This window comes from Triticum aestivum, chromosome 3B (assembly GCF_018294505.1).
Source record: "Triticum aestivum cultivar Chinese Spring chromosome 3B, IWGSC CS RefSeq v2.1, whole genome shotgun sequence".
NCBI lineage: Eukaryota > Viridiplantae > Streptophyta > Magnoliopsida > Poales > Poaceae > Triticum > Triticum aestivum.
The window spans coordinates 785,488,603-785,560,691 of NC_057801.1; the positions used below are offsets into that span (position 1 = coordinate 785,488,603).

At 46.0% G+C, this 72,089-nt stretch overlaps 1 protein-coding gene and 1 long non-coding RNA gene across 2 annotated transcripts; one reads left to right on the forward strand and one right to left on the reverse strand.

The window, feature by feature from the left end:
- Positions 1-24,922: 24,922 nt before the first annotated feature.
- LOC123067905 (uncharacterized) lies at positions 24,923-46,851 on the reverse strand. The gene is made up of 4 exons (XM_044490490.1): positions 46,587-46,851; positions 46,278-46,451; positions 26,616-27,205; positions 24,923-26,352 (listed from the first exon to the last, which is right to left on the reverse strand). Exons 1-4 carry the CDS (start codon positions 46,849-46,851, stop codon positions 26,203-26,205), a joined length of 1,179 nt encoding a protein of 392 aa, XP_044346425.1. The 3' UTR covers positions 24,923-26,202.
- Positions 46,852-54,402: 7,551 nt separating this feature from the next.
- Positions 54,403-55,543, forward strand: LOC123066565 (uncharacterized). The gene is made up of 3 exons (XR_006431374.1): positions 54,403-54,561; positions 54,866-54,978; positions 55,408-55,543. It is a non-coding gene; the product is annotated as an uncharacterized lncRNA (long non-coding RNA).
- Positions 55,544-72,089: the final 16,546 nt, after the last annotated feature.

Here is a 72,089-nt window from a genome sequence, read left to right on the forward strand (position 1 = left end):
TGACTTTTTATACTTGTGCGTTCAAGTATTGAAATATCTCCTTTGCGGCCGTTAATGTATATGTATTTATAACCTGAAAGATGGCAGTCTTTGGCTTCAACCCCCACGCACGTAGTGCGGGGGTGTTTGAAAAAAAAGCGCATTTTCACACTTAATCCAACGTCTTGGTCCTTTGAAGGAGGTGATAGCATAGCAAACTAGGCAACCGGACTATAATGCTTTATCACTTTCACTTAGCCATAGGAGCTCGATGGTGGGGCAACGATATAGCCCCTAGAGGCACCGCGCTCTCTGAACTCGGGGCGCGTGTGTGCCTGACCGGGAAGCGGTCCTTTGTCAAAGCGGAGGAATACTAAACATTCCAATAGTCGATCGAGTGGTTGACCAGTCTCTCGCTACATCATGACAGTCAGTTTTCGGCTTTCTCTACTGAGGTGCTCGCCCGGCCGAACCGCGGCACAATCGCAGTAGTTCTCCTGGTGCCGCGTTAGCCGATGGAGCGGAACGTAAGGCAGCAAAACACAGGAGTCGGGCAAACCCAACATTTGACCAAAGACATGATTCGGAGCTGATGCATATAAGGCCTAACTCGAGATGCCAAACACTCCCTAAGGTATTCGGACTTTATGATAACGGGCAGAACAATGCCCTAAGCCCCTAGTGTCCAGGTACAGGCGAGAACTTCTGACGTGGCCGATGCCAAAACGCCAGCCTCCTCCTCGGTTATGGTAGGAAACCGGGGGATGCGTATCAACAAGAAACAGTAAGAAAGGTTTACGCAGGGTCTTAATCTGAAAAGAATCCTTGCAATGGGTCCCTGCTGCATGTCTGCGCCTGTGTCTCCGATGTGATGTATCCTGGACGGGTGTAGCACGTGGTTCATCTGTAAAAGAGAAGAACTTAGTTTGGAAAAAATACCGTGCAAAAAAATGTATTTAAAATAGAGTATGATTTGGAAGATGAATAAAATTGAGCTTTATTGGCTCTCATTGTTTATACGTGCATCCCCTTGTAAAGAGGTATGCGGCTGGGAAGCCCCTTGTTTATTTATGCCGTACTTGCCTAACCGTGTCCGAGGTCTAAATGACCTGTTTTCAGGGGCTTTGATCAGCGAGGTTGGATTAATGTGTGGCTGTCAAGGAAGTCTCACATTTTCCGTGGTCGAGGAACACTCGGAGTTTCCCTTTAATGAGATTATGCCACGTGGACCGGGCATTTTGAGTGTAAGAGACGCGTAATGCGGTATTGTGTTAAAGCGGGCGAAAGCTTCGCGTCCCAGTAGTGCTGGATGGCCACTTTTGAATGGGGCAATATGGAAAATTGGCTTTTCGCAACGGAAGTTGTCGGGTGAACCGAACACAACCTTTAGTAGTACAGAGCCTATACACTTGGCATAAAGGCCTGGTGTCACTCCTTTGAAGGAAGTGTTGCTATGGCGAATTTTGGTAGGGTCTATCCCCATTCTGCGGATGGTGTCCTGGTATAACAGGCTTAGATCGCTTCCGCCATCCATTAGGACTTGTGTGAATTGTAGTCCGTCGATTATGGGATCCAATATCAAAGCAGTCCCTCCTGCGTTTCGAATACTTCTGGAATAATCTTGATGGCCGAAAGTAATTGGGTTTGACATCCAATTTCGGAGCTCCGCATGGGTGGATTGTGCAGCGCGTGTTTTAGTAGTTGCCGCACTATTTATCACATGAAGTGAGTTCACTGTTTTGACTTCTAGTGGGAAAGTCTTCTGTTTTCCGGCCTGCTGCTTGTGGGATTCGTCATCGTCCTCGCTTGGTGTGTCGAGCCCCTTGTGTTCGGCGTTAAGTCGGCCGGACTTCTTGAAGACCCAACAATCTCTGTGGGTATGGTTTGCAGGCTTCCCAGGGGTACTGTGGATTTGACATATCCTATCCAAGATTTTGTTCAGGTTGGATAGCTCGTCACTGTTGTCCTTAAGGGGCAGTGTTTTGTTATTCGGCCGAGAGCTTTTGAATCCGGCGTTGACCGTCGTGCTATTTGGGCCGTTTTCCTTATTCTGGCGCTGATCTTTTCTGCGTCGTGATTTCCCATTTCCATCCCTGACCTCGGATGTGCTCAGGTCGCTGGTGCTGCATCTTGCTAGCCAGCTATCTTCCCCCGCGCAAAAGCGGGTCATGAGGCTTGTTAGCGCGGCCATTGTTCTTGGTTTTTCCTGGCTGAGGTGTCTGGCGAGCAATTCATCTTGGATGTTATGTTTAAAGGCTGCTAAGGCTTTGGCGTCCAGACAGTCGACTATTTGGTTCTTTTTGGTGAGGAACCTGTTCCAGAATTTGCGTACCGACTCCCTGGGCTGTTGAGTTATGTGACTTAAATCGTCTGCATCCGGAGGGCGGACATAAGTTCCCTGAAAATTTGCTCAAAACGCATCCTCAAGCTCTTCCCAACTTCCGATGGTATTTTCTGGGAGGCTTTTGAGCCAATGCCGAGCTGGCCCTTTGAGCTTGAGGGGTAGGTATTTTTGTTGGGGAACGTAGCAGAAATTCAAAAAATTTCCTACGTAACACCAAGATCTATCTATGGAGAGACCAGCAACGAGTAGAAAGGGGAGTGCATCTACATACCCTTGTAGATCGCTAAGCGGAAGCGTTCAAGTGAACGGGGTTGATGGAGTCGTACTCGTCGTGATTCAAATCACCGATGATCCTAGTGCCGAACGGACGGCACCTCCGCGTTCAACACACGTACAGCTCGACGATGTCTCCCACGCCTTGATCCAGCAAGGAGAGAGGGAGAGGTTGAGGAAGACTCCATCCAACAGCAGCACAACGGCGTGGTGGTGGTGGAGGAGCGTGGCAATCCCGCAGGGCTTCGCCAAGCACCATGGGAGAAGAGGAGAGTAACTTGGGAGAGAGGGAGGGGCTGCACCAAAGGCATAAGGTGTGTTTGGGAGGACCTCCTACCCCACTATTTATAGGGATCCCAAGGGGGGGGTGCGCCAGCCCCTAGGAGATCCAATCTCCAAGGAGGCGGCGGCCAGGGGAGGAGTCCTCCCCCCCCCCCCAAGGCACCTAGGAGGTGCCTTCCCCTGCTGGGACTCTTCCTTTAGGGTTTCCCCAGGCGCATGGGCCTCTTGGGGCTGGTGCCCTTGGCCCATGTAGGCCAAGGCGCACCCCCTACAGCCCATGTGGCCCCCCGGGGCAGGTGGCCCCACCCGGTGGGCCCCCGGGACCCTTCCGGTGGTCCCGGTACAATACCGATGACCCCGAAACTTGTCCCGATGGCCGAAACAGGACTTCCTATATATAAATCTTTACCTCCGGACCATTCCGGAACTCCTCGTGACGTCCGGGATCTCATCCGGGACTCCGAACAACATTCGGTTACCACATACAAGCTTCCTTTATAACCCTAGCGTCATCGAACCTTAAGTGTGTAGACCCTACGGGTTCGGGAGACATGCAGACATGACCGAGACGTTCTCCGGTCAATAACCAACAGTGGGATCTGGATACCCATGATGGCTCCCACATGTTCCACGATGATCTCATCGGATGAACCACGACGTCAAGGACTTAATCAATCCCATATTCAATTCCCTTTGTCTATCGGTATGTTACTTGCCCGAGATTCGATCGTCGGTATCCAATACCTTGTTCAATCTCGTTACCGGCAAGTCACTTTACTCGTTCCGTAACACATCATCCCGTGATCAACTCCTTGGTCACATTGCGCATATGATGATGTCCTACCGAGTGGGCCCAGAGATACCTCTCCGTTTACACGGAGTGACAAATCCCAGTCTCGATTCGTGCCAACCCAACAGACACTTTTGGAGATACCTGTAATGCACCTTTATAGCCACCCAGTTACGTTGTGACGTTTGGTACACCCAAAGCATTCCTACGGTATCCGGGAGTTGCACAATCTCATGGTCTAAGGAAAAGATACTTGACATTGGCAAAGCTCTAGCAAACGAACTACACGATCTTTGTGCTAGTCTTAGGATTGGGTCTTGTCCATCACATCATTCTCCTAATGATGTGATCCCGTTATCAACGACATCCAATGTCCATAGCCAGGAAACCATGACTATCTGTTGATCACAACGAGCTAGTCAACTAGAGGCTCACTAGGGACATATTGTGGTCTATGTATTCACACGTGTATTACGATTTCCAGATAATACAGTTATAGCATGAATAAAAGACAATTATCATGAACAAGGAAATATAATAATAATACTTTATTATTGCCTCTAGGGCATATTTCCAACAGTCTCCCACTTGCACTAGAGTCAATAATCTAGTTCACATCGCCATGTGATTAACACTCACAGGTCACATCGCCATGCGACTAACACCCAAGAGTTTACTAGAATCAGTAGTCTAGTTCACATCACTATGTGATTAATACTCAATGAGTTTTAGGTTTGATCATGTTGCTTGTGAGAGAGGTTTTAGTCAACGGGTCTGAACCTTTCAGATCCGTGTGTGCTTTACAAATCTCTATGTCATCTCCTAGATGCAGCTACCACGCTCTATTTGGAGCTGTTCCAAATAACTGTTCTACTTGGAGCTATTCTAAATTATTGCTCCATTATATGTATCCGGTCTCTCTACTCAGAGCTATCCGGATAGGTGTCAAGCTTGCATCGTCGTAACCTTTACGACGAACTCTTTTACCACCTCCATAATCGAGAAAATTCCTTAGTCCACTAGTTACTAAGGATAACTTTGACCACTGTCCTGTGAGCCATTCTTGGATCACTCTTGTACCCCTTGACTGACTCATGGCAAGGCACACTTCAGGTGCGGTACACAGCATAGCATACTAAAGAGCCTACGTCTTAAGCATAGGGGACGACCTTCGTCCTTTCTCTCTATTCTGCCGTGGTCGAGCTTTAAGTCTTAACTTCGTACCTTACAATTCAGGCAAGAACTTCTTCTTTGACTGATCCATCTTGAACACCTTCAAGATCATGTCAAGGTATGTGCTCATTTGAAAGTATTATTAAGCATTTTGATCTATCCTTATAGATCTTGATGCTCAATGTTCAAGTAGCTTAATCCAGGCTTTCCATTGAAAAACACCTTTCAAATAACCCTATATGCTTTCTAGAAATTCTACATCATTTCTGATCAACATATATGTCAACAACATATACTCATCAGAAATTCTATAGTGCTCCCACTCACTTCTTTGGAAATACAAGTTTCTCATAAACTTTGTACAAACCCAAAATCTTTGATCATCATCAAAGCATTCATTCCAACTCCGAGATGCTCACTCCAGTCCTTAAAAGGATCGCTGGAGTTAGCATACCTTTTAGCATCCTTAGGATCGACAAAACTTTCCTGATTGTATTGCATACAACCTTTCCTTACGAAAACTAGTAAGGAAACTTGTCTTGACATCCATCTACCAGATTTCATAAATGCAGCTAATGCTAACATGATTCCAACGGACTTTAAGCATCGCTACGGATGAGAAAAACTCATCGTAGTCAACTCCTTGAACTTGTGAAAAACTTTTCGCCACAAGTCGAGCTTCATGGATGGTGACATTACCATCCGCGTCCGTCTTCTTCTTAAAAGATCCATTTATCTCAATGGCTTGCCGATCAACGGGCAAGTCCATCAAAGTCCATGCTTTGTTCTGATATATGGATACTATCTCGGATTTCATGGCTTCTAACCATTTGTCGGAATTCGGGCCCACCATCGCTTCTCCATAGCTCGTAGGTTCATTGTTGTCTAGCAACATGACTTCCAAGACAGGATTACGTACCACTCTGAAGTAGTACGCATCCTTGTCATCCTACGAGGTTTGGTAGTGACTTGATCCGAAGTTTCATGATCAATATCATAAGCTTCCACTTCAATTGGTGTAGGTGCCACAGGAACAACTTCCTGTGCCCTGCTACACACTTGTTGAAGAGACGGTTCAATAACCTCATCAAGTCTCCACCATCCTCCCACTCAATTCTTTCGAGAGAAACTTTTCCTCGAGAAAGGACCCGATTCTAGAAACAATACATATTGCTTTCGGATCTGAATTAGGAGGTATACCCAACTGTTTTGGGTTTCCTATGAAGATGCATTTTATCCGCTTTGGGTTCGAGCTTATCAACCTGAAACTTTTTCATATAAGCGTCGCAGCCCCAAACTTTTGAGAAACGACAACTTAGGTTTCTCCAAACGGTGTCGTCTCCACGGAATTACGTGGTACCCTGTTAAAGTAAGTGCGGTTGTCTCTAATGCCTAACCCATAAACTATCATGGTAATTCGATAAGAGACATCATGGTACGCACCATATCCAATAGGATGCAACTATGATGTTCGGACACACCATCACACTATGGTGTTCCAGGCTGTATTAGTTGTGAAACAATTTCCACAATGTCTTAATTGTGTGCCAAAACTCGTAACTTAGATATTCATCTCTATGATCGTATCATAGACATTTTATCCTCTTGTCACAATGATCTTCTACTTCACTCTGAAATTACTTGAACCATTCAATAATTCAGACTTGTGTTTCATCAAGTAAATATTCTCAACATCTACTTCAATCATCTGTGAAGTAAGAACATAACGATATTCACTGCATGCCTCAGCACTCATTGGACTGCACACATCAAAATGTGTTACTTCCGACAAGTTGCTATCTTGTTCCATCTTACTGAAACCGAGGTTTTTCAGTCATCTTGCCCATGTGGTACGATTTGCATGTCCCAAGTGATTCAAAATCAAGTGAGTCAAAATGGTCCATTTGCATGGAGTTTCTTCATGCATATACACCAATAGACATGGTTCGCATGTCTCAAACTTTTCAAAACCGAGTGAGCCCAAAGATCCATCAATATGGAGCTTCTTCATGTGTTTTATACCGATATGACTTACGTGGCAGTGCCACGAGTAGGTGGTACTATCATTACTATCTTTTGGCATGAACATGTGTATCACCACGATCGAGATTTAATAAACCATTCATTTTAGGTGTAAGACCATTGAAGGTATTATTCAAATAAACAGAGTAACCATTATTCTCCTTAAATGAATAACCGTATTGCGATAGACGTAATCCAATCATGTCTATGTTCAACGCAAACACCAAATAACAATTATTTAGGTTTAACACCAATCTCTTTGGTAGAGGGAGCGTGCGATGCTTGATCATATCAAGCTTGGAAAAACTTCCAGCACATATCGTCAGCTCACCTTTAGCTAGTCTCCGTTTATTCCGTAGCCTTTATTTCGAGTTACTAACACTTAGCAACCGAACCGGTATCTAATACCCTGGTGCTACTAGGAGTACTAGTAAAGTACACATTAACATAATGTATATCCAATATACTTCTATCGACCTTGCCAGCCTTCTCATCTACCAAGTATCTAGGGTAATGCTGCTCCAGTGGTTGTTCCCCTTATTACAGAAGCACTTAGTCTCGGGTTTGGGTTCAACCTCGGGTTTCTTCATTGGTGCAGCAGCTGATTTGCCGTTTCATGCAGTATCCCTTTGTTCCCTTGCCCTTCTTGAAACTAGTGGTTTCATCAACCATCAACAATTGATGCTCCTTCTTGATTTCTACTTACGCGATGTCAAACAACGCGAATACCTCAAGGATCATCATATCTATCCCTGATATGTTATAGTTCATCACGAAGCTCTAGCAGCTTGGTGGTAATGACTTCGGAGAAACTATCACTATTTCATCTGGAAGATCAACTCCCACTTGATTCAAGTGATTGTTGTACTCAGACAATCTGAGCACAAGCTCAACAATTGAGCTTCTCTCCTTTAGTTTGCAGGCTAAGAAGATCGTCGGAGGTCTTATACCTCTTGACGTGGGCACGAGCCTGAAATCTTAATTTCAGCCCTCGAAACATCTCATATGTTCCGCGACATTTCGAAAACGTCTTTGGTGCCTATACTCTAAACCATTTAACTGAACTATCACGTAGTTATCAAAACGTGTATGTTCGATGTTCGAAACATCCACAAACGACGTTTGGGGTTCAGCACATTGAGCGGTGCATTAAGGACATGAGCTTTCTACTGATCGCATAATTGCTACTATCAACTTTCAACTATATTTTCTCTAGGAACATATCTAAACAGTAGAACTATAGCGTGAGCTACGACATAATTTGCAAAAGGTCTTTTGACTATGTTCAGGATAATTAAGTTCATCTTATGAACTCCCACTCAGATAGACATCCCTCCAGTCATCTAAGTGATTACATGATCCGAGTCAAACTAGGACGTGTCCGATCATCACGTGAGACGGACTAGTCATCATCGGTGAACATCTTCATGTTGATCGTATCTTCTATACAACTCATGCTCGACCTTTCGGTCTCCGTGTTACGAGGCCATGTCTGTACATGCTAGGCTCGTCAAGTTAACCCTAAGTGTTTTCGCTGTGTAAAACTGTCTTACACCCGTTGTATGTGAACGTAAGAATATATCACACCCGATCATCACGTGGTGCTTCGAAACGACGAACTGTAGCAACGGTGCACAGTTAGGGGAGAACACTTCTTGAAATTTTAATGAGGGATCATCTTATTTACTACCGTCGTTCTAAGCAAATAAGATGCATAAACATAATAAACATCACATGCAATTATATAGTTGTGACATGATATGGCCAATATCATATAGCTCCATTGATCTCCATCTTCGGGGCTCCATGATCATCTTGTCACCGGCTTGACACCATGATCTCCATCATCATGATCTCCATCATCGTGTCTTCATGAAGTTGTCACGCCAACGACTACTTCTACTTCTATGACTAACGCGTTTAGCAATAAAGTAAAGTAGTTTACATGGCGTTCTTCAATGACACGCAGGTCATACAAAAATAAAGACAACTCCTATGGCTCCTGCCGGTTGTCATACTCATCGACATGCAAGTCGTGAATCCTATTACAAGAACATGATCAATCTCATACATCACATATATCATTCATCACATCCTTTTGGCCATATCACATCACATAGCATACCCTGCAAAAACAAGTTAGACGTCCTCTAATTGTTGTTGCATGTTTTACGTGGCTGCTATGGGTTTCTAGCAAGAACGTTTCTTACCTACGCAAGACCACAACGTGATATGCCAATTGCTATTTACCCTTCATAAGGACCCTTTTCATCAAATCCGTTCCGACTAAAGTGGGAGAGACTGGCACCCGCTAGCCACCTTATGCACCAAGTGCATGTCAATCAGTGGAACCTGTCTCACGTAAGAGTACGTGTAAGGTCGGTCCGGGCCGCTTCATCCCACAATACCGTCGAAACAAGATTGGACTAGTAACGGTAAGCATATTGAACAACATCAACGCCCACAACTACTTTGTGTTCTACTCGTGCAAAGAATCTACGCAATAGACCTAGCTCATGATGCCACTGTTGGGGAACGTAGCAGAAATTCAAAAATTTTCCTACGTAACACCAAGATCTACCTATGGAGAGACCAGCAACGAGTAGAAAGGGGAGTGCATCTACATACCCTTGTAGATCGCTAAGCGGAAGCGTTCAAGTGAACGGGGTTGATGGAGTCGTACTCGTCGTGATTCAAATCACCGATGATCCTAGTGCACAACGGCGTGGTGGTGGTGGAGGAGCGTGGCAATCCCGCAGGGCTTCGCCAAGCACCATGGGAGAAGAGGAGAGTAACTTGGGAGAGAGGGAGGGGCTGCACCAAAGGCATAAGGTGTGTTTGGGAGGCCCTCCTACCCCACTATTTATAGGGATCCCAAGGGGGGGGGGTGCGCCAGCCCCTAGGAGATCCAATCTCCAAGGAGGCGGCGGCCAGGGGAGGAGTCCTCCCCCCCCAAGGCACCTAGGAGGTGCCTTCCCCTGCTGGAACTCTTCCTTTAGGGTTTCCCCAGGCGCATGGGCCTCTTGGGGCTGGTGCCCTTGGCCCATGTAGGCCAAGGCGCACCCCCTACAGCCCATGTGGCCCCCCGGGGCAGGTGGCCCCACCCGGTGGGCCCCCGGGACCCTTCCGGTGGTCCCGGTACAATACCGATGACCCCGAAACTTGTCCCGATGGCCGAAACAGGACTTCCTATATATAAATCTTTACCTCCGGACCATTCCGGAACTCCTCGTGACGTCCGGGATCTCATCCGGGACTCCGAACAACATTCGGTTACCACATACAAGCTTCCTTTATAACCCTAGCGTCATCGAACCTTAAGTGTGTAGACCCTACGGGTTCGGGAGACATGCAGACATGACCGAGACGTTCTCCGGTCAATAACCAACAGCGGGATCTGGATACCCATGATGGCTCCCACATGTTCCACGATGATCTCATCGGATGAACCACGATGTCAAGGACTTAATCAATCCCATATTCAATTCCCTTTCTCTATCGGTATGTTACTTGCCCGAGATTCGATCGTCGGTATCCAATACCTTGTTCAATCTCGTTACCGGCAAGTCACTTTACTCGTTCCGTAACACATCATCCCGTGATCAACTCCTTGGTCACATTGCGCATATGATGATGTCCTACCGAGTGGGCCCAGAGATACCTCTCCGTTTACACGGAGTGACAAATCCCAGTCTCGATTCGTGCCAACCCAACAGACACTTTCGGAGATACCTGTAATGCACCTTTATAGCCACCCAGTTACGTTGTGACGTTTGGTACACCCAAAGCATTCCTACGGTATCCGGGAGTTGCACAATCTCATGGTCTAAGGAAAAGATACTTGACATTGGCAAAGCTCTAGCAAACGAACTACACGATCTTTGTGCTAGTCTTAGGATTGGGTCTTGTCCATCACATCATTCTCCTAATGATGTGATCCCGTTATCAACGACATCCAATGTCCATAGCCAGGAAACCATGACTATCTGTTGATCACAACGAGCTAGTCAACTAGAGGCTCACTAGGGACATATTGCGGTCTATGTATTCACACGTGTATTACGATTTCCAGATAATACAGTTATAGCATGAATAAAAGACAATTATCATGAACAAGGAAATATAATAATAATACTTTTATTATTGCCTCTAGGGCATATTTCCAACAATTTTATGGCGTGGAGATCGTCTCCTCTAGCCATATGTATGTGTAGGATATAATCCTCAATCCAGACTCCGGGGTCTGTTGTTCCGTCATATGCCTCTATGTTTACGGGCTTGAATCCCGCTGGAAATTCATGATCCAGTACCTCGTCGGTGAAACATAGTGGGTGTGCGGCGCCCCTGTATTTAGGTGTGCCGTTATCTTCGAACACTCGGCGGGTTGTGTTGCTTCCTGGAGCCTTCTTTTTTGGCCCATAGATGGACCTGACCGGGCCATCCTTTTTGCGAGGATCCTTATTTAGATCGTGTGCCGGATTATGTGCGGCGGCGCTTGCCGCTCTTAGCCTGTTATCTGGTCGTCTATCTGGCCAGGTGGCCTCTTTCTTTTTTGACTGTGGGGGCTCTACGGCCTCCTCGTCAAATTCGGGCCATAGCTTGCGCTTCGGGTAGCTCTTTGCTTGGTGACTATCGCCGTATTTATCTGCGGTCTTAAGTACTTTGCTCCATCTCAGTCTGAGTACGTCTTCCGCCGTTTTGAGCTTCCGCTTTTGCTTCTTCAAACTCCTTGCGGTGGCGACGAGCCTTCTGTGAAGGTTCTTATGCTCCAGTGATGTGTCCGGTGTGAGATCGTCTGGACTATTGTTTTCGCCGGGAATGGGTTGCTTGTCCACTGGTTCGCCCTGCTCATCGGCTGGGTCAGTATGGGTGCCGTTGTTATCGAGGCGGGGCTTCGGGCGGTGCTTGCGTCGCAGTTTTTGTTGTTTTTCGGGGGAATTATCCTTCGCCGCGTCCCGTTGTTCCTCGTTATCGCTTCCTTTTGGTGTATCCACCATGTATACGTCGTTAGTTGAGGTGGCTTTCCAGTGCCCAGTAGGCGCTGGTTCTTGGTCGTCTCCGGCATCGTCGTCCATACCGTCGATGTCTTCGGAGTCGAAGTCTAGCATGTCGGTTAAATCGTCGACAGTGGCTATTAAGTGGGTGGTGGGTCGGTCTGGAATTTCTTCGTCGGCCGCATCCCAACCGTCCTAACCACAGTCCGGCCAGGGCTCTCCTAATAACGAGAGATATTTTAGCGAACTCAGGATGTCGCTGAAAGGTGAGCGTTGAAAGATGTCCGCCGCGGTGAACTCCATGATCGGCGCCCAATCCGATTCGATTGGAGGGGGCGTAGGAGGTTCGGAGTCCGGCAAAAAGTCCGGCACCTCGGAGTCACGGGCGTCACGAGGGACAAGGTCAGTATTCGGCTCTATTGCCGTAGAGGTTGCAGCCCCCGAGGCGGTGTCTAACCACCCGTCCTCGATCTGTGCAGCCGGCTCCGAATCGAGGGTCGGAGCGGACTCGTGTGCGGCCTCCAGGGCACTGTCTGGCAGCAGAGCTAAATCATGCCCATCGTGACAGTGCGGCGCGCTCGGCTGTGGCTCGATTCCATCGAAGATCAAGTCTCCGCGGATGTCAGCCGTGAAGTTCAAACTTCCAAATCTGACCTGACGGCCAGGGGTGTAGCTTTCGATCTGCTCTAGATGGCCAAACGAATTGGCCCGCAGTGCAAAGCCTCCGAATACGAAGATCTGTCCGGGGAGAAAAGTCTCACCCTGGACCGCGTCGTTGTTGATGATCGAAGGAGCCATCAAGCCTATCGGTGACGACACAGAGGAAATCTCAATGAAAGCACCAATGTCGGTGTCAAAACCGGCGGATCTCGGGTAGGGGGTCCCGAACTGTGCGTCTAGGCGGATGGTAACAGGAGACAAGGGACACGATGTTTTACCCAGGTTCGGGCCCTCTTGATGGAGGTAAAACCCTACATCCTGCTTGATTGATATTGATGATGTGGGTATTACAAGAGTAGATCTACCACGAGATCAAGGAGGCTAAACCCTAGAAGCTAGCCTATGGTATGATTGTTGTTATGTCCTACGGACTAAAACCATCCGGTTTATATAGACACCGGAGAGGGCTAGGGTTACACGGAGTCGGTTACAATGGTAGGAGATCTACATATCCGTATCACCAAGCTTGCCTTCCACACCAAGGAAAGTCCCATCCGGACACGGGATGAAGTCTTCAATCTTGTATCTTCATAGTCTTGGAGTCCGGCCGATGATGATAGTTCGGCTATCTGAACACCCCCTAGTCCAGGACTCCCTCAGCCTCCTCTGTCACGGAGGAGGACATTACCAAGCTTCGGGCGGCCGGATACCTGGCCGCAAACGTCGCGCACAGGCTTCCAGCGGAGGGACAAATCACCCCCACTCCAAAGTCTCAGGAAAGAGTAGTGTTCCTCTCTCATTTCTTCCGCGGAGTAGGATTTCCACTTCACACATTTGTCCGCGGTCTCATGTTTTACTATGGGCTAGACTACCATGATCTAGCCCCAAATTTCGTCCTCAACATCTCGGCGTTTATCGTCGTGTGCGAGGCCTTCCTCCGCATCAAGCCCTACTTCAGCCTGTGGCTACTAACCTTCTGCATGAAGTCGAAGATCGTGAGCGGCCAGCAAGCGGAGTGCGGAGGCACCATGGTGGGCAGGATGCCCAACGTTACCTGGCTTGACGGCTCCTTTGTGGAGACCGTGAAAGGGTGGCAATCGGGGTGGTTCTACATCACCGAGCCGCGTGACGCCAACTGGACGGCGGCCCCTGAATCCTGATCCGGAATCCCCATGTTGCTCACCTGCTGGAAAAAGAAGGGCCTAGCATGGGGCGAACCTGCAGAGCTGACCGGACTTCAGAACTGCATCAAAAATGTGATGGACAAGAAGATCAAGCTTGTCAACATGGTCCAGGTTATGCTCTTCCGCCGGATCCTTCTGTGCCAAAGACGGGCATTCTATCTGTGGGAGTTCGATCCGGCCGAACACCGGATACTGCGTGAGCTTTTCGACATGACGCATAAGGACGTATGGAAGGTGCTGTTCAAGGCCACCGAAGTACCTCCTCCCACATCCGAGGACCGCAGACTCAGCGCCATGCGGCTCGCCAATCCGGTAAGCTCTCTGATCATCACCAGATGTACCTTTCCCATCATATTCATGGGAGGATTTTGAGTCACCATCTTTATCGAACATGATTACGTGGTGACGGCAGAGCGGATCGACTGTCGGCTCTACTGCCAGAAGATCCAGCAACCGCACTCCTGATGGAGATGCTAGTTCCGGCGCCTTACAAGGTGCCGAAGAAGAAGGTCGAAAAGAAGGCCACGGGGACCAGGAAGGGTCTCCGGCACAAGGTTACACTGGACGCCTCGTCCGAAGACGATGAAGGGGGAGAAGAAGAAGAAGAATAAGAAGGCCACCCCATCCGGGGAGGCCGAAAGGTCCAACAAAGCGGTTGCGGGGACCAGGAAAGGTCTCCGGCGCAGGGCCGTACTCAACTCGTCGACCGAGGACGGTGAGGCAGATTCCTCCCAGGGAGACGGGGGAAACATGAAGAATTCCCCCTCCCCGCACTGGGGAGGAGAAGAAAAGAAAATCCGCCCCACAGGGGGAGGCTAGGACGCCGAAGAAGGGAAAGCATCCCTTCCAGATCAGTCCACCACGGCCGCCTATAGCGAGGAGGAGTGGTTGCCCAGGGGCAAGCCCCTGGCAAGATCGTAAGTGTCCGGACTCTGCAATACCTTTCTTGCGCCTTAACTTCGTAGTTTGTAATAGTGCCGCACATGCGTATGCAGTCCGGCTAGGTCCAATCTCAAGGTGTCCTCTTCGGATGGGTCTCTGAGTGAGTCGGAGATGAATTCCCTCCCGACGGCCACCTCCCCTCGGCCCGCGGATGACATTGAGGTGTTATCCTAAAGGATACCGGAACAGGGGGCAGCGCTTCTAGAGATGCCGCAAGGCGAAATTCAAGATGCCGGGCACATGGGGGGTAAGATCCCCATAGGCTATGCTGACAAGAGCCGCAGCAAGTCGGGCTCCCATCCGGACATTGCACCGGAACCTCCAAAGGTTCCGGCTTCGGGTAGGCAGCCCCTCGCTAAGGAGGGCGAGCCGGCCGTGCCGATGACCTCCGCCGCGCTGGAGGCGTCGGATAGTCTGCTGGAAGTGCTTCGCGACGCTTCCATTGATGAAGAGCACCATACTTTTATGAGTACGGTGATTCAGAAGGTTCGGTCCGCCAAAAGTGTATTGACCGTAGCCTGCACCAGCCTCCTAACGGGCTTTGAGGTAAGTAATCAAGAGTGTGAAAAATTGTCACCAAATAGACAGTAGCCCCTGATGCTCTGTTTTGTGTTCGGAAAGAAAAGCCAAACGGAGGGTCAATTTTCAATCCGCAGGAGTCTAACAATGAACGTATGTGTGAGTAAGCAGGCATTGTTGCTGTCTGCTGCCGTCCGCACTACCGAGGTCGCCGGACTCGAGCGGGACCTGAAGGAGGTCGAAGAAGAGCTCAGCCTTACTAAGAGGCAGCTCAAGGAGAACAAGGGTAAGTCATGCCCCGTCCATGTGTCATATAAAAGAAAAAATTGATGATGTTAACAAAAAGACATCATGATTTTTAATAGGGGCCACGACCAAAGTGGCGGCCCTGAAGAAAGCGCTATCGGAGGCTGAAGACAAAGCGGCTACGGAGCGCACTGAGCGTGAAAAGAAAGATGCTTGGATCAGCGACGTACAGCAAGAGATCCAGGAGTTCGGCAAGAAATTCATGTCCTTGGAGCGTGACTTCAAGACGCAAGAGTCTGAGCTTGCAAAGGCCCTCCAGAGCGCAACAGACGCCAAGGCCAAAGCCCAAAAGGCCCTCCAAGAAATCCAGGCGGCCAAGAAGATAGCGGCGGGTAAGGCCTTCATTATGCAAAGTAAGCATGTGGAGGAGACATTTCTTTTACTTACCCGAGTTCGGAGTTCTCCAGGGGCATTCGCAGATCTGCCACGCAGCATATCGGATGCCACGGAGTTCTATCAAACCAAAGAGGGGAGCTCAACGGAGAAGCTATTCTAGTCCCAGTATACTGGAGCCGAACACCCAATGCCTCCAAATGACCAACTGAAGCAATTTGTCGAACTCCACAGGGCGCCGAACTGGCCATGAAGGACCTCATAGTCCGGATGTGGCCTGGTGAGCCCCTGCCCGACAGCTACTTCGGCGTTATAAAGCGGATGGTACATGCCTGTCCACGGCTTGAGGTTATTAAGCAATCCGTCTGTATTGAGGGTGCCGGCCGGGCATGTGCCCGTGCAAAGATGCATTGGGCCAAACTAGATGCGGAGAAGCTGGTGAAGGATGGACCGCCGGAGGGTAAGGCGCATCGCTACCCCGAGAAATATTATGATGGCATTATGAAAGGCGCTCTCCTCGTGGCCGATGAATGTACAAAAGACATAATATTTGAGTGAATGTACTTATGTCGTCTTTGTAATATGAAAACGAGTTTGTTTGCGCTATATGGTGCTTTGTTGATTTAAAATATTACCTTCTGTGCGGCTGTTTATAAAATTCTGAAAGTAGGCCAGTCGTCGGCTTCCGCCCCCACGTAACTAGTACTGGGGTGTTCGTGGAAAACTCAAACACTCTTTATCCAAATTTTTGGTCCTTTAAGGAGGTGTTTAGCGCAACCAACAAGGCAATCGGACTACGTGGCTTTATAACTCTCACTTAGCCATAGAAGTCTACAATTTTAAATTTCGGCGAAGCCCCTAGAATTCGGAAAGCCGAATTGGGGCGCTATACACGCCTAAATCAGACAAGGCCGATTCCTCGCCTGAAGCGGAAAAAATCTTTAAGGATTTAGGACCTCTCGAACAGCGACCGGCTCTCGCCGCATCATGACAGTCAGTTTTCGACTTTCACTACTGAGGTGCTCGTCCGGAAGAACCGGGACACAATCGCAGTAGTTCTCCCTGCGCTACCTTAGCTGATATAACGGAACGTAAGGTACCAAAACAAGGGAGCCGGGAAAACCCAACTATTGACCCAAGACATGATTCAGAGCTGATGCATATAATGCTATATGTTCGGGGTGCCGCACTGTCGAAAGTGTTCGGACTTATCTTGCCGTATTATGGGGCACCATAAGAAGCCCCTGGAAAATTGAACGTACAAGAGTGTATGGATGCAATATTAAATAAACATTTTAGGGAAAATATGAAGATAGTAATAATAAGCTGTCGTTGTATATTATTTCCCGTTGTTATTTAAATAATACGTCCAAGCGTATGTGTACAATTAATGTGTTAAGTAGAAACAAATAGGACTATTTGACATGTCCTATCCAAGGGCGGGCAGCATGCGGGTATGTAAAACAGGTATAACAATCATTAACAGAGACCACCTGGGTATTCCCTTTGTGTGCAAAGCCTTTTGCCTCCTTGGTTTTCCCTCCTGTGATAAGTCCGATGATCCAGTTCTCTGAAGGGGCTGCCCGAAAGTACGGTCCTGAAAGAGAAAGAAGGTTATTAAAGTATGTGGGTCTTGTAGCGGTTGAACCGCACTGTGGACCGCATCATCGTTGTGCCTCCTCCTATGCCCATGGTGTTTTGAGTGCGTAATTGTGTACGCGCGGCACAGATGTTGCCTGAATGGGGCTAGGGCGGAGGCCGGACTGCTAGTCGTGCTCTTGGCGTGCCTGGCAATTCTGTTGCAGAGTACTCCGGACTCGCTTGACGGTGTTCAGGGTTGTCGTCGCCAAATTGGCGGTCTGCCGGAGAAGGCTGCTTTGTACTTTTGCCGTAAGGGCCGCAGTGTGCTCTTTTGTACGGAGAGAACGGTCTGTGTTTCCATTGACTGTTATAACCCCGCGAGTTCTTGGCATCTTGAGCTTGAGGTATGCATAGTGTGGTACCACATTGAATCGAGCGAATGCGGTTCGTCCAAGTAGTGCATGATAGTCACTGCGGAAAGGGACGATATCAAAGACTAATTCCTCGCTTCGGAAGTTATCCGGGGATCCGAAGACCACTTCTAGTGTTATTGAGCCCGTACAATGGGCCTCTACTCCTGGAATTACACCTTTGAAGGTGGTTTTGGTGGGTTTTATCCTTGAAGGATCAACGCCCATTTTGTGCACCATGTCCTGATAACGCAGGTTCAGGCTACTGCCACCATCCATAAGGACTCGCGTGAGATGGAATCCGTCGATGATTAGGTCAAGGACAAATGCGGCTGAACCGCCATGACGGATGCTGGCGGGGTGGTCCCTATGATCAAAAGTGATCGGACAAGATGACCATGAGTTGAACTTTGGGGCGACTGGCTCCATCGCATAGACGTCCCTTAGTGCATGTTTTCGTTCCCGTTTGGGAATGTGGGTGGCATAGATCATGTTTACCGTTTTCACCTGGGGAGGAAATTTCTTTTGTCCCCCAGTGTTCGGATGTCGGGGCTCCTCGTCATCATCGCTGTGCAGCCCCTTGTCCTTGTTTTCGGCATTTATCTTGCCAGCCTATTTGAACACCCAACAATCTTTGTTAGTGTGGTTGGCTGGCTTATCAGGGGTGCCGTGAATTTGGCACGAGCGGTCGAGTATGTTGTCCAGACTGGACAATCCCGGATTGTTTCTTTTGAATGACTTTTTCCGCTGACCGGATTTTGAGCCACTGAATCCGGCGTTGACTGCCGTGTCTTCGGTGTTGTTGCCATTGTTCGACGCTTATGTCTGTTGTGCCGTGGCTTGCCGTTACAGTGGCGGACATCTGAAGTGCCGGAGTTTCTTGGCATGGTGCTACTTCGAGCCAGCCAGCTGTCCTCACCCGCACAAAAGCGGGTCATGAGTGTCGTGAGGCCGCCATGGACTTCGGTTTTTCTTGGCCGAGGTATCGGGCGAGCCACTCGTCGCGGATATTATGCTTATAGGATGCTAAGGCTTCAGCGTTCGGTAGGTCGACAATTTGGTTCTTTTTAGTTAGAAACCGAGTCCAGAATTTCCTGGTTGACTCTCCAGGCTGTTGGGTAATGTGACTCAATTCATCAGCATCCGGTGGTCGCACGGAAGTGCCTTGGAAGTTGTCGAGGAACGCGTCTTCCAGGTTTTCCCAACTGCCGATGGAATTTGTCGGCAGGCTATTCAGCCAGTGTCGGGCCGATCCTTTGAGTTTAAGGGAGAGATACTTGATGGCGTGTAGATCAGCACCGCGGGCCATGTGAATGTGGAGAAGGAAATCTTCGATCCATACCGCGGGGTCTGTTGTGCCATCGTATGATTCAATGTTTACGGGTTTAAACCCTTCTTGGAATTCGTGATCCATTACTTCATCCGTGAAGCAGAGGGAGTGTGCGGCGCCTCTATGCCGAGCTATGTTACTATGCAGTTCGAGTGAATTTGGTCTGTTATGTGCGGCCCGGATGGACTTGTTGTTAATGTATCCGGCATGTCGGTCATCGTCATGTGTTGGGGCGCGCCCCTGTGATCCGTAGATCGATCTTGGCTGTCCTGCTTTGTTTTCCAATATATCTCGCAGGTCCTGTGTATTGCCCTGGGCCGTAGTGTATTGGCTTGGGGATGCGGGCTGGTATTCAGGCTGATACACCGTCTTATCTCGGCCACGAGGTGGCCGTTCAGCCTCGTCCTGTGCTGGTAACGCAGACTCCAGGACCTCCTCCCCGATTTGAGGTAGCAACTTGTGCTTTGGGTAACCTTTGATTGGGCACTCGAGTCCGTATTCCTCGGCTGCCAGGACCTCAGTCCATCTGTCTGTGAGCAGATCTTGATCAGCTTGGAGCTGCTGCTGCTTCTTTTTCTGGCTTCTTGCAGTGGCCATAAGCCGGCGCTTGAAGCGCCCCTGCTCTACGGGATCCTCAGGCACGCCGAATTCATCATCGTCCAGGCTCACCTCGTCTTCGGAGGGAGGCATATAGTTGTCCTCCTCCAAGTATCCGTCTGTGGCCTGTTCCTCTGGGCTAACCTGCTCGTCTTCTTGTTCGGCCTGCTCGAAGGAAGGCTCATCGGTATTGTATTCATCTTCGGCACCATCCGGATTGTTTTCATCTCCTGTGCCGGTATTGCTGTGGCGGGGCTTAGAGCGGCGCCGATGACACTCATGCTTTGATTTATTCCCTAAGGGGTTGTCCTCTATTGCCTCATCGCCATTGGTTTCTTTGGGGGTGTCCACCATATATATATATCATATGAGGAAGTGGCTGTCCAGCGCCCTGTGGACGGTGGTTCCTGTTCTTCTCCTGCATCGTCGTCCATACTGTTGATGTCTTCGGAGTCGAAGTCAAGCACGTCGGTCAAATCATCGACAGTGGCAATGAAGTGGGTGGTGGGTGGGTGACGAATTTCTTCGTCGCCTGCTTCCCACTCGAGTCGGACATAGTTCGGCCAAAAGTCTCCTGACAAAGAGAGAGACCTTAATGAATTCAGCACATCGCCGAAGGGAGAGTGTTGAAAGATATCCGCAGCGGTGAACTCCATTATCGGAGCCCAATCAGATTCGATGGGCCCGGGTGCGTATAGTCTGGAACCTACAGCCAGACACAAGTCCGGTGGTCCGGTGACACAAACTTCCTTAGAGGTGGAGTCTCTGTTCAGCTCTACTGCCGATGAGTATGCAGACTCAGGGGCGAGGTCCATCCATCCGTCCTCGGACGACGCGATCTGCCTCGGATTTAGGTCCGGAGCTACTCTAGGTGCGACATCCCGAATATTGTCTGACAGCAGATCTAAGTTGTGCTCATCGTGACTGTTCGGCGCTCCTGGCGTAGGCCTGAATCCGTCGAAGAGCAAGTCTCCGTGGATATCGGCCATGTAGTTCAAGTTTCCGAACCTGACCTGATGGCCAGGGGCGTAGCTGTTGATCTGCTCCAGATGGCCAAGCGAATTGGCCCGCAGTGCGAAGCCGCCGAACACGAAGATCTGTCTGGGGAGAAAAGTCTCACCCTGGACTGCGTTGTTGTTGATGATTGAAGGATCCATCGAGCCTTGTTGCGATGACACCGAGGAACTCTCAATGAAAGCACCAATGTCGGTGTCAAAACCGGCGGATCTCGGGTAGGGGGTCCCGAACTGTGCGTCTAAGGCTAATGGTAACAGGAGGCAGGGGACACGATATTTTACCCAGGTTCGGGCCCTCTCGATGGAGGTAATACCCTACTTCCTGCTTGATTGATCTTGATGATGTGAGTATTACAAGAGTTGATCTACCACGAGATCGTAGAGGCAAAACCCTAGGCGCTAGCCTATGATTCTGATTGTTCTCATCCTACGGACTAAACCCTCCGGTTTATATGGACACTGGAGGAGGCTAGGGTTACATATAGTCGGTTACAAAGAAGGAGATCTAACATCCGAATCGCTAAGCTTGCCTTCCAAGCAAAGGAGAGTCCCATTCGGACACGGGACGAAGTCTTGAATCTTGTATCTTCATAGTCCAACAGTCCGGCCAAAGTATATAGTCTGATTGTCCGGATACCCCCTTATCCAGGACTCCCTCACCGCCCCCCCCCCCTTTCCTTCTTCTTCTCCTCCCCTTCCTTCCCCTCTCCTACTTGGACTAGGAAAGAGGGGGGGAATCCTACTTGGAGTAGGATTGCCCCCCTTGGGCGCGCCTCCTCCTCCTTGGTCGTCTCCTCCTCCTCTCCCTCCTTTATATACGGGGGCAAGGGGGCACCTCTAGACACACAATTGATCATTGATCTCTTACCCGTGTGCGGTGCCCCCCTCCACCATATTCCACCTCAGTAATATCGTAATGGTGCTTAGGCGAAGCCCTGCGTCGGTAGCATCATCAACACCGTCATCACGTCGTCGTGCTGACGAAACTCTCCCGCAAAGCTCTGCTGGATCGGAGTTCGTGGGACGTCATCGAGCTGAACGTGTGCTGAACTTGGAGGTGCCGTACATTGGGTACTTGATCGGTCGGATCGTGAAGACGTACGACTACATCAACCGCGTTGTGCTAACGCTTCCGCTTTCGATCTACGAGGGTACGTGGACGACACTCTCCCCTATCGTTGCTATGCATCACCATGATCTTGCGTGTGCGTAGGATTTTTTTTGAAATTACTACGTTCCCAAACAAGATGTTCAATAATGTACCGATCATTGTCATCAATATTATTGTTCATGAACTAGTCAACAAAATATGGACGGTTTCCTAAGGACATAGAATGTATAAGCGATTGTGTTAAGCTAGGGAGCGCGGCTAGGCAGCAGTCGCTTGAAAACCAAAAAAGGGTCGGTCGATTATGCTCCTCCTATCTCATCGAAAGGACAATGCTTCGTCTTCAACCTCTGATACACCTCTTGTTCATCTTCTTCCTTCGAACCGCCGAGCTACCGCTGTCCTAACCACCTACTGTCGCCGCGCGTGGCCGGCGGCGCTCCCGCGTCAACCTTGCTGCCACCTCCCTCCAACCACCAACCACCGTCGTGCCGCCCCCCCTTCAGCCATCCCTGTAACCCCGACCATGATCCATTTTTTAGGTAAAGATGCACCCCACCCCCTAATACCCCTAAGATAGATCATGGGGTACCCTGCCACCTTAAAATAGAGCATGGGGTAGCTTCTCTGGCGAGCGGCGGCTGCTTCCTCCTTCCCTTCCGCGGTTGCCTCCTCATACGAAAATCGACTGGTCCAAATTCTATTTTCAGGCGACCTACATTTAGCAATTGTGATTAAGCTATCAAAGCTATCAGCCCATGACCGCTAGCTGGATCAAAGTTTGGCAAGCCATAGAAATTATGTTTTAAGAGAATTAGTTAACTTAGGGTGCGTTGCTGACGAACTTTATTTTGTTGGCCTCCTACCGGTGTGAGGCGCCGTCATGGCTGGAGCTCGCACCGTGTACCGAGTGCTCCTATTTCCCCCAAATGAGAAATGAGCAGCTCTCCGGTGGCTAGCGGAGCATGTGTGGCCCGGAGCCGGCTCCTCTAACATACATAAGGAAAGGCAGAGAAGCACAGTGCTCCTTTTTGTAGATAGTAAGCATGCACGTGCAACGCACGACTCTCAAATATAAAAAAAGTTTTATTAATTTTATTTATGTTTAATCAAGTAAATGTGTTCGTGCGTTGCAGCAGGAGAAACAAAATTCTTGCGTTCCCTCGCGACTAATATGTGTTCTACTTATCCTCTTTCAAAGCTCGCACTCTCATGAGTCGTATTCACCTGGTCACCTCATCATCAAGTACGCGGACACATGCTTGGGGTTGTCACGGTCGAACATGTACTTTATGAACTCTGCCTCCTTCCCAGCTCTTGTGGTGTGGCCGTCATGCGTGCTCAAAGCAAAACTCGGTTATATGATGAAGTTGAATTCACTAAAGAAATTTTTAAAAATAATAATTAAAAGGGTAACAAAATATGTTTTTTAGTGTAAACAGGAATGGTTGGGAGGATTTCCAAGGAATCATGAACCGGAGTCAGAGAAACTCTCATAGGTCCCCTAAAACATTTCCCATCAATCAACGCATAGGGACTCACCTATAAAGATCCTCACTTACAATTTGTTTAACTCCAGCAGACCTCTAAACCTCAACCCCTACATTTCAATGTCCTATATTTTATTAATTTTACGGAAATATCATACATTCATCATTGTAGTACCTTGCATTTTCATTTGAATGAACATTGGTACAATACAGAACTAACACATGAAACAGACAACCAAATAAAACTTAGTAATTCGAAGGCATCTCCGCTCATGCCAAGGAAAATCCCACTCATCGTGTATCGCGTTGCAGAACACATCCAATAGTTATTAATTATTACACTTAATAGTGAAAATACATCTCCGTTAAGTAAAAATGGAACACAAATCAGAACAATCGAATTACCATGGACCTACACGGCCGGTAAGGGCACTCTCAAATCATCTCAAACACATATGATTCTCCAAATTTACATAGATCGATATCTAATTAGTTCAACATGGATTAAACTCCAGTGCATATAGCCAGAATCATTTGTCCTCCGCATGGCAAAAATCTACGAGATCACAAATCATAAAATTGCGAAGTTTATGTTGCCATCTTGTATCCATAATATTTGTTATCCCATATTTTGTCATGGCCGATGACCCACATCTGTGGAGTAATAAAACCGATGCCAGTGCATGATCTTGCTTTCACAGTGTAATATGTTGTTCTAGTGAAAGCAAGTAGGAGTGGATAACTGCACCCGAGTCTACCTTCAGTTCTGCCCCTGAACTCCCTGCTTATGTACAGAGCATGCTAATGTCTCACACCCCTGCAGTTGAAAACTTAAAACAGTATAAACATGCATGTGCAACACATGTCTTACAAATATAAATGTTGATAATCACGATAGATGCTAATAAGTACTATATTATTGGATGTTGTATGTTTTTGCTAAATTTTTAAACATTTTGTTAACTACAATAACAATCAAGCAGACAATATGGTATTTTACTTCAAGAGTTCACACACGAATAGTTTTTGTATGTCAAGAACACAGAGATACTGAGTGCTGATGACCTGATGCGTAGATGAATTTAACCCATTTGCCAGCTAAAATGTAACACACCACATTAAAGTAGTACTACTATCTAAAATAATATATCACATGCACTAAAGTATTAGAAATATCTTTCAACAAGTATCTTCAAATAAATTGAGGTAGATACATGTGGAAACCCTACCGTTGCAAGGTTCAAATCATCAAATATCATCTATTCCAACACATGGATAAATTCGGGCAGTCCATTTGTAGTTGGTTGGCTGTCTGGCCCTTTGCAATACAGTATTAGTTAGCTCCAACCAAATAAATTGTTCTTAAGCTCTGCAAAGACACCTCTTATGTAGCATTCAAGGGAATAAAATCAGTCAAAAATAACAGATATACGGGTATAGAAGCGAGCAGGAATTTGGAGGATCACAGCACTCTCATGCTCTATTGCTTGCTTTTCAAAAGAGAACAAGTCATTGAAGAGCACCACACGCCGAACACTTTTTATCAAGTACCTCGTGGGAAATAGCAACAACAATAAATCGTGAAAAATTAACCGTGTGTAACGCACGTCTCAAGCTCTAACCCAGGGAGATTCACATGGTATAAAAATAAAGCAACTGTTGAAAAAAAAATGTGTACTCAATGTTGTGATGCCATTCAAATAGTATTTTCAAAACAAAGTCACCATTGTGGTCATGATGCTGCATAGAGCAACACCCTGGATCCCTCATGGGCCTATATGGCCGGAGACCTTGGTGGGCGTGTATCCCGGCAACGCCATCTGCGGCCTGATGACTACGACAAAGAATTTGCTCCAGAAGTATAGCTAGCAGTTACTGTATTGTTGGTACGTGACTACTCCGCCACCCCGTCCACTGTTCAGGCTCTTTTGATAGCAGGTGTTGGCCCTAGCTGTGTTAGTGAAAACTAAAGTGATTTTTGAATTTTCAGGTTTAGAGAAATAGGCAGTGCCTAGCTGGCCAGACATCTGAACCTCTCTATATGCAAATTGGAGCGCACAAACCAAGTGAGTTAGCTTCTAAAAAAATGAAGACAAAGAGGTTGGTCGGGATACAAGCTCGCCAATGTAGGATTCAGTCAATGCCAAGCACGTGCCAAGCAAGGGTCAATGCCATCAAATAATTTGTGGATGATTCTGTCAATACCATGCAAGGATCGTTTTGAGTGACGTCGGCATCTCACTTTTCCAATGACCCCCGGCTCCCGGCATCGCCGCTGTGCAATCCAGCCGGCAACAGACAAACAAGCAACACACACACACGCCAGCAGAGAAATCATGCCATACCTCCTGGAACTGGAACCACATTTTGATTTTATGTATGAATCGAAAGATTATTCATGCCCATAGAAAATTGAGTTTTCTCAATATTTATGTTCAAGCAGTCAAAGAAGTAACAAGCGTGCACTGCAGATGTTTCAGTGAATGGAAGAGGAGATAAGATGAGAATAAAGTGTTGATGATTCAGTGTTAAACAACCAGTCCATCCATTGGATAGTTTCACTGAGCATTTGAATTTGATAATGGAAAGCAGTACCTGATTATTTATAGCAGATGTCCACCTGGGAGTCTTTTTTATGAGGTTAACATCAGTACAAGAAACACTTGCAAGTTGTTAAACCAAAGACATTGTGTTAGAATATAACTTGGAAGTAATAATCAGAATATCCTGAATATAATTCAGCTTGCACTTCCATGAATCAATCAGAGATAAAGTTGATCTTTATTTGACATTCAATCAAATTAAATTTGAAGCAAGGTAGAAAGATGCAAGTCACGGCAGGGACAAAAACTATCAATTGATGAATTACCTACTCAAGGGTGTGGTGACTGCAGCCTCGTGCGGCATGGAATGACGGGAACGCACAGAGGAGATGCAAGTGACGACACTTGTGCATGGCTGCATGCGGCAAATACCTCGGTGGGAAAGCAGTGGCCATGATGAAATTCTTGACAACACCCTGTAATCAAGAATATAAATGTTGATATAACCTTAAAATTTAGGACTGCTTGATGACTATAAACCTGACAGTAAAGATGTGCATCGCTGAAAAATGACAAATGAAGTTCAGAACGACGGGTAGATGACAATAAATTTCAGAATCTAAAATGGTGATCCACGACATACTCTTGGTTACATCAATTTGAGAAGCACCGGAAGAGAAGTTGAAGCATCACATCACTGAGGAAATACCGTAATGAAAACAAATCTGAGATGGAAGACCTCCGGCGCGACGGCCTCATGACTGAAGCTTCTTGGCGTGTCCTCTAGCTGCGGATTGGGGAGATGGCGGATACGACACGGGGACGGCGGGGAGGGCCGGCGAGGGCCACTGGGAGGGCGCTGGCATGTCCCCTGACAACAGATTGAGGAGACGACGGGTACGGCGCGGGGCCGGCGGGGAGGGCCGACGAGCGCCACCGGCAGGGCGCTGGTGCAGCCGATCGGGCAACGGGGTGGGCACTCTTGGGGCTGGCGGAGGAGGAAGGGAGTGGTAGCTTCACGTGGGTAAGAGAGGCAGGCGGCGGGGAGCACCGGTTCTTTTGGGCAGGCGGCGTAGCGAGTACAACCACGGCCGCGGGGATGCGCCCCGATCCAACTCCGCGCGCTAGGCGGCCGCCGGAGCCCGCTCGCCGGCGAGCACCTCCTTAGCAGCCACCAGGCCTTACTTCTCCTCCCCTGTCCTCTTATCCTCCCCGAAGATGCGCCGCCTCCCCGATCGTGTTGTCTCTCCTGTATCATATCTTGCCTTTTTTTCCTCGTATGGCTGAACCAATGCGGGCGGCAGAGTTTTCGTCCGCCCAGGAAAATCGCTAAACGCAGTTTGGGGTGAGGCTTAGTGTAATCTTAATCGTTAGATTAAATTAAATGATCCTGATCTGAGGCTGCAATTGGTCCTTACTGTTCTGTGTAGATTAGTGTGGGTGCACTTAGCGATGAATATGTTTGCTTGTTTAATAGTAGTAGAGAAGAAAGAAGGTAAGTCAGAGAGGGGGGTTGGCACTGTAGATAATCTGCTGTAGACGATTAGTGTTGGTAATTAGTGTAGTTAACCACTATGCCACCTTGCTATTAGTGCGGCTATGGCGAAGCAAAGTCAGAGAGGTGTAGCTCTACCTGACTTCCCTTGCAATGTCAGAGGATCTCGTTCCATGTGGCCCAGCCCACCAGCGCTCGAGTTCGAGTCTCGCGTTTCTTCTATAAAACTAAACCACCAAGGATTAGTCCTGGTAGGTTTCATTTTTTTTCTTTGTCCCAATGGGGAACACCGAACTCCCTGAGGGCACGAAGGAGGTGCGTGCTTGCTGGGCTCCACCAGTCTAGTTCCTTTGGATTATTTGTTTTATCATTTCATTTCCTTGTTTCTCTTTCATGTTTTCATTCCACCGGGTTCATGCCGGCTATACCATTTATCTCTAATAAATACTTCCTCCATTCCTAAATGTATGACGTTTTGGTAATTCAAAAGGTCATATATGTAGGAACGGAGGCAGTAAATTGCATTATAAGAAAGTCTCATCATATTTTTGTTGTTAAATTGATAATCTAGGGAGTAGGGATACATGTGACCTTCTATAATAGCACAAAGGGATTATGGAACTAGGCCACTTATCACTAGATTTGTCCTAACCCATGAAACGAGGTGGTAAACCAGCTCAATAAAATCTCAAAGGAACACACAACCCATAGTTTTTCGAAAGCTCCAGCCACCTGCTTCCGTAACCGCACCTCTTAATGCTGGTGCACGTGCCGAAGCCCCTTGGTACTTATTGTTCGTGCCTTGACATGTGGCTCTGCGGGCTTCGAGCATTCTTTCCACCCTTTTCTTCTCCAAGCACAGGTACACACTGCCATGGTTAGTCCTCCAACATACTTGTACGACATAGCCTTGGCAGAACGTAAAATTCCTCTGTAGGTCGAGCTACATGGATCCTCTTATTTTCAGCCCTCCAACATTGCTTTAAGATCCGTACTCTTCAACTAAGTTACAACAATAAGATTTCTTTTTTTTGGTTTCTCTCAGATAAAAGAACTTATAGACTTCAAACTTTGCAGATCAAAAAATCTATACAACGACAATGTGTGAAAAACTTTCAGATTTTTTGGACCGACATAAATATACATAAGGAGGATTTTTTGGTTAAAAAAATAATTTTTCGTATTTAAAATGCATGAAAAAATCAGAAAGTTTTTTCCCATATAGTAATTAGAATGTTTTGTTGTCTTGCAAAGTTTGAAGTTTATACGTTGCTTCGTTTGAGAGAAACAAAAATGACAAATGTGCCTGCACGGATCATGATACAAAAATGGATGACTAAAGTAAGGGGTACCACATAGCTCGAACTACTCAAAACACCCTCTTGGCATTATGATGAAGATAATCGATGGCCTTGGGTAGCAGCGCCTCATCGAGTCGGTCCGAGTGAACATTTACATGTGTTAGGTGTGTTGCCTATCTCTATGGGTCACTTCTATCGCAAAACCGATACTGACATGGGACACTGCAAAAAAAAAATACTGTGCAGGCTGGCTCAGGAGATATGCTTGAAAATCTCAATTTTTTTGCACCTCCATTGTCACTGCCACTGTGACAAGAAGGCACGATGGGGTGCATGCATCCTTGACAACATAATGGTTCTGGACGAAACCATCTGGTCAAAGTTCCATGAACATGGGTCCAGGGGTCATTATGTGCAACATAGGCGAAATCTTTTTGGTAACAACATCGACTGTAGACTTGAACTGAGGCGTCATAACTTGCAAGCACTTGACTCTAGTTCCGATTATGTCTGTACTCTCAGAGAGACGCAGCGTGACCCCAAGTAAAAAGCTGTTCTTGGGCACCTTGTAGTCTTCGACTCTTCGTACACAAAGAATAAACTGGCCTCCAGCCCACCATCCTTGAAACCGACTGCCCGTATGATGATGTAGTGATACCGGACTCCCAGATGCAACACAGGATACATCAGTGTTCCTTTCATCCGCGAAGATGTTCCCGACGAGAGGGATGAAGAACAGATGTTGTCATAGTGTCCCGCCGAGCAGCACAAATCTTATAAATTCACCAGCATCATCGGCAAATCTCTCAAATCTTTGACGGCTGAGGCTCTAGTTATTGAGCAACGATCACTGTCGCAGCCAACGAAAGAGGAGATGAACACCTTGATCGCATGAGCCATCCGTCTAGGAAATGAGGATTGCTTTATCACCTGCGCCGCTGCCTCTTATTCCCGTGAAAGTTTCCAGCATCTGCACGCTGCGTCGTCGGTCTTGGGCAGCGTGATTCAGCTTATTTCGCCAATGGGGCAGCGATATGTCGGTGGTTTGCCACCTGTCGGATGTCTGGAGCGTGGCCTCCATTTTGATGCGCGCCATCTGCAGTCTCTTTAGGCAGCCACCTCATGCTTCTTCATCTGATTTGTCTTGGTTTTTTCTGGTGGTGGCATGTGAGCTAACAACAGGTTAATCTTTGTGGTTTGCAGTCTTTTCATACGGATGGAGACTGGATAATGACCCAACGAGGGGCATACCATGAATTCCGAATGAATCTGTAAGCTATCTCTAGCTTGATGAGTGGATCGAGACCGGCTGAGGTCCCTCTGAGGGAATACCTTTGTTTATTTGAACAGAACCAAGACTCAGATTGCGGTGCTCGGTTCCAAATGAATCAAATCCAACAGGAATCCTCCTAGTGGCGCACCAGAACTACCTTTCACTCAGGTGTATCCGACTACGAGTGACTCCAGGAGGCCAACCATCCAAACCCTCGCAGACTCTGTCCGTCTGTATTCAAGTTTGGCTTCAGTCTGATTGCGGCGTGAAGCATGCTTTAGTGTTCCAACTGGTTTTTATTTTTATCGGGTTGCTCCCAACTGGTTTTATGGGCCGGGGTGCTCCCAACGAGCACGTAGCACCACATGGTTCAACATGGCCTGGGTTTGGCAACACTTGCAAATGCATTTTCATCACAAATTTCCTTAATCTTTCTGCACTTTGACCCTTTGGACTGTGTTAGATGTGTATAGTCTCTGTCTGGTATATTCCCATTGTATAAGGAGTTGCCTGCACTTTGTTACACATGTATATATAATATGCCTTTGGTCCTCAGTAAAGATTAGTTGCTCACTTATCCAACATGGTATCTGTTGCCAGGTTCCTCTTCCTCTCCCGCACACTGCAGCTCCGTGCCTAGCTTCCTCGTCGCCGGCCACCTCCTCCCTCGTCGCCGGCCATCTTCTCTGCGGCTGCAGCTGGCCGTCCGGCGCCGTCCTTGCGCCCGGCAGAAGTCTGCAGCTTCTCCTGCAGCTGCTCTGTCCGTGCCCGCGCCGAAGGATGTGACCAGGGACGCGCCCTGCCCGCCCCTGCCTGCTCCCGGCCGCGCTTCTAGTCCGCGCCATGCCTGCCCCCGGCTGCGCCCCAGCCGCTGCCAGGCTGCGGCATCTCCGCCCGTCCGCGCCCCGACCGTGCCCTGTCCGCGCCCACGTCTGTTGCGCCGGCCGCCGACGCCTCAGCCTCCGGCTGGCCGCCGCCACTCCTTCCGCTGCCGCTGGTGCAGCCCAGGGCTAGCCCTCCTCCTGGGCTCCCCCTTCCTCCCGATTCCCCACTCGGGGCTGCATCGGGCTAGCATGAGCCTCTCAGCCCTGATCTAGATCGGGGCGAGTTCACCAGAAAAAAAGGAGAAAAACAGAGATTCCTCATGTCTTCTTCGGGCTATGTTGTTGTTCCTCGGTGCTCAATGATCTTTGATGGCACCAACTACGCTGAGTTTGTGGGGTTCATGTGCATCCATATGCGTGGTCTTCTTCTCTGGGGTGATCTTTCTGGTGAGGTACCCTGCCCGCCATGCCCTGTTGCGCCCGTGGCCAGAATCCCACCAGTGCCGCCGGTACTTGCTGCTGAGGCTTCTCAGGCTGACCGGGATGCAGCCAAGGCCCTTGATGATGCTGCAGTTGATGCTTATGATCAGCAGGTATTTGCTTATTCCGATGCTCTTTCGGTATATCGCTATGATCTGTCTGCGCAATGATGATGCTCGTGTTGCTGCTGTTCTCACTGCGAATGTCCTCCCTTAGTTCTCTTCGGAGTTCATGGGACTTGGCACAGTTGCAGCGATGTGGTCTTATCTCTGTCAGCGCTATCAGCCCTCTGGTGATGCTCTCTACCTATCGGTGGTGCGTCAGGAGCACACACTCCAGCAAGGTGATTCCTTTGTTGATGAGTTCTATTCATAGTGCTCTGCCATGTGGCGTCAGCTTGACTCTCTTCGGACAGTTGTTTGTGGCACCTGTCGTTGTTGTCAGACTACTAGGTCTGATCAGGAGTTTCAGAGGGTCCATGAGTTCTTATCTCATCTCCGTTCTGAGTTTGAGCCCAAACGTGCTCACTTGCTTGCTCGTGGCCATGTCTCTATCTCGGAGGTGCTTTTCGAGCTTCGTGCTGAGGAGACCCGCCTTCGCTCTGCTACTTTGCTGGTGGTTCCGTCTCTGTTGGCTACTTAGTTTCCTGTGTCGTCTGCTCGGCTCACCGCCCCACCGCTCCTACCCACACCTTCAGGGGGGTGGGTCGCCCTGCTTATACTGAGAGGGGCCAGTCGCATCGTGACACCTTCTGTGGCTACTGCTCTCGGCCAGTTCATCTAGAGTCTGATTGCCATGAGAAGAAGCGAGACTAGAGGCGCTCCTCTTCCAGTGAGACTCCTTGATCTTCCTCTACTCCGTCACTCACTGACCAGGACATTGTGAGGCTCAAGCGTCTCTTGGCTTCCTCAGGCTCTTCGTCGACCGGTTCCGCTGTTGCTGTGACTGCATCCATTTCTCGACCACCACAGGCATCTACACAGTCAGGTACATCTTCGTGGGTTCTGGATTTTGGAGCCTCCTTTCATATGTCCTCTGATTCCTCTGTGTTGTCTTCTCTTCGACCTCTTGATTCGCCTGTTAATGTTCTTACCGCCGATGGCACACCTATTCATGTTGCTAGTCGTGGTCTTCTTTACACTCCATCTTTTTCTGTTCCTAGTGTTTCACATGTTCCTCGCCTTACCATGAATCTTTTTTCCGCTGTCCAACTTGCTGATTCTGGTTGTCGTGTCATTCTTGATACCGACTCTTGCTCCATTCAGGATCGTCGCACCAAGACTTTGGTTGGTGCTGGCCCCCGGCGCCGTGAGTCAGAGGGTCTTTGGGAGGTTGACTGGCTTTGTGTTCCATCCGCTGCCACCACTTCTGCCAGCTCCCATGCTCTTGCTACATCTTCGTGTGCGTCCTTCCAGCAATGGCATCATCTCGCCTTGGTCACATCTGTGGCTCTCGCTTGTCTTCTTTAGTTCGTCAGGGCCTCTTAGGGTCTGTATCTGGAGATGTTTCCTTACATTGTAATGGTTGCAGACTTGGCAAACAGACCCAGTTACCTTATCCTACTAGTGAGTCTGTATCTCAGAGTCCTTTTGACTTAGTTCATTCTGATGTCTAGGGTCCTGCTCCCTTTGATTCGAAAGGTGGTCATCGCTACTATGTTTTGTTTATTGATAATTTATCTCGCTACACTTGTCTCTACTTCATGAAATCTCGTAGCAAGGTTCTCTCTATATGCAAATGATTTGCTGCCATGGTTCACACCTGGGGTTTTCCACGCCCATTCGTACTTTTCATGCTGACTCCGCAGGAGAATATATCTCCCAGCTGTTGCATGGTTTTCTCGTGGAACTGGGTACTCTTTCCTAGTTCTCATGTCCTGGTGCTCATGCTCAGAATGGCTTTGCCGAACATAAGCACCGTCATCTACTTGAGACGGCTCGTGCACTGATGATTTCTGCTTCTCTTCTACCCCACTTTTGGACTGAGGTTGTTTCTGCATCCACCTATCTCATCAACATTCAGCCATCGACTGCTCTGCATGGTGGTATTCTTATGGAGTGTCTCACTTGTCGATCTCCTGACTACTCAGTTCTTCCTATGTTTGGATGTCTGTGCTATGTCCTTCTTTCCCCGCGAGAACGCACCAAACTGACTGCTCAGTCGGTTGAGTGTGTTTTCCTTGGCTACAATGATGAGCACAAGGGCTATCGCTGTTGGGACCATGTTGGTCGCCGCTTGCGCATCTCGCGTGATGTGACCTTTGACGAGTCTCGCTCTTACTACCCACGTTCTTCTTCCTCGAGCTTCTCTGTGGACGATATTTCTTTTCTTCTTCTTCCCGATACGCCCTGCTATGTGCCTCATGTTTCACCTCCTCCTCCTGCATCTCTCCTTCCTTCTCCTTCACCACCGACCCCATCTTCCCCATCCTCCTCCTTCACTTCTCCACCATCATCTCTAGTCCGTCGCCCTCTATCACCGTTTCCTCTCCACTATACCCGTCGCCCTCGTTTTGAGGATGCTTCCCTTGACACGCCATCCACCTCTGGTGCACCTCCCTTCACGTCTCCCTCGGTTCAAAACCTCCGTGCTCGGACTCGCCCCTACCTGATCGCTACACACCTGATCCGTACGGTCTCTTTGTTATTGCTGAGCCCACCACCTATCGGACTGCCATGACTCAGCCTGAATGGCAGCTTTGCGATGGCTGAAGAGCTTGCTGCCCTTGAGCACTCTGGCACATGGGATCTGGTTTCTCTCCCTTTTGGTGTTCCTCCCATCACCTGCAAGTGGGTCTACAAGATTAAGACTTGCTCTGATGGTTCTCTTGAGCACTACAAAGCGCGTCTTGTGGCCCGTGGTTTTCAGCAGGAGCAGGGGCGCGATTATGATGAGACATTCGCTCCTATGGCCCAGATGACCACTATCCGCACTCTTCTTGCTGTGGCTTCTGTTCGTCAACAGTCTATCTCTCAACTTGATGTTCAGAATGCTTTTCTCAATGGCGAGTTATGTGACGAGGTTTATATGCAGTCACCACCGGGGTACTATGCTCCTGATGGTATGGTCTGTAGACTTCGCCTCTCCCTCTATGGTCTCAAACAGGCCCATCGCGCCTGGTTTGAGTGCTTCGCCTCTGTGATGACTGCCGCTGGTTTCTTGCCGAGCGATCATGATCCCGTGATGTTTGTTCAAACGTCTCCTCGTGGTCGGACTCTTCTCCTTCTCTATGTTGATGACCTGATCATCACTGGTGACGACTCTGACTACACTGCCTTTGTTAAGGCTCGCCTTCGCGACCAATTCCTCATGACTGATCTTGGTCCACTTTGCTATTTTCTTGGGATTGAGATCTCCTCCACCTCTGATGGCTGATATGTCTCCAACGTATCCATAATTTTTGATTGTTCCATGCTATTATATTACCCGTTTTGGATGTTTATGGGCTTTACATTACACTTTTATATCATTTTTGGGACTAACCTACTAACCGGAGGACCAGCCAAATTGTTGTTTTTTAGCCTATTTTAGTGTTTTGAAGAAAATGAATATCGAACGGAGTCCAAACGGAATGAAACCTTCGGGAGCGAGCTTTTTGGAACAAACGTGATCCAGGGGACTTGGAGTGGACGTCAAGCAACAGAGGAGGCGGCCACGAGGGTGCCCAGCGCGCCCCCTATAGGTGGGCGCGCCCCCCACCCTCATGGGCCCCTCGAGCATCCACCGACATACTTCTTCCTCCTATATCTACCCACGTACCCTGAAACCATCGGCGAGCACCACGAAAAACTATTTCCACCACCGTAACCTTCTGTATCCGCGAGATACCAACTTGGAGCCTTCGTCGGCGCTCCGCCGGAGGGGGAATCGACCACGGAAGGCCTCTACATCATCTCCAAGGCCCTTCCGGTGAGTTGTGAGTAGTTTACCACAGACCTTCGGGTCCATATTTATTACCTAGATGGCTTCTTCTCTCTCTTTGAATCTCAATACAAAGTTCTCCTCGATTTTCTTGGAGATCTATTCGATATAACTCTTTTTGCAGTGTGTTTGTCGAGATCCGATGAATTGTGGGTTTATGATCAAGTTTATCTATGAGAAATATTTGAATCTCCTCTGAATTCTTTTATGTGTGATTAAGTTATCTTTGCAAGTCTCTTCGAATTACAAGTTTGGTTTGGCCTACTAGATTGATCTTTCTTGCAATGGCAGAAGTGCTTAGCTTTGGGTTCAATATTGCGGTGTCCTTTCCCAGTGACAGCAGGGGCAGCAAGGCACGTATTGTATTGTTGCCATCGAGGATAAAAAGATGGGGTTTATATCATATTGCATGAGTTTATCCCTCTACATCATGTCATCTTTCTTAATGCGTTACTCTATTCTTTATGAACTCAATACTCTAGATGCATGCTGAATAGCGGTCGATGTGTGGAGTAATACTACTAGATGCGGGCAGGAGTCGGTCTACTTGTCACGGACGTGATGCCTATATACATGATCATGCCTAGATATTCTCATAATTATTCGCTTTTCTATCAACTACTCGACAGTAATTTGTTCACCCATCGTAATACTTATGCTATCTTCAGAGAAGCCACTAGTGAAACCTATGGCCCCCGGCTCTATCTTTTATCATATAAGTTTGCCATCTACTTTTATTTGGATCTTTTACTTTCCAATCTATATCATAAAAATACCAAAAATATATTTATCTTATCATATTATCTCTATCAGATCTCACTTTCGCAAGTGGCCGTGAAGGGATTGACAACCCATTTATTGTGTTGGTTGCGAGTTCTTGTTTGTTTGTGTAGGTGCATGGGACTTTTGAGGAGACTTCTACTGGATTGATACTTTGGTTCTCAAAAACTGAGGGAAATACTTACGCTACTATTGTTGTATCACCCTTTCCTCTTCAAGGAAAATCAACGCAAGCTCAAGACTTAGCAAGAAGGATTTCTAGCACTGTTGCCGTAGAGGCTTCCACCAAGTCAAATCAAGATTCGACCTCCCGCCAGCGTGCGATTTCCGGCGCCGTTGCCGGGGAGGTCTTCGCTCAAGTCAAGACATACCAAGTACCCATCACAAACTCATCTCCCTCTCATTACATTATTTGCCATTTTCCTCTCGTTTTCCTCTCTCCCACTTCACCATTGCAGTTTTATTTGCCCTCTCTTTGCCAATCTCCTCTCTTTTTCGCTTGCCTTTTTGTTTGCTTGTGTGTTGGATTACTTGTCGCTATGGTGCAAGATAATACCAAATTGTGTGACTTTTCCAATACCAATAATAATGATTTCCTTAGTACTCCGATTGCTCCTCTTAATGATGTTGAGTCTTGTGAAATCAATGCTACTTTGTTGAATCTTGTTATGAAAGATCAATTCTCCGGCCTTCCTAGTGAAGATGGCGCTACCCATCTAAACAACTTTGTTGATTTGTGTGAGATGCAAAAGAAGAAACATATGCATAATGATATTGTTAAATCAAAGTTATTTCAATTTCCACTTAGAGATCGTGCTAAAGTTTGGTTCTCGTCTTTGCCTAAGAATAGTATTGATTCATGGAATAAGTGCAAAGATGCTTTTATCTCTAAGTATTTTCCTCCCGCTAAGATCATCTCTCTTAGGAATGATATTATGAATTTTAAACAACTTGATGATGAGCATGTTGCCCAATCTTGGGAAATAATGAAATTGATGATTCGCAATTGCCCTACTCATGGTTTGAATTTATGGATGATCATACAAAAAATTTATGCCGGATTGAATTTTGCTTCTAGAAATCTTTTCGATTCGGCCGCGGGAGGCACTTTTATGGAAATCACCTTATGAGAAGCTACTAAACTCCTTGATAACATTATGCCTAATTATTTTCAATGGCACACTGAAAGATCTGCTTGTAAAAAAGTGCATGCTATAGAAGAAATTAATGTTTTGAATCGAAAGATGGATGAACTTATGAAATTGTTTGCTAGTAAGAGTGCTCCAATTGATCCTAATGATATGCCTTTGTCTAATTTCATTGAGAATAATAATGAATCTATGGATGTGAATTTTGTTGGTAGGAATAATTTTGGTAACAATGCTTATAGGGGAAACTTTAATTCTAGACCGTTCCCTAGTAATTCCTCTAATAATTATGGAAATTCCTACAATAATTCTTCTGGTAATTTTAATAAGATACCATCTGATTTTGAGAATAGTGTTAAAGAATTTATGATCTCTCAAAAGAATTTTAAAGCCTTGCTTAAAGAAAAAAATTCTTAAAGTTGATGATTTCGCTAGGAACGTTGATAGACTTTTGCTTGATGTTGATTCTTTGAAACTTAGATCTACTCCTCCTAAGCATGATATCAACGAGTCTCTCAAAGCCATGAGAATTTCCATTGATGAGTGCAAAGAAAGAACCGCTAGATTGCGTGCTAAGAAAGATTGCTTTGTAAAAGCGTGTTCTTCTAGTTTCCATGAAAATAATGATAAAGATCTAAAAATTATTGATGTGTCCCCTATTAAATCTTTGTTTTGCAATATGAATCTTAATAATGATGGGACTGGAGATGAGTCAACTTTAGTTAAAAGGCGTCCCAATGATTCGGAGTTTTTAGATCTTGATGCTAAATTTGGTAAAAGTGGGATTGGAGAGGTCAAGAATTTAAATAGCATTGAACCCACTATCTTTGATTTCAAGGAAATTAATTATGATAATTTTTCTTTAGTAGATTGTATTTCCTTGTTGCAATCCGTTCTGAATTCTCCTCATGCTTATAGTCAAAATAAAGCTTTTACCAAACATATTGTTGATGCCTTGATGCAATCTTATGATGAAAAACTTAATTTGGAAGTTTCTATACCTAGAAAACTTTACGATGAGTGGGAACCTACTATAAATATTAAAATTAAAGATCATGAGTGCTATGCTTTGTGTGATTTGGGTGCTAATGTTTCCACGATTCCAAAAACTTTATGTGATATTTTAGGTTTCCATGATCTTGATGATTGCTCTTTAAATTTGCACCTTGCGGATTCCACCATTAAGAAACCTATGGGAAGGATCAATAATGTTATTATTGTTGCAAATAGGAATTATGTGCCCATAGATTTTATCGTTCTTGACATAGATTGCAATCTTTCTTGTCCTATTATTCTTGGTAGACCTTTCCTTAGAACGATTCGCGCAATTATTGATATGAAGGAAGGGAATATTAGATTCAAATTTCCATTAAGGAAAGGCATGGAACACTTTCCAAGAAAGAAATTTAAATTACCTTATGAATCTATCATGCGAGCTACTTGTGAATTGAGTGCCAAAGATGGCACTACATAGATCTATCCTCGCTTTTATGCCTAGGTTGGGGCGTTAACCAATAGCGCTAGTTGGGAGGCAACCAATTTTATTTTAGTTTTTTGTTTTTGCTTATGTTTAGTAATAAATTTTTCATCTACCTTCTGTTTAGTTGTGTTTTATGGTTTAATTAGTGTTTGTGCCAAGTAGAACCTATAGGATAACCTATGGTGATGGTTAATTCGATTCTGCTGAAAAACAGAAACTTTGCACGCACGAAAATAATTTTAGTAATTCACAGAAACGTGATTTTGCATTGATTCGTTTTGCTATAGATCAATAGACAAATTGCCCAGGATTTCCTATTTTGGTAGGATTTTTAGAGTTCCATAAGTATTCGGGAGTTACAGATTGCTACAGACTGTTTTGTTTTTGACAGATTCTGTTTTTCGTGTGTTGTTTGCTTATTTTGATGCATCTATGGCTCGTATTAAGTGGTATGAACCATAGGGAAGTTGGAATACAGTAGGTTTAACAACAATATAAATAAATAATGAGTTCATTACAGTACCTTATGTGGTGGTTTTGCTTTCTTGCACTAACGGAGCTTATGAGATTTCCTGTTGAGTTTTGTGTTGTGAATTTTTCAAGTTTTGGGTAAAGATTTGATGGACTATGGAAAAGAAGTGGCAAGAGCCTAAGCTTGGGGATGCCCATGGGACCCCATGATATTCAAGGATAACCAAAATCCTAAGCTTGGGGATGCCCCGGAAGGCATCCCCTCTTTCGTCTTCGTCTATTGGTAACTTTACTTGGAGCTATATTTTTATTCGCCACATGATATGTGTTTTGCTTGGAGTGTCTTGTATGATATTATTCTTTGCTTTTTAGTTCACCACAATCATCCTTGCTTTACGCACCTTTTTGGAGAAGCCCACTTGATTAGAATTTATTAGAATATGCTATGTTCTTCACTTATATCTTTTGAGCTAGATAGTTTTTGCTCTTGTACTTCACTTATATCTTCTAGAGCACGGCGGTGGCTTAATTTTGAAGAAATTGTTGATCTCTCATTCTTCACTTATATTATTTTTAGAGTCTCTTAAAACAGCATGGTATTTGCTATGGTTATAAAATTGGTCCTAGAATGATGGGCATCCAAATTGGGTATAATAAAAACTATCATAGAAAGTGAATTGGATGCTATAATCAATTTGATACTTGATAATTGTTTTGAGATATGGAGGTGGTGATATTAGAGTCATGCTAGTTGGGTGATTCTGAATTTAAAGAATACTTGTGTTGAAGTTTGTGGTTCCCGTAGCATACACGTATGGTGAACCGCTTTGTGATGAAGTTGGAGCACAATTTTATTTATTGATTGTCTTCCTTATGAGTGGCGGTCGGGGACGAGCGATGGTATTTTCCTACCAGTCTATCCCCCTAGGAGCATGACTTTGTTTTCAATGGATTGTATATTTTTTGCAATGAGTATATGAGTTCTTTATGACTAATGTTGAGTCCATGGATTATACCCACTCTCACCCTTCCACCATTGCTAGCCTTTCTTGTGTCGCGCTATGTTCACCGGTACCATACACCCACCACATACCTTCCTCAAAACAGCCACCATACCTACCTATTATGACATTTCCATAGCCATTTCGAGATATATTTCCATGCAACTTTCCACTGTGCCGTTTATATGACAGGCATCATCATTGTCATATTGCTCTTTGCATGATCATGTAGCTGACATCGTATTTTTTGCAAGGCCACCTTCATAATTTTTCATACATGTCACTCTTGATTCATTGCATATCCCGGTACACCGCCAGAGGCATTCATATAGAGTCATATCTTGTTTTAAGTATGGAGTTGTAATCTTGAGTTGTAAGTAAATAAAAGTGTGATGATCTTCATTATTAGAGCATTGTCCCAGTGAGGAAAGGATGATGGAGACTATGATTCCCCAATAAGTCAGGATGAGACTTCGGACTTTAAACAAAAGAGGCCAAAGAGACCACCAAATAAAAAAAGAAGGACAAATAAAAAAAAGAGAAAGGTCAAATTAAGAGAGAGAGAGAGAGAGAGAGAGAAGGGACAATGCTACTATCCTTTTTACCACACTTGTGCTTCAAAGTAGCACCATGATCTTCATGATAGAGAGTCTCCTATGTTGTTACTTTCATATACTAGTGGGAATTTTTCATTATATAACTTGGCTTGTATATTCCAATGATTGGCTTCCTCAAATTTCCCTAGGTCTTCCTGAGCAAGCGAGTTGGATGCACACCCCACTTAGTTTTTTTTGTTGAGCTTTCATACACTTATAGCTCCAGTGCATCCGTTGCATGGCAATCCCTACCCGCTCACATTGATATCCATTAATGGGCATCTCCATAGCCCGTTGATACGCCTAGTTGATGTGATACTATCTTCTCCTTTTTTGTCTTCTCCACAACCACCATTCTATTCGACATATAGTGCTATGTCCATGGCTCACGCTCATGTATTGCGTGAAAGTTGAAAAAGTTTGAGATTACTAAAGTATGAAACAATTTCTAGACTTGTCATCAGGGTTGTGCATGATTAAATACTTTGTCTGATGAAGATAGAGCAACATCCAGACTATATGATTTTGTAGGGATAACTTTCTTTAGCCATGTTATTTTGAGAAGACATGATTGCTTGATTTGTATGCTTGAAGTATTACATTTCTTATGTCACTATGAACTTTTATTTTGAATCATTTGGATCTGAATATTCATGCCACAATAAAGAAAATTACATTGAGAATTATGCTAGGTAGCATTCCACATCAAAAATTCTGTTTTTTATCATTTACCTACTCAAGGACGAGCAGGAATTAAGCTTGGGGATGCTCGATACGTCTCCAACGTATCTATAACTTTTGATTGTTCCATGCTATTATATTACACGTTTTGGATGTTTATGGGCTTTACTTTACACTTTTATATCATTTTTGGGACTAACCTACTAACCGGAGGCCCAGCCCAAATTGCTATTTTTTTGCCTATTTCAGTGTTTCGAAGAAAAGGAATATCAAACGGAGTCCAAACGGAATGAAACCTTCGGGAGCGATCTTTTTGGAACAAACGTGATCCAAGGGACTTGGAGTGGATGTCAAGCAACAGAGGAGGCGGCCACGAGGGTTCCCGCCGCGCCTCCTACAGGTGGGCGCGTCCCCCACCCTCGTGGGCCCCTCCAGCGTCCACCAACCTACTTCTTCCTCCTATATATACCCACGTACCCTGAAACCATCGGGGAGCACCACGAAAAACTATTTCCACCGCTGTAACCTTCTGTATCCGCGAGATCCCATCTTGGAGCCTTCGCTGGCGCTCCGCCGGAGGGGGAATCGACCACGGAGGGCCTTTACATCATCTCCATGGCCCTTCCGACGAGTTGTGAGTAGTTTACCACAAACCTTCAGGTCCATAGTTATTAGCTAGATGGCTTCTTCTCTCTCTTTGAATCTCAATACAAAGTTCTCCTCGATCTTCTTGGAGATCTATTCGATGCAACTCTTTTTGCGGTGTGTTTGTCGAGATCGGATGAATTGTGGGTTTATGATCAAGTTTATCTATGAGAAATATTTGAATCTCCTCTGAATTCTTTTATGTGTGGTTAAGTTATCTTTGCAAGTCTCTTCGAATTATCAGTTTGGTTTGGCCTCCTAGATTGATCTTTCTTGCAATGGCAGAAGTGCTTAGCTTTGGGTTCAATCTTGCGGTGTCCTTTCCCAGTGACAGCAGGTGCAACAAGGCACGTATTGTATTATTGCCATCAAGGATAAAAAGATGCGGTTTATATCATATTGCATGAGTTTATCCCTCTACATCATGTCATCTTTCTTAATGTGTTACTCTGTTCTTTATGAACTTAATACTCTAGATGCATGCTGGATAGCGGTCGATGTGTGAAGTAACAGTAGTAGATGCAGGCAGGAGTCGGTCTACTTGTCACGGACGTGATGCCTATATACATGATTACGCCTAGATACTCTCATAATTATTCGCTTTTCTATCAATTGCTCGACAGTAATTTGTTCACCCACCGTAATACTTATGCTATCTTCAGAGATGCCACTAGTGAAACCTATGGCCCCCGGGTCTATCTTTTATCATATAAGTTTGCCATCTACTTTTATTTGGATCTTTTATTTTCCAATCTATATCATAAAAATACCAAAAATATATTTATCTTATCATATTATCTCTATCAGATCTCACTTTCGCAAGTGGCCGTGAAGGGATTGACAACCTCGTTATTGCGTTGGTTGCGAGTTCTTGTTTGTTTGTGTAGGTGCGTGGGACTTTTGAGGAGCCTCCTAATGGATTGATACTTTGGTTCTCAAAAACTGAGGGAAATACATACGCTACTATTGCTGCATCACCCTTTCCTCTTCAAGGAAAACCAACACAAGCTCAAGACGTAGCAATGGCTTCTACATCTCCCAAGAAAAACATATTTAGGATCTTCTTGCTCGCGCTATCTCGGTGATGAGCGCACAGTTGTGAGTCCTATGGAGCTCAACGTGCAGCTTCGTGCCTCTAATGGTGACCCTCTTCCTAATCCCATTCGCTATCGTCACCTTGTTGGCAGTCTTGTCTATCTTGCTGTTACGCGTCCGGACATCTCCTATCTTGTTCACATCCTAAGTAAGTTTGTTTCAGCCCCCACCTCTGTCCATTATAGTCATCTCCTCCGTGTTCTACGATATCTTCGTGGCACGATCTCTCAGCACCTTTTCTTTCCCCGCTCCAGCTCTCTTGAGCTCCAGGCCTACCCTGATGCTACATGGGCTAGTGATCCCTCTGATCGACGCTCGTTGTCTGCTTATTGTGTCTTTCTTGGTGGCTCTCTCATTGCCTGGAAGACAAAGAAACAGACTGCAGTTTCTCCCTCGAGTACAGAGGCTGAGTTGCGAGCCATGGCTATGTTGACGGCTGAGGTGATCTGGTTACGATGGTTACTTGAGGATTTTGGTGTGTCTGCTACTACCTCGACTCCCTTAATGTCTGACAGTACTGGTTCTATCAGTATTGCGTGTGACCCGGTGAAGCATGAGCTCACCAAGAACATCGATGTGGATGCCCACTTTGCTCGTGCTGCTGTGCAGGATCAGACACTCGCTCTTCACTATGTGCCCTCTGAGTTACAGTTGGCGGACTTCTTCACAAAGGCACAGACTCGAGCACGGCATGGCTTTTTCCTCTCCAAACTCAGTGTTGTTGATCCACCATGAGTTTGAGGGGTGGGGGGTACCGTGTTACATGTGTATAGTCTCTGTCTGGTATATCCCTATTGTATAAGGGGTTGCCTGCACTTTGTCACACATGTATATGCAATGGCCTTTGGCCCTCAGTAAAGATTAGTTGCTCACTTATCCAGCAAACTGGACACCTACTTTTATTTAAGAAGCTCTGCAATCATGTACTTCAGGTTCTTCTCCTCCTCCAGCTTATATATCCCTGTCTTTTTATAATTTCATTCCCTCGCTTTGTGGAAATTTGTAGTTGTCCCATCAAGAATCTTCTTTCATGCCAATTCTGCCTTCACCTGAATCAAAGCATGTTCTTTTTGGGCCTTCAGCGCTTATTTTAGTTGTTCGTTCACCACTTTCTGAAGAACATCATTCACATTACCGAGCTCAGCCTATAGCTTCCTTTCTCTAATAATCTTGAAATTTCTTTCAGCACTCACAAGATTACCCCTAACTCTACACCTTTACTCCTCTTGGCCAATGATTTTCTTTAGTGATTCTGCCAACTCCAAATCAACACATTCCACAAAATTCACAAGTAATTCCTTCCTGCATAATATATAATAACATATGTAGATATTGTTCAGGACCTAACACATGACATAATATATGAAAAAACATGTTAAATTCAGTTGAAAATAGAAAATCCCCCAAATCAACCCTAACCGTAGATATTAATAACAAGGCACTCACATCGCTACCCAACGAATCACCGCCAAATCCTTTAGAAGAATGGGACCCATCTCCCCATGACACCACCATAGCGGCAAAGTTGTGGTAGTCAGTCCACTATGGCGCGACCGCAAGAGAGTGGGGAAAGAACAGAGAGAATTGGGGAACACAAGAGAGAAACCTACTGTTTCGGCTTTTTAACCACTCGAGCAAATGACCTAATGGCCTCATCCGCGAGTCGTCTATGTGTGCCATGTCAGCCTGACTAGTGGGTGCCAACAGTCATAAATGTTTAGGATGAGCAAATTGGTAGATCAGCGTTCCGTGTTACAACCCTACCCCAATATTGGTTATGTGATAACCTAGCCAAAAATTGCCTTTTGTGTGTAATTTACTCTCTTGAAAGATGTCACTAACTAGTTGAGCTCACACTGTAAGGGGCTGCTCCTATTTTGCAGTGGGAGCACCTAAACGGAGAGTGCCCTCCCTAGTGAGCGTGTGGGACAGGCGCGTTCTGGCTAGGCTCCACGAGTGGCGTTTCCTTGTAGCTCATTCTAGTCTTTTTTAGATTTTTGTTTTCTCTATTTTTTTGGTTTTTCTTTTGGTTTTCATTCAAGCTGTTATCACTAGTAAATATTGCAATAATATTTACTCCATCCATCCCAAAATAAATATCGCTGAGTTGGTACAACTTTGATACAGAGGAGTAGTTGTCAAATTGATATCTAGGAATACATGTGATCCTCTATACAGAAAGGGAGGGCATATTAAACTTAGACCACTTATAACTATTTTTGTTCTAACAGATTGTGCCAGGTGGTAAACGTGTTATGCAACCTCTTGGAGGATCGCACAACCCATAGTTTTAGGAATGTTCCAAGTATCTGCTTCGTCATTTGTATTCGCTGATCGTTTTGCACTAGACGAAGCCCCATAGCACTCTTAATGTTCCTACCTTGTCGTCTGGCTCTTCGTGCTCCGAGCTTTCTTTCAGCACTCGTCTTCTCCACGCATACGTGTGCACTGCCATGGTTAAACCTCCAGCATACCTGGTACGACATAGCCTCGGTATTATGATGAAGATAATCTATCGCCTTAGGCATCATCATCTCATCGAGTTGGTCCAGGTGAACATTTACATGCGTGAGGTGGTGTCGATTCTCTCTATCGATCACTTCTATTGTGGAACCAAGAGACTTAGGGTCCTCAAGAGAATCATGAGGCATGAATAATATTCCAAGCTTCAATGGTTCGCAATTTTCTAAAGATGACTTGTCATCATGACCACCAAGTACGGTTGATCCTGGCAGGTTTTTGTACTCAGACAGTGAGATGTGATGCTGCAAAAACAATTGGCAGACTGGTTCAGGAAATATGCTCGAAAACTTCAATTTGTTTCCGCTTCCATTGCAGCTACTATGGCAAGAAGGCACACCGCCGTGCTCGAATCCTTGACAACATAATGGATCTGGGCGGAACCATTCAGTCAAAGCTCCATCGACATGAGCCAAGTGTTTCTTGTGTGCAATATAGGAGAAATCTTGCATAGGGAGATGGGTGATCTCCTTGATAACAAAGTCGGTGTAGACTTGAAGTGAGGTGTCATAACTCGCAAGCACTTGACTATGGTTCCGATTATGTCTGTACTCTCAGACAGACGCAGCATGACCCCGAGGCAAAAACTATTTTTGGGCACCTTGCAATCTTTGTAAATGAAGGATAGAAAGGCTTCCATCCCACGCTCCTGGAAATTGATCGGCCTTATGCGGAAGTAGTGATACTGACCTTGCGGGTGCAACAACTGATACATGATCATTTTGCCCATGAAGATCTGCCCAATGAGAGGGTCGAAGAACAGGTTCTGACGTGGTGTCCCGCCGAGCTGCACATATCTGATAAATTCATCAGCACCATCAGCAAGCCTCTCGAATCTTCGAACAGCAGCGGCGGTGGCACTCCCTGTAGAGTGATGATCATTGTCGTGGCTAACGAAAGAGGAGATGAACACCCTGGTCGCATGAGACATCCGTCTAGGAAATGAGGATTTCTTTACCACCTGATGGGCCTCGCCTTCTTCCCGAGAAAGCAGCTTACATCTGTGTGCTACGTCGTCGCAGTCCTGTGCAGTGCGCTTGAGCTTCTTTCGCCAACGATGGAGAGACGTGTCGGTGATCAGCCACTTGTGGGACGTTTGGACTGCAGCCTCCATTTTGATGCGCGCCATCTCCAACCTCTCTAGGCCACCGTCTCCTGCTGCTTCTTCATCTGCTTTGTCCTCGTTTTTGCAGGTAGGGGCAATGACAGAAATAATCCGGCTAACTGCTTCCCCAAGAATGACAGACTTGACCATCTCAGCCATGGATTGTGATCTCTGAGTAGCGTGCTAATTAGTAACCGAGAAATGGAATAGCCTTGTTGCTCTTCCTGGCTATCTCTCACTTTTGTTGCTTTTATAGTTTCATCAGTACTACATTTGTTTTTCGTTGGCTGTGGTGAAGCAAGTGAGCGACTGAAATAACTAGGATCTCGTGGATAACAAGGAGGCGGGGATAGAGCCGGCTGGTACTTAACTTGTTTTAAAATAATTAAGTATTTGGAACACCGCATGCATGACATGAGTTTGTCGACACTTTAATACTCCCTCCATTCCTAGATACATACGGAGCGAAATGAGTGAATCTACATTCTAAAATATGTCTATATACATCCGTATGTGGTAGTTCATTTGAAATCTTTAAAAAGACAAATATTTAGGAATGGAGGAAGTACTTTACTGTACGACACGGATGCTTAAATAAGAAGGTTCAAATGTTCAATGACAATTCGATGTGGTCCATCGCCATCACCATCACATTGCCAGCCGAACTCTGTCGTTAATCCCCGTGAAAAACATCATTGATGCCCTCACGTACAACAACTTCTTCGTAAATATTAATCTAGTTGGAAGTTGGCCACTTAGGAAGCTTCACAAGAGCAAGAATGAGTACCATGCCTTTGTCTCGTTAAGCCCCCTTTATGGCACACCCTAGCGTTGAACTGTGTGCGATGAAGGCATGCTAACGTTAAAATTTTAACAACGTGCAAATTAAAAGATTGTGTGTGACCCCTGACTCATCGTGCATGATTGGCCTTGGGCCAAGCGTGTGCGATTACTGGCACAGCCATCACACACGTATCGCAAAAGTAAGCCATGTGTGAACTTTAGCATACGGTCCGAAACATATAATCGAGTGCGATAATGAGGCACGTCACACACATTTCAGCTTGGTGCATCGTCTGTGATACAAGCAAATGATTGGCTCGCATAGCTATGTTCTATGATTGCTACCATCACCCATGGTTCTTCAAAATTACTTTTGTTCAAAGTTTTTCAGCCGATGAATTCAAACATATTGTACTTCGACGACGGAATTACTTAATAGTCGTCAGCCATCTGTACATAGCATGGACATCACACTGGAATTCGCTATGTACTCAACATGATGATGGACGATTGTTTATTAATTAATATCCCACATCTCGAATTGGCTGTCACGAAGTTTTGTCGTCGGTGACCCTTATCCTGTGAGAAAAGGTGTTTGCTCTGTAGCAAAGAATGGACATCAACTAGATGATGGAGCTGTAGGTCACCTAATGGCCCTGGTTGGTACAAAGAGGGAGCACACCTAAGACCGGATGCTCATGCAGTGCCTTGCACTACTATGTGCTCTTGTGCTCCCCTAGGCCGAATCTGGAGGACCCTCCTCATGTTGTTGCCATCACGATGATAACGGATGGCCCGGCTTAGTGGAGAAGTTGATGTGGATCCCTGGTAGGATCCTAGGCCATGTCACAAGAGTTATCATGTTGTTAGATGTGTGGCACGACAACAAGGGTGTCAACCAGGACGTGGTAAGGATGTAAAGAATAGACACCGCCATTTCATGTCTTCTTCCTCGCTCATTTCAGTGCCATTGTATAGTGTTTTATTAGTGTATACCTCGTTGTCACGTACGGGCAATTCTGTTTGGGCTATGACCACACCGCTGCCTCGTGGCCATGCCCACATCGCCACAACAACACGGACAATGGAGCTCCATGGGGCCAACCTGGACCATGGCCACCTAGCTCGCAAGAAAACTAGCATATATCCCTTTGTATTAGACCTATTTTTCACTAAAAATCAGCTGAAAAAATAATAATATGTTTGCCCCTCCTTAATCCCATCATCTCCATGTTTTTTGTCTCAAGCTTTGCGACTGAGCACAGATAATGAGTTCTGGCACCCATGGAAATAGCGGATTTGTATTCGGGATTTGTTTGCCAGCGCTCATGAATGACATGCTTAGTAACCTTCATACTTTCTCTGTCTAGGTGAGTAAGTCATCTTAGGCTGTGCACCGTGACCAAGGAGGAGGGGAAACCGAGAAACATTAATGTTTATTTGCTAATTAATAGTATTGCATGCAATTAACTAACCACTGCATGTAGTGTTTGATAGTCTCAAGTCATTAAAAGCATGCGCAGCCTTTATCTTTTATTGGTTGATATGTCAAGAAACAAGAAACGAGGTAGAAGTTAATGCACCGTGCCTAAGTGTTTTGAGAATATTTGATTTTCGTAAGATGACTTACACACCTAAACGGAGAGAGTATGTATGATGTTTGTCTGTGTTAGACTAAATCACGTTCATAAAGATGTGTCCGCCAAGCATATTTATGGCGGCGAACAGGTATACTATGAGTAGGAGGTGGCAGTCGTTGGCGCGCAAATCTCATCCCCACACCGTGCACATGGCCCAGATCTCATCTCCACACCGTACTCAATAGCCTATTATTGCTTCTCTGAAAACACATACCCACTTATATCTTCCATTTTCTATTCTCAATCACGTCAGGTAAGCAGTATGCAGCCAGGACATAGATGGCTGGACTGGACAACTAAGAGGAAATCAACCTTCAGCTTGAGATTTTTTTTAGGACCATGAGTATGAAACTCAGGTGTGTTTACATTCAGACGTCATCTGCTGATGGAGGCTACTGGGAACCTTTGCGATCATCAAGGGGTCTTCCTACGAGTCATGAGGCAGGAATAGAATTCCAAGAGATTCGAAGGCGGGAAGATCTCCAAAGAAGACGTGTCGTCATGACCTGCAACTACGGTTGATCCGGGCAGGTTCACCGCAAAAAACACTGTGCAGACTGGTTAAGGCAATATGCTCGAAAATCTCAAATTGTTTCCGCTTCCATTGTCGCCGCCGCTGTGACAAGAATTCACGACAGGGTGTCCATATCCTTGACAATGCACTGGATCCAGATGAAACCCTCTGGTCAAAGTTTCTTGGACGTGGGTCAAGGGATCATTATGCGCAACGTACACGGAATCTTATGTAAGGAGATGGGAGATCTCTTTGATAACAACGTCGTTTTCGTAGACTTGTTTATTGACCATAGATCATGATATGTGAACAAGCACGCTTATTAGGATTTTGCTGTATAACTACGATATGTGTGTACACTAAACATTTGATAGTTAAATTTTACCAAGTCTGGCATAAAATAAAATTTATTGACTTATGACCTTTATTATATGGCCAAAGCTACATCTTGAAGACTGTGTCCAGGTTCAAAACATAACCTATTTGTGTACCAGAAGGAATACATATTTGCATATCCATAAAAACATTTGCAGTCTAATCTAGAGCACACCTTGTTGCATTTGTTTTTAATGTGAAGATTTATGGCCTTCCAGATCAGCTGCAACAACATCAGGATAGAAAAGGTAACACCTTTTCATTTTACATTAATTTGTACAGTAGCAGTATATTTTGTACATTACATGTTGCTATGTTGCTGCTGCTGGTCACGAGATGTGGTTGCCTGGCGGCATGGGTGGAAGCCTAGGATAGATGTAAATATTTAGTTTTTCTTTTTAATAAAGGGTGGATTTTATTAGCTCAAATGCAGCATCAAGATGATACAAACACTATGAGGACACACCCAACCCCCGCAAAGCTAGGATGCACACAGTCAAACACTAACGAACACAAAAACACACCAACAACTAGCAAAGACATAAAAGACCAAAGCTATGTGTGGGTGAGGAAAGAAGAAAAAACAAAGCATTCAGATTGGATCAGCAAACTATTTACACTAGTAGAAAAGAGGGCTTTGGTCCACCCTGGGTTAGCCCATTAGTCCCGGTTCAATCTAGAACCGGTACTAATGGGAGCATTAGTCCCGGTTCGTGCGCCCAGGGGCCACGTGTGCCATTTGTCCCGGTTCGTCTGGACCTTTTAGTCCCGGTTGGTGCCACGAACCGGGACTAAAGGGTGCGATGCCCATTAGTACCGGTTCGTGGCACCAATCGGGACTAAAGGTTAGACCTTTAGTCGCGGTTGGTGCCACGAACCGGTACTAATGGGGTTTGAGGCATTAGTACCGGTTCATGGCACGAACCGGTACTAAAGGTCACATTTTCAAACTCCGCCCCCTTGGATCGTCTTTTCAGTTTTAAAAAAAATAAAAAAATGATGAAAATGTCAAAAAATAAAAAAAAATAGTTTCCCATGTGATATGTGGTCTAGTTGTTGGGAAAATTTGCAAATGTGAATTTCGACTTTATTTGCAAAATCTCTCTAGAATTTAGTAAAATGGGCATAACTTTTTGCATACTGACTCGGATGAAAAAGTTTTTTATATGAAAAATCATCTACTCGAAAAGTTACATTCAAATTTTACGGGGGAACCCCGTTAAACATTTTTTTAATCCTCAAAAATCTAACAGAAAAAAAGTTACGGGGCTTTTAAGAGTGGAAAAAATCAAAAAAAAAATCAAACTGTGGTCAAACAATGGTCAAACTAATTATTCTAGAATATTAGTGTTACTAAATAATTATTTCAGTTATTTTGAATTTTGGTCAAATCTGGTCAAACTGTGGTCAAACAATGATCAAACTAATTATTCCAGAAATATTAGTGTTACTAAATAATTACTGTTTTTTTAAAACAATAGTTTCAAACTCAAACAGTGAAATGTGTCACTTCATGCTCACGCAAAATTCCTGAGGTTTAATAGGATTGACATCTTACTATTGTCAGCAAAACAACAAGTGCAGACTTGGAAACGAGGGAGAATAGAAACCAAAAGTTAAGCGTGCTCAGCCTGGGGGAGTGGGAGGATGGGTGACCGTTCGGGAAGTTAGATGATTAGGAATGATGAAGGGTGATTAGAGACTAGAGGATAAATTGAGCAGTGATGAGGGATGGTGATTAGAGATTAGAGGTTAAAATAATTCAGAAATTTGAAAATAAAAAAATTTCAAAAAAAAATCATAAAATTTCCTTTAGTCCCGGTTGGTGTTAGGTGTTACCAACCGGGACTAAAGGTTGACCTCCACGTGGCCGCGACCTTTAGTCCCGGTTTGTTTAAGAACCGGGACTAGAAGGGAGAGGCATTAGTAACGACCCTTTAGTCCCGGTTCAAAAACCGGGACTAAAGGGCCTTACCAACCGGGAATAGTGGGGGGTTTTCTACTAGTGTTAGTATATGTTGGTATGTCCCTATTAACCAACCGACATATGTTCGACCCACAAATCTCTACTCCTAATGAAGCAGTTGGTGAATAGTCTGCGCGGTTTATTTTCGCTGGTTTATTTTCGTCATCCTCCCACCTTCCTTTTATTTTCGTCATCCTCCCACCTCTGTCATTTTCACCGGGTTTTTTTCGTCCGCAACTCCCAAAACGCCTCGCCCAGTGCAACCCCCAGCCCCCGACCCCTAGCTCCCAGTCCTCCCTCCCCGCGCAGCCGCTCATCGCGCCGGCCACCACCACCTCCCTCCCTAGACAGCCGCCACCACCCCCTCCTCCAGCAGCCATGTACAGCGGAGCGACGACCACGCGTCTGGCCTAGTTGAGTCCCGGCCTCCCTCTTCCCTTCGTCCAAGGCCAGGAGTTCCCCTCCACGACCTGATCTGTCGGAGCCACATCCGGCTGGGGGAGCCTGCGTAGAGCCTCCACGTCGGCGGAGCAGCAGCAGCCCGATAGAAGGTGGGTGCCCAATCGCCGCCCAGCATCTCGCCGTTTTCTCGATCTGGTGCATGGTTCAACCTGCACGGAGGGCGGTGGAACCGAGACACGGCAGCTTCACCTCCACAGGCGGCTTTCTTATCGACCTCCTATGAGCAGCGGCGGCGGCGGCCAGGTCAGAGCTTGATATATTCCAAGTTCCAAAAAATAAATCCATTAACTCATATGTTTGTAAATTTTGTAAGGAGTGCATATGGCCTGATGTTCCTTGTGTGTATCATGAGGATTTGGGAGCATCGGCGACAGACAATTAACTAGCTAATTGTCGTCTCTCAGCTCTGAACGGTACATCATGTGTGGCAACTTCAGGTATTGTTTCTAATTGACCACGAAATGCCCCGGTACATGATGTGTGGCAAAAATAATTTAGGTACTGATTCTAACTGAGTGTGCATCTCTACTGACAGCTTTGTACCAGGGAGTGAGGATATGCAGATTTTCGCATGGAGAGTGGCGACCCAATCTCTTGCTACCAAACATAACACCTACAGAAGTTCTATTGTATTGGAAGATGTTTGTGACATTTGTGGGACGGAAAGTGAAGACGAGTATCATGTTGTAGTCTCATGTACTCGCAGCAGGGCGATGAGATGTGCTATGAGGGCTTTCTGGGACCTTCCAAAGGAACATGCCTTTGGTCCAACAGGCAAGGATTGGTTACAATGTCTGCTTATCCCTAATTCCGAGCATATCAGATGCAAAATCCTGATGATTCTTTGGAAAACATGGCAGCTTAGAAATAATCTAATCCATGGAGATGGGAAGGAGACAGTTACTTAGGCTCAGTGATGATCTTGAGATGGCTACACTTGCAACTGACAGAACGGGAAGCAAAAGCACCCTTTCTGTGCATGTCCAGAGCATTTGCAAGCCAGTTACCCTTGCTTGCAATCGGTGGCGCGCACCACCAGAAGGAACTGCCAAACTGAATTCTGACGCTGCATTCTTACATGAGGCGGATGACTGGGGGAGGAGCAGTTGTTCGGGATTTCAGTGGCAATCCTCTTCTGTCTGTCGGCTGTTAGTTACAACAGTGTACGTCGATAGAAGAAGCCGAAGCCTTCGTGGCTCTGATGGGTTTGTCTGAGCTAAAGAAATTTTTCACGGGGCATATACTAATTGAGAAAAATTGTGCCTCCATTGGACGAGAGCTTCAATCGGAAGGAGTGTGCAGATCGTTGTGGTTTGCTGTGATGACAGATATTAAAGAACAGATCAAAATCTCTGCAAGCGTGCAGATTAACATTGTAAAAGCGGGATCAAAACAAATTGGCCCATGAGATTGCGGTGACGGCGATAAGATTGGGCGATCACCTCCGTTTAACAGATGTGCATGATAATGTTAGACAAATTCTAATGTCAAAGTGTATTCCCACCAATGCATAGCTTGTTGCTTTGGTTCTAGAAAAACAAAAACAAATTACGCTATAGATTTTCACTCTTAGCTACTCCCTCCGTGCTTTGAAGAGTGTACTTCCAACTTTGTTGGAAGGTCAAATGTATTTACGTTTGACCATATATATACAACAATACACTAACATTTATGCCATTAAATTAGTAGCATTAGATTCGTGATAAAATATATTTTCATCGTATACCTATTTGGTTTCACAAATATTGATATATTTTCGCACAAGCTCAGTCAAACTTTGAGATAGTTTGACTCTCCAACAAAGTTGGAAGTACACTCTTTAAAGGACGGATGAAGTAGATGCGTACACATAGGCCTTTATTTAGTGCATTTCAAATAAACCTGGGCATTTAATGGCCGTATGCATCATGCTGATGCAGAGGCCGGGGATCCCCCCTTTTCGAAAAAAAAATGTGTGCAAGATACAAGAAGAAGACTAAGGATCTTATCAAGGAGCATGTTGAGAGTGAAGATGATGCTGCAGAGTAATAATGTTGACACTGTGATATCTCGATACCAATAGCTTCGGTTTGTCCACGTCATCGTGAGGTGGAGTGCCAAAATGCCTGAAGCTTATGACATGGGTGAAGGTATTTAATCAAGAATATAGATTCTCAGTAGTAATGCAGCAGCGATACAGGCATGCATGTCATTTACTTGGATTATCCACTGTGTAGTTTGATGGTAATTTGTCTACTTACTGCAGTTTACATATTTTTCCACAACTTCATTTATACTTTCAGACTTAAAGTGTTGGGGATAGTTTGGAAGTTGTACTCAAGGCATTATAATTGCTCTATGTTATTCTTAACTTCGTTTATACCTTAGGCTACTCGAACTGTCAGCCATACTTTGTGATTAAACAGTTCTTGACTGAATAAATCCATTTGACAGCTGCAAGTGCAATGCAAGTGCTGTGCTCCGTGAATAGCAAGCCCATTTGGGGAATGTATTTGAACAATGACCCAAGCAGTCGCACAAGCAGATCTGCACATATTATTACCAAGGTATCGTCTCATCTTTTAATCTTCTTTGCCACTCAAATAATCGGTTTTTTCTGGTTTTATCTTTCATGTGAGCATTTAGATTTTTGTTTTCTAGACTAGAAGCTTGATAAGAAAACTAAAAGCAAATAATGAGAGAAGATTAACCGGGCAGGAGGAGAGGGAAGAAGGGAGAAAAGGAAAGGAAATACATAGTAACGTTATATTGATTAAAGAGTTCTAGCAACGCACCTGCTTCTAACTATATATAAAGATCTCTCTATATTTGATAACAATATAGGTGGTAGTGGTAGTAGTAATGGAGATAGCGTACTATACTATAAGTCGACGAACGATCATTTGAATTGCTATTGATGTATACATGGGCTTGGCCACTGGGATCATGAGATTGATGCTTGTTTATTTGTTTTGTTCTTAATTTAACTTTCGCAGGTTGCGAACCAGATGCGCCATTGACGGCGATGGCAGGTTTGGATTGGGAAGGAGAAGATGAGAAGATAGTTGGGGAGTAAGAAGGTGTAAAATCGACAATATCGTCTTATGTGCATGAGGATCCTAATGGTATATGTTTGACACGATTGGTGCTAAACAACTAAGATATGTGGTGGCGCGAGGTGGGGGTCGGCAATGAGGCGGCTATGCTGCATGAGGCAGTCAAGTCCGAGGCTGCACTGGGGAGGCACGTGCGGTGCCTGCCCCAAGATCCCGTTGGGGCGAGGCATGGGCGGCACCCACCCTCCCTGTTATTGCCCCGCGGGGTCAGGCTACCCCTCTTCCCAGAGGTCAACGCCGGTCAGTGTGCTTCTGGTTTCTACAGTAGCAGAGGCGACCAGGAGGGCACGTATGGGGTGTGTACATTGAAAGGACCAGTACGATCATGCTCGATTCGCTTCGAGCAGGACCATGGCGTCAATTCCAACGCCATCCGTGAGATCTCCCTCTTCAAGGATGCGCAACATCCAAACATGGTCAGTACTGCAACCCTCTTGCCTTCCTCTCCCTCCCTGCATGGTGGTCGCTATCAGCATCAGCATCAAGGTTTAGGGTGCCTTTCGTCCCTCTTGTATGGATGGATAGGTTGGTGTGTTTTGTTCTTTCTTTCTTTGTTGCCACGTAGGTTGCAGGAGGAGGTGCCCACCTGCACAATGAGAAGTGCATATGCCGACTCATCCCGGAGACCAGAACTTCAAATATATAGACACATACACGTAGTCAAGGCAGATGCCAACAAAAAAAATGATTTGATTTTATTTGGCTTGTTTATCAATTGTCTCTTACTATTTCCTAACATTTCCTCAGTTTGGCCCTGAAATACTGATGTACTTTGGTTGTATTTGTTGACTTGTTGTTTCATTCAGTTTGCAAGGGTTACTTTGTGCAAATTCTTAACACAGTCATCATAATTGCATCTATAGCAAATAGCTATTATCGAAATGATAGACCACTCCAAGATTATGATTGTACTATGCCAAATTGCCAATTTCTATCACTAGGAGTAATACTCGTGTATCTCTAAAAAAACAACTACTAATGTACTCCCTCCGGAACAAATATAAGACTGTTTAGATCACTAATTTAGTGATCGAAACTGTCTTTATATTTGTTTATGGAGGGAGTATCATGCAAACATTTGAGGCACCCTAGCGAAGATGCATGGCGGCAGAAGCGACACTCCGAGCACATGGTCGCCGCGAGAGCCTCGCCGGGGTAAGAGAAAAAAATGTTGGATTTCAAGCACATCATGTAGGAGAGACGGGATAGGTTGGTGTCATAGCGGCCGGGTGCAAGCATAGATGAGTATGGTGTTTACATGCTAATTACTTCTACATTAATATAATTGTTTGATGACTCTGAAGGGAGAAGAAAATGGCAAAGAATCCATCAAAATTCATGGTGTTGATGTGGAAGGTTGGGGGATTTTTAGACGGATGCGCCATTAATGGTGGTTGCGATCTTGGCAGCAAGCGCTTGGGTCGGGAAGATAGAGATAGTGGGTGAAGAGGAGGAGAAGGAGCCCGAATAAGAAGAGTACTTTAAGGGTACAAAAGAAGTCAACAATGATGCTTAATGTGCATTAGGATCCTAAAGATGTACGTTTTGGACAATTAAGCACTAGCATATTTATACCCCTGTTGCAACACATAGGCTGATTAGTTCAAATTTATTTGCTTTAAGGGTTTTTGTAAGGATGGTGTATCTTGCACTACAAAAACGCAATAAAAATTAATATTTTGTCTTCACATCTTGCTTGTGTGTACTGCATAATTATATTGTCCACAAATAACATACACCAATAATATGTCTCTATCTACCAGTGCATACTTGCACGGCAGTCTATAAGAATTAATTAAGGTGTTGAGATATGGAGGAGTCGTCACATGCAAGTGTTGGAAATATGCCCTAAAGGCAATAATAAATTAGTTATTATTATATTTTCTTGTTCATGATAATCGTTTATTATCCATGCTATAATTGTATTGATAGGAAACTCAGATACATGTGTGGGTACATAGACAACACCATGTCCCTAGTGAGCCTCTAGTTGACTAGCTCGTTGATCAATAGATGGTTACGATTTCTTGACCATGGACATTGGATGTCGTTGATAACGGGATCACATCATTAGGAGAATGATGTGATGGACAAGACCCAATCCTAAGCCTAGCACAAAGATCGCGTAGTTCGTATGCTAAAGCTTTTCTAATGTCAAGTATCTTTTCCTTAGACCATGAGATTGTGCAACTCCTGGATACCGTAGGAATGCTTTGGGTGTACCAAACGTCACAAAGTAACTGGGTGGCTATAAAGGTACACTACGGGTATCTCTGAAAGTGTCTGTTGGGTTGGCATGAATCGAGACTGGGATTTGTCACTCCGTGTAACGGAGAGGTATCTCTGGGCCCACTCGGTAGGACATCATCATAATGTGCACAATGTGACCAAGGGGTTGATCATGGGATGATGTGTTACGGAATGAGTAAAGAGACTTGCCGGTAACGAGATTGAACAAGGTATCGACATACCGACGATCGAATCTCGGGCAAGTACAATACCGCTAGACAAAGGGAATTGTATACGGGATTGATTGAGTCCTTGACATCGTGGTTCATCCGATGAGATCATCATCGAACATGTGGGAGCCAACATGGGTATCCAGATCCCGCTGTTGGTTATTGGCCGGAGAACGTCTAGGTCATGTCTGCATGGTTCCCGAACCCGTAGGGTCTACACACTTAAGGTTCGATGACGCTAGGGTTATAAAGGAAGTTTGTATGTGGTTACCAATGTTGTTTGGAGTCCCGGATGAGATCCCGGACGTCACGAGGAGTTCCGGAATGGTCCGGAGGTAAAGATTTATATATGGGAAGTCCTATTTTGGCCACCGGAAAATGTTCGGGGTTTTCGGTATTATACCAGGAAGGTTCTAGAAGGTTCCAGAGTGGGGCCCACCTGCATGGGGGGACCCACATGAACGTGGGTAGTGGGGGCAAGGCCCCACACCCCTGGTCAAGGCGCACCAAGATCCCCCCTTAGAAGGAATAAGATCATATCCCGAAGGGATAAGATCAAGATCCCTAAAAGGGGGGGATAACAATCGGTGGGGAAGGAAATGATGGGATTTCTTTCCTCCCACCTTTGCCAACGCCCCAATGGACTTGGAGGACAAGAAACAAGCCCCCTCCACCCCTATATATAGTGGGGAGGCGCATGGGAGCTTTACCAAAGTTCTGGCGCAGCCCTCCCCCTCTCCCAAGTCCTCCTCCTCTCCCGCGGTGCTTGGCGAAGCCCTACAGGATTGCCACGCTCCTCCACCACCACCACGCCGTCGTGCTGCTGCTGGACGGAGTCTTCCCCAACCTCTCCCTCTCTCCTTTCTGGATCAAGGCATGGGAGACGTCACCGGGCTGCATGTGTGTTGAACGCGGAGGTGCCGTCCGTCCGGCACTAGGATCTCCGGTGATTTGGATCACGACGAGTACGACTCCTTCAACCCCGTTCACTTGAACGCTTCCGCTTAGCGATCTACAAGGGTATGTAGATGCACTCTCCTTCCCCTCGTTTCTAGTTTCTCCATAGATGGATCTTGGTGACTCGTAGGAAAATTTTGAATTTCTGCTACGTTCCCCAACAGTGGCATCATGAGCTAGGTCTATGCATAGTTTCTATGCACGAGTAGAAGACAAAGTAGTTGTGGGCGTTGATTTTGTTCAATATGCTTACCGTTACTAGTCCAATCTTGATTCGGCGGCATTGTGGGATGAAGCGGCCCGGACCGACCTTACACGTACACTTACGTGAGACAGGTTCCACCAACTGACATGCACTTGTTGCATAAGGTGGCTAGCGGGTGCCAGTCTCTCCCACTTTAGTCGGATCAGATTCGATGAAAAGGGTCCTTATGAAGGGTAAATAGCAATTGACATATCACATTGTGGTTTTGCGTAGGTAAGAAACGTTCTTGCTAGAAACCCATAGCAGCCACGTAAAACATGCAAACAACAATTAGAGGACGTCTAACTTGTTTTTGCAGGGTATTGCTATGTGATGTGATATGGCCAAGAAGAATGTGATGAATGATATGTGATGTATGAGATTGATCATGTTCTTGTAATAGGAATCACGACCTGCATGTCAATGAGTATGACAACCGGCAGGAGCCATAGGAGTTGTCTTAATTTATTGTATGACCTGCGTGTCATTGAACAACGCCATGTAATTACTTTACTATATTGCTAAACCTTTAGCCATAGTAGTAGAAGTAATAGTTGGCGAGACAACTTCATGGAGACACGATGATGGAGATCATGGTGTCATGCCGGTGACGATGATGATCATGGAGCCCCGAAGATGGAGATCAAAAGGAGCAAAATGATATTGGCCATATCATGTCACTATTTGATTGCATGTGATGTTTATCATGTTTATACATCTTATTTGCTTAGAACGACGGTAGTAAATAAGATGATTCCTCATTAAAATTTCAAGAAAGTGTTCACCCTAACTGTGCACCGTTGCCAAAGTTCGTCGTTTCAAAGCACCACGCGATGATCGGGTGTGATAGATTCTAACGTTCGCATACAATGGGTGTAAGCCAGATTTACACACGCGAAACACTTAGGTTGACTTGACGAGCCTAGCATGTACAGACATGGCCTCAGAACACAAGAGACCGAAAGGTCGAGCATGAGTCGTATAGTTCATACGATCAACATGAAGATGTTCACCGATGATGACTAGTCTGTCTCACGTGATGATCGGACACGGCCTAGTTGACTCGGATCATGTAATCACTTAGATGACTAGAGGGATGTCTATCTGAGTGGGAGTTCATAAGATGAACTTAATTATCCTGAACATAGTCATAAGATTCTTGCAAATTGTGTCGTAGCTCGCGCTTTAGTTCTACTGTTTTAGATATGATCCTACAGAAAATTTAGTTGAAAGTTGATAGTAGCAATTATGCGGACTGGGTCCGTAAACTGAGGATTGTCCTTGTTGCTTCGTAGAAGGCTTATGTCCTTAATGCACCGCTCAGTGTGCTAAACCTCGAACGTCGTCTGTGGATGTTGCGAACATTTGACATACACGTTTTTGATAACTTCATGATAGTTCAGTTAAACGGTTTAGAGTTGAGGCACCAAAGACGATTTTGAAACGTCACGGAACATATGAGATGTTTCGAGGGCTGAAATTGGGATTTCAGGCTCGTGCCCACATCAAGAGGTATAAGACCTCCGACGATTTTCTTAGCCTGCAAACTAAGGGAGAAAAACTCAATCATTGAGCTTGTGCTCAGATTGTCTGAGTACAACAATCACTTTAATCGAGTGGGAGTTGATCTTCCAGAGATAGTGATGTTTCTCAAAAGTCATTGCCACTAAGCTGCTAGAGCTTCGTGATTAACTATAACAAATCAGGGATAGATATGATGATCCTTGAGATATTCGCGATGTTTGACACCGCGAAAGTAGAAGTCAAGTAGGAGCATCAATTTTTGATGGTTACTAAACCCACTAGTTTCAAAAAGGGCAAGGGCAAGAGGGGATACTTCATGAAACGGCAAAAACATTTGCTGCTCTAGTGAAGAAACCCAAGGTTGAACCCAAACCCGAGACTAAGTGCTTCTGTAATATGAGGGGAACGGTCACTGGAGCAGAATTACCCTAGGTACTTAGTAGATAAGAAGGCATGCAAGGTCGATAGAAGTATATTGGATATACATTATATTAATGTGTACTTTACTAGTACTCCTAGTAGCACCAGGGTATTAGATACCGGTTCGGTTGCTAAGTGTTAGTAACTCAAAATAAAAGCTACAGGAATAAACGGAGACTAGCTAAAGGTGAGCTGACGATATGTGTTGGTAGTGTTTCCAAGGTTGATGTGATCAAGCATCGCACGCTCCCTCTACCATCGAGATTGGTGTTAAAATAATTGTTATTTGGTGTTTGCGTTGAGCATAGACATGATTGGATTATGTCTATCGCAATACGGTTATTCATTTAAGGAGAATAATGGTTACTCTGTTTATTTGAATAATACCTTCAATGGTATTGCACCTAAAAGGAATGGTTTATTGAATCTCAATCGTAGTGATACACATTTTCATGCCAAAAGATATAAGATAGTAATGATAGTACCACTTGTGGCAGTTCCATGTAAGTCATATTGGTGTAAAACACATGAAGAAGCGCCATGTTGATGGATCTTTGGACTCACTCATTTTTGAAAAGTTTGAGACATGCGAACCATGTCTATTGGTGTATACGCATGAAGAAACTCCATGCAGATGGATCGTTTGGACTCACTTGATTTTGAATCACTTGAGACATGCAAATCATACCACATGGGCAAGATGACTGAAAGCCTCGTTTTCAGTAAAATGGAACAAGAAAGCAACTTGTTGGAAGTAATACATTTTGATGTGTGCAATCCAATGAGTGCTGAGGCACGTAGTGGATATCATTATGTTCTTACTTCACGGATGATTTGAGTAGATACTGAGTATATTTACTTGATGAAACACAAGTCTGAATTATTGTATGATTCAAGTAATTTCAGAGTGAAGTTGAAGATCATCGTGACAAGAGGATAAAATGTCTATGATATGATCATAGAGATGAGTATCTGAGTTACGAGCTTTGGCACACAATTAAGACATTGTGGAAATTGTTTCACAATTAATACCGCCTGGAACACCATAGTGTGATGGTGTGTCCGAACATCATAGTTGCACCCTATTAGATATGGTGCGTACCATGATGTCTCTTATCGAATTACCACTATCGTTTATGGGTTAGGCATTAGATATAACCACATTCACTTTAAAATAGGGCACCACGTAATTCCGTTGAGACACACCATTTGAACTATGGTTTGAAGAGACCTAAGTTGTCGTTTCTTAAAATGTTGGGGCTGCGACGCTTATGTGAAAAAGTTTCAAGTTGATAAGCTCGAACCCAAAGTGGATAAAATGCATCTTCATAGGACACCCAAAACAGTTGGGTATACCTCCTAATTCAGATCCGAAAGCAATAGGGATTGTTTCTTGAATCGGGTCCTTTCTCGAGGAAAAGTTTGTCTCGAAAAGTTGAGTGGGAGGATGGTGGAGACTTGATGAGGTTATTGAACCGTCACATCAACTAGTGTGTGTAGCAGGGCACAGAAAGTTGTTCCTGTGGCACCTACACCAATTGAAGTAGAAGCTTATGATAGTGATCATGAAACTTCGGATCAAGTCACTACCGTACCTCATAGGGTGACAAGGATGCGTACTACTTCAGAGTAGTACAGTAATCCTGTCTTGAAGGTCATGTTGCTAGACAACAATGAACCTACGAGCTATGGGGAAGCGATGGTGGGCCCATATTCCAACAAATGGTTAGAAGCCATGAAATCCGAGATAGGATCCATGTATCAGAACAAAGCATGGACTTTGGTGGACTTACCCGATGATCGGCAAGCCATTAAGATAAATGGATCTTTAAGAAGAAGACGGACGTGGACGGTAATGTCACCGTCTATGAAGCTCAACTTGTGGTGAAGAGTTTTTCACAAGGTCAAGGAAGTTGACTACGATGAGATTTTCTCATCTGTCGCGATGCTTAAGTCCGTCGGAATCATGTTAGCATTAGCTGGGTTTATGAAATCTGGTAGATGGATGTCAAAACGAGTTTCCTTACCAGCTTTCATAAGGAAAGGTTGTATGTGACACAATCAGAAAGGTTTTGTCGATCCTAAGGATGCTAAAAGGTATGCTAGCTCCAGCGATCCTTCCATGGACTGGAGTAAGCATCTCGGAGTTGGAATACACACTTTGATAAGATGATCAAAGATTTTGGGTTTATACAAAGTTTACGAGAAACTTGTATTTCCAAAGAAGTGAGTGGGAGCACTATAGAATTTCTGATGAGTATATGTTGTTGACATATTGTTGATCAGAAATGATGTAGAATTTCTGGAAAGCATATAGGGTTATTTCTGGAAAACCTGCATTAAGCTCCTTGAACATTGAGCATCAAGATCTATAAGGATAGATCAAAACGCTTAATGGTACTTTCAAATGAGCACATACCTTGACATGATCTTGAAGGTGTTCAAGATGGATCAGTCAAAGAAGGAGTTCTTGCCTGAGTTGTAAGGTACGAAGTTAAGACTTAAAGCTCGACCACGGCAGAAAAGAGAGAAAGGACGAAGGTCGTCCCCTATGCTTTAGACGTAGGCTCTACAGTATGCTATGCTAAGTACCGCACCTGATGTGTGCCTTGCCACATGTCTGGCAAGATGGTACAAAGGTGATCAAGGTGTGGATCACCAGACAGCGGTCAAAAATTGTCCTTGGAGTAATAAGGACATGTTTCTCGATTATGGAGGTGATAAAGAGTTCGGTGTAAAGGGTTACGTCGATGCAAGCTTTAACACCTATCCGAATGACTCTGAGTAGCAAACCGAATACATATAGTGGAGCAACCATTTGGAATAGCTCCAAGTGGAGCGTGGAAGCAGCATTTACAATATGACCTAGAGATTTGTGAAGTACATACGGATCTGAATGTTGCAGACCCGTTGACTAAAACCTCTCTCACAAGCAAAACATGATCAAACCCCAGAACTCATTGAGTCTTAATCACATGATGATGTGAACTAGTTTAGTGACACTAGTAAACTCTTTGGATGTTGGTCACATGGCGGTGTGACCTGTCAGTGTTAATCACATGGCGATGTGAACTAGATTATTGACCCTAGTGCAAGTGGGAGACTGTTGGAAATATGCCCTAGAGGCAATAATAAATTAGTTATTATTATATTTCCTTGTTCATGATAATCGTTTATTATCCATGCTATAATTGTATTGATAGGAAACTCAGATACATGTGTGGGTACATAGACAACACCATGTCCCTAGTGAGCCTCTAGTTGACTAGCTCGTTGATCAATAGATGGTTACGGTTTCCTAACCATGGACATTGGATGTCATTGATAATGGGATCACATCATTAGGAGAATGATGTGATGGACAAGACCCAATCCTAAGCCTAGCACAAAGATCGTGTAGTTTGTATGCTAAAGCTTTTCTAATGTCAAGTATTTTTTCCTTAGGCCATGAGATTGTGCAACTCCCGGATACCGTAGAAATGCTTTGGGTGTACCAAACGTCATAACATAACTGGGTGGCTATAAAGGTACACTATGGGTATCTCCGAAAGTGTCTGTTGGGTTGGCATGAATCGAGACTGGGATTTGTCACTCCGTGTAACGGAGAGGTATCTCTGGGGCCACTCGGTAGGACATCATCATAATGTGCACAATGTGACCAAGGGGTTGATCACGGGATGATGTGTTACGGAACGAGTAAAGAGACTTGCTGGTAACGAGATTGAACAAGGTATCGGCATACCGACGATCGAATCTCGGGCAAGTACAATACCTCTAGACAAAGGGAATTGTATACGGGATTGATTGAGTCCTTGACATTGTGGTTCATCCGATGAGATCATCGTGGAACATGTGGGAGCCAACATGGGTATCCAGATCCCGCTGTTGGTTATTGGCCGGAGAACGTCTAGGTCATGTCTGCATGGTTCCCGAACCCGTAGGGTCTACACACTTAAGGTTCGATGATGCTAGGGTTATAAAGGAAGTTTGTATGTGGTTACCGAATGTTGTTCGGAGTCTAGGATGAGATCCCGGACGTCACGAGGAGTTCCGGAATGGTCCGGAGGTAAAGATTTATATATGGGAAGTCCTATTTTGGCCACCAGAAAATGTTCGGGATTTTTCGGTATTGTACCGGGAAGGTTCTAGAAGGTTCCGGAGTGGGGCCCACCTGCATGGGGGGACCCACATGAACGTGGGTAGTGGGGGCAAGGCCCCACACCCCTGGTCAAGGCGCACCAAGATCCCCCCTTAGAAGAAATAAGATCATATCTCGAAGGGATAAGATCAAGATCCCTAAAAAGGGGGGATAACAATCGGTGGGAAAGGAAATGATGGGATTTCTTTCCTCCCACCTTTGCCAACGCCCCAATGGACTTGGAGGGCAAGAAACCAGCCCCCTCCACCCCTATATATAGTGGGGAGGCGCATGGGAGCTTTACCAAAGTTCTGGCGCAGCCCTCCCCCTCTCCCAAGTCCTCCTCCTCTCCCGCGGTGCTTGGCGAAGCCCTGCAGGATTGCCACGCTCCTCCACCACCACCACGCCTTCATGCTGCTGCTGGACGGAGTCTTCCCCAACCTCTCCCTCTCTCCTTGCTGGATCAAGGCATGGGAGACGTCACCGGGCTGCATGTGTGTTGAACGCGGAGGTGCCGTCCGTTCGGCACTAGGATCTCCGGTGATTTGGATCACGACGAGTACGACTTCTTCAACCCCGTTCACTTGAATGCTTCCGCTTAGCGATCTAAAAGGGTATGTAGATGCACTCTCCTTCCCCTCGTTGCTAGTTTCTCCATAGATGGATCTTGCTGACTCGTAGGAAAATTTTGAATTTTTGCTACGTTCCCCAACAGCAAGGGGGGAGGTGGTGTTAGCCTACCATCAGAATGCGGGTCACGAGGGTGGGTGAAGACAAAGGGGAGGAGTAATAGGATGCCGCATGCAGAATTCAACAGGTGCAAAAATATGTCAGACGAATGACGTATGGTCCCTACCATAGCATTCACTAAATAAACTGATAAGATGAATTATAAATTTATATGGACATGTCGCTTAATTATCTATTTGATTTATTCACTAATACCTGATTGAATCAGGCATGTGCGTGAGAGAGGGAAGAGGAGAGAATCATTGACATTTTTTATGCTTTGGATGAACATTTTTATTCATAGCTTTCTTTTTTCATGAGAACATGAGCATATCACTGTCGTGGTACAGTTCGGGATGAAGGGTGGGTCCAGTATAGAACAAGGAGGTACTAGCACACTAACATGGGAAGACGATTGCCGCCCTTATACCATGCTGCTGGCCGGTGACGGCGATGTTGATCACTGGCTCACTTAAAACACAAGTTGATGGATTTTGTGATAAGAGTAAGCGGAATGGGGGTTAGGGTTGGTCTATTCAGTTACGGGTCCACCTTCTTGGCTCTGGGGGCGTCACAGGCGGCGCATACCTCCTCCTCCTTGATGGCGGTGATGGAACCACATGAACACGGGGGAGGGGATCATGGCGGCAAGCGGGGCATGCATTACGGGGCACTCCTCCTTGACGGTCTGTGAGGAAGTACAGTCTGAAGGAGAGAGGGTGCCATGGTGAAAGTGAGGTGGGCATCATCCTATTTTAAAGGAGAGGGCTCCAGCATGAAATGTCCTGCTACGACGGGAAACCGAGCGGGAAGAGGAGGGCCTGACGGGAAACAGAGAGGGTGCGTCGTGGGGGCGGGGTTTTGCATTGAGACCGTGTGTTGGAGATAACATCACAAATAGTCTGAATAGTCATATTTCTTCCTCACATGTGCGTTGTTGCCTGTAGCAGCCCGTAGCAAAGCACGGGCATTCTACTAGTTTAGTTAATAGGCCAATCCATTGATTAAACTCCAATCAGCACCCGACTGACCAGCCACCACTTACGGATAACCAGAACATTGCCAGGTGGTAAACCAGCTTTGCAATCTCTCAGAGGAACGCACAACCCATAGTTTTTGGAAAGCTCCAGCCACCTGCTTCCGCAACCACATCCGCTGGTCCTGCTGTAAGTGACGAAGGACCTTGGTACTCTTAATGTTCCTACCTTGTCGTTTGCCTCTGCATGCTTCGAGCATTATTTCCGCCTTTATCTTCTCCACGCAACGCATAGGTGGGCACTACCATGATTAGACCTCCAACATACCTGGTATGTCATAGCCTCGGAACTACGATGAAGAAAGTCTATGGCCTTGGGTAGCAGCATCTCGTCGAGTTGGTCCGAGTGAACATTTATATGTGTGAGGTGATGTTGATTCTCTCTATCGATCACCTCTATCACAGAACCGGTAGACTTGGGGTCCTCGGAAGAGTCATGAGGCAAGAATAGAATTCCAAGCTTCAAAGGTAGAGAGTTGTCCAAAGAAGATGTGTGATCATGACCAGCAACTACTGTCGATCCTGGCGGCTTACTATACTCAAATAATGAGATCTGACGCAGCAAAAACACTCCGCAGACTTGTTCAGGAAATATGCTTGAAAATCTCAATTTGTTTCCTCTTCCATTGCTGTTGTCACTGCTGCTGTGACAAGAGTGAACGAGGTCATGCTCGTATCCTTACAGCATAATGGCTCTGGACGAAACCATGTTGTCAACATCTCATGGATGTGGATCCATGGATCATTCCCTGTAACATAGGAGAAATCTTGTGTAGGGAGATGAATGATCTCTTTGATAACAAAGTCGGCCGAAGACTTGAAGTGAGGTGTCATAACTTGCAAGCACTTTACTACAGTTCCCATTATGTTTGTACTCTCAGATATACGAAGCATGACCACGAGCAAAAAACTCTTCTTGGGCACCTTGCAATCCTCATACATGAAGGATAGAAGGGCTTCCAACCCACGCTCCTCGGAACCAACCGCCCGTATGCTGAGGTAGTAATCAGGGTGGACACGGTCCGGGCCGGTCCGGTCCCTGACCGAGCCTCCCTTTGGACCGGCCGAAACTGGCCCGGACCGGACCGGACCGAGCTTACATGCGGTCCTGTTTCACAGGACCGGACCGGCTGCACCTCAGCTCGGTGCGGACCGAGGGGACCGACTGGACCGTGTACAGTTTGTGTGTGGGAGTGCACTGGGAGCCTTTTTAGTACTCATTTGACAGCAAATTCGAACATATAGATTATTAGGTTGCAAAAGAGGTTCAAATGGAAGAAAAATAAGCAAGGTTGCAAGAAAAACAGCACAGGACGGTGTCTAACTGAAGAAAGTTCAGAGGGAGTGAACAAATACCAACTGAAACTGAAGAAAGTTCAGAGGGAGTGAACAATTACCAACTGAAGAAATTTCAGAGAGAAGAAACAATTACAAATTGACAGCCACGACATGCGGGACTTCAGGTGCACGTGCAGCAGCTCCATCCCCCGCGTCCTCCAGCTCCGTCCCCGCGTCCTCCAGCTTTGTGCTCGACGGCGGCTAACCGGTGAGGAGGTGGTCGAAGACGGGCAGGTAGAGACGGCGACGGTCGACGACGGCGAGCAGGTGCAGCCGTGCAGACACGAAGCTCCCTCCTTGGCTCCTCCACTCCTCCTTTCACCGCGTGCAGGTGCAGACAAGGAGGTGGTGGTCGACGTTGGCAACGGCGGCCGGTGGAGGCGGCGCTCCCAGCCAGGAGGAAAGGGGATCGGCGAATTGGGGGAGCGAGGGCCTCTGCCCTAGCATCTTATCGACTCGCTATCCCTGCACTGGACTACTGGGCTATGCGCCTGGGCCAAATGTCGCGGTCCGACCGAGCCAGCTCGGATAAAAACAGGACCGGACCGACTTGTTTTCGGGCCTGTTTCTGTAGACCGGACCGGCCATTTTTATCAGCGGGCCAGGACCGAACGGTCCGGTCCTTAGCGGGCCGCGAGCCGGGCCGAAAGCTCGCTCGCCACGTCCAGGCTGAGGTAGTAATACCGGCCTCCGGATTGCAACACCTGATACAACACGGTTTTGCCCGCGAAGATATGCCCAATGAGAGGGTCGAAGAATAGGTGTTGTCGCAGTGTCCCACCAAGCTGCACATATCTTATAAATTCACCAGCACCTTCAGCGTACTTCTCAAATCTACGGACGGCTGCTGCTGTCTCAAAACCCGCATGGCAATGATCATTGTTGCGGACAACATAAGAGGAGATGAATTCCTTGGTCGCTTGAGCAAACCTTGTGGGAAATGAGGATTTCCTTACGGCTTTCTCCGCCTCGTTTTCTTGGCGAGAAAGTTGCCTGCATCTGTGTGCTGCATCGTCACAGTCCTGCGCAGCGTGCTTCAGCTTCTTTCGCCAATGGAGTAGCGACGTGTCAGTGATCTGCCACTTATCAGACGTCTGGAGTGCAGCCTCCATTTTGATGCGCGCCATCTCAAGCCTCTCTAGGCTAACACCTCCTGTTGCTTCTACATCAGGTTTGTCCTCAGTTTTGCTGGCCGCAGCAATACCAGAAAAAATCCAGCTTACTCCTTCTCCAACAATAGCAGACTTGACCATCTCAGCCATGGATTCCGATGTGTGGTAACCAGCTCAAGAAAGACTAGCCTTGTTGCTCTCCTCTGAATACGACTCACTTGTACAAGTTCAATGCCTTTTGTTGCTGCTTCTCCTTGCTTCGTTGGTGTAGTGATCCAAGAGAGCGGTTGAAATATCGAAGCTGTGCTTCCAAAACATGTGAGCGGCTGAAACATCTAAGCTTGATGGTGTCCTTTTGGTTAAGTGGAGACAAAAGATTTGTCTCGATCCATTACCTAAGCCCCGAGGAAGGCTCTACCCTCGCATCGTCTCTCTGAGGCAACTCGAGGGTTCCCAACCCTAGCACCGCCATCCCCCTTCCCCACTCCTCCTTCCACTCCGCCGACGCCTGAGGTGCGCCCCGGCTCGCGCGCGCGTCATCTATGATGGTGGCGGCGGGGATCTGGCTGCTCTGCGTCTCATGGAGGGCCTAGGGCACCCGGGCGGCGGCCCTGGATGGTGTGCCCACCGTGGATCGTTTGGCAGGTGGCAACGGTGGGTGCTGGATGGTTGTCCTCTTCGCTGCGTGGGTAGCAAGGGGGCAGCGGACGTGGGTCGCAACGCGGTGGTCTCCTCGCGGACCGCATCATCGTCTTGTAGAGAAGGCCCGCCTCATCTTGCCCGATCTGCTCGATCCCCTTCTGATTCTGGTGGCTGCCGTCCCTCTTGGTGCTGTCCTTCGGCTCGGGTGGTTGGGAGTTCGAGGTTGTGAATTGGAACCGGGGTAACCCCTTGGCCAGCGCGGCGGCCACAGCGAAGTCGACGCCTTTGGCGCCGATCCCCTCCTTGGAGGCTTCGGTGAGGTTCCCCTCCTCCTCTTCCTACCCCCTGCTTAGTGGTGAAAACTTGGTCCCCTGGTTGGGCGGCGACGGTGTTGCGACGGCGTATTCCTTCTTGGAGGTGTCATCCGGGGATAGCAGTGGTGGCGGGTGTGCAGTGGTGGTTCTAGTGGTGGTGGCTGGCGGCTTGTGCCGGCCATGTTCACTTGCGGCTGCTCCAACGGCTTTCGTCCTGCGCGTGTGTAGGGTGACACTACTAGGGAAAAGCCTAGCAGCAGCGCGGGTTTTGGGCCTCTCAGTAGCGCGGGGACAGGCGCTACTAATAAGGCGCTACAGCTAACGTATAGCAGTAGCGCCTGTTGTCCCACGCTACTGCTATACATGAATAGCTGTAGCGCTGTTTAGAAAAGGGCGCTGCTGATATTATCTACAACGATGTGTACCGGAAACGCTACTGGTAATGCGGCGCTACTGCTAAATTTCACCCCCTCGCTACTACTAGTTTCATTAGTTTTTTTCTTGCATATTTGTTTTTGTATTTGTTTTGTATTTGAATAGGCTTTATGCAATAATCTTTAGCATATCATACACATACAAATGTAATCATAGCATATACATACAATTAGTCCCATCAAATCATGTCATCGTCATAATCATCATCCAACACAAAGTGGTCTCACGTCATCATCTCGAAAATAGCGATACAAGTCCTCGATTACTTGCAAATATATCGTCATCCATCTAAACAATGGTATACACGAGAAGAGCTATCACTTTGAGTACATGAGTTCGTATCCCTCTCTCGCATTAGCGTGAACCTAAACTAACTACTGCCTGTTGCTCGGAAACCAGAAACCGGTACACCTGGGCCTGACACTCCGGCCACTCATCGTATATATACTCCTGGCGTAGCACTTCTTCGCCATCGATGATCTATGCACCTGCATCGTCACATGAGTCGATGATATGCAACATATATAGTTGAGCAACAGAAACAGACAGACTTGGCAAAAATAAAAACAACATATCATAAGCATAAATAACAAAGTTCATCGTACCCAAAATGCCCTACCTAGAGTGATCCTCGCTAGTGGAGGAGGAGGTCGGTTTAATTACATCACAAAAATTCGTCTGCCGCCCGGTAGACGTCGTCGCAATCACCAGAACCCCGTCCTTCATCGTTGCTAGCCATATTTCCTACGATTAAATCTAGTCAATTAATTCTAGACCTAATAAAATGAATAATGACATAAAAAAGGCCCATTGTTTTGCAGGAATGTTGACTCCTTCCTGGTGCGGAAAATCCCGGGCACTCGATATGTCCTAGTTTGTAGCACAAGTCATGCCGAAATTCACGGAAAATTTTGGCATGACCTTTGCTAAAAAGTGGACAAATCGAGAACCTGAAATTTGCTGGAACAGAAATGAATCAACATTCCAGCAAACCATAGGACACTCAGCATCATTCCCTGAAAACAGTGTTCAAATATCCCTCTTCAACACCGCAACACATGTCCAAATATACACGAGCAACCACATGTCCAAATTTCACAAGCTAATTCAAAAATAAAGTGTAGAAGAAAATTCATTTAACTACTAATAGAACAAAATTCAGTTAACTTTAGTGCTCTATAATGATGAAAGGAAAAAATTTCAGTTAACTACTA

Coding starts and splice junctions, on each gene's coding strand:
- LOC123067905 (XM_044490490.1), bottom strand. CDS start 46,851: ATGGCTGAGATGGTCAAGTCTGTCATTCTTGGGGAAGCAGTTAGCCGG. Junction 27,206..46,277: donor TCAGTTGTTGCACCCGCAAG/GTCAGTATCACT, acceptor AACTGCGTTTAG/CGATTTTCCTGGGCGGACGA. Junction 26,353..26,615: donor ATGAGGCCGTCGCGCCGGAG/GTCTTCCATCTC, acceptor TCTTGATTACAG/GGTGTTGTCAAGAATTTCAT.